The sequence below is a fragment of the Pholcus phalangioides genome, unplaced genomic scaffold, assembly GCF_987345545.1.
Source record: "Pholcus phalangioides strain wild (caught in Gottingen) unplaced genomic scaffold, Ppha-v1.0 ptg000009l_1, whole genome shotgun sequence".
Taxonomy (NCBI): Eukaryota; Metazoa; Arthropoda; class Arachnida; order Araneae; family Pholcidae; genus Pholcus; species Pholcus phalangioides.
In genome coordinates, this window is record NW_028301602.1 from 23,374,875 (window position 1) to 23,446,963 (window position 72,089).

General features: G+C 38.2%; 3 protein-coding genes and 1 pseudogene across 4 annotated transcripts in view; 1 reads left to right on the plus strand and 3 right to left on the minus strand.

Annotated features, from left to right (window-relative positions):
* Nucleotides 1-9,806: 9,806 nt before the first annotated feature.
* LOC149082552 (uncharacterized) lies at nt 9,807-39,979 on the minus strand. The gene is made up of 4 exons (XM_089236761.1): nt 39,893-39,979; nt 38,730-39,211; nt 35,533-38,563; nt 9,807-9,869 (listed from the first exon to the last, which is right to left on the minus strand). Exons 1-4 carry the CDS (start codon nt 39,977-39,979, stop codon nt 9,807-9,809), a joined length of 3,663 nt encoding a protein of 1,220 aa, XP_089092887.1.
* Nucleotides 39,980-40,034: 55 nt separating this feature from the next.
* On the minus strand, nt 40,035-40,448 carry LOC149082553 (DNA oxidative demethylase ALKBH2 pseudogene; annotated as a pseudogene).
* Nucleotides 40,449-41,562: 1,114 nt separating this feature from the next.
* On the plus strand, nt 41,563-46,236 carry LOC149082554 (uncharacterized). The gene is made up of 4 exons (XM_089236762.1): nt 41,563-41,649; nt 42,329-42,810; nt 42,977-46,007; nt 46,201-46,236. Exons 1-4 carry the CDS (start codon nt 41,563-41,565, stop codon nt 46,234-46,236), a joined length of 3,636 nt encoding a protein of 1,211 aa, XP_089092888.1.
* A 12,569-nt stretch (nt 46,237-58,805) lies between these two features.
* LOC149082555 (uncharacterized) overlaps nt 58,806-72,089 on the minus strand; it is a 19,270-nt gene continuing 5,986 nt past the window's right edge. For both annotated transcript variants that reach the window (XM_089235797.1, XM_089235798.1), the window contains exons 2-4: nt 66,349-66,419; nt 63,926-64,029; nt 58,806-60,410 (exon numbers count right to left, since the gene is read on the minus strand). In XM_089235797.1, the coding sequence (XP_089091923.1) occupies nt 58,959-60,410; nt 63,926-64,029; nt 66,349-66,409 (1,617 nt within the window). In that variant the 5' untranslated portion in view covers nt 66,410-66,419 and the 3' untranslated portion in view covers nt 58,806-58,958. The remainder of the gene's footprint in view (nt 60,411-63,925; nt 64,030-66,348; nt 66,420-72,089) is intronic.

Consider the following 72,089-nt stretch of genomic DNA (forward strand, 5'->3'; position numbering starts at 1 on the left):
ATATATGACTGGAGTTGGTGTGCGGTAACCTACCTCCCTTTTCAGCCACCTCTTCTTGGACATAAAAAAGTTGTTAATTGGTCATTTTGCCTGCTGTGGTCTTCGGATTTATATTTGACTATCATTGTCAATGGAGGAGCAGCCACACCACTTACCCATGACCAACTTTAGAACGTATAGTCAGTAGGTCAAAATGAAATTTGTATGCGTTTACACACACATATTTGTCAAACATAAGTATACAAGATATCAATAACATGAATATATGTTTGACAATATACATATTTTAATTGTCAAACATATGTTTGACAATATACATATTTTAATTGTCAAACATATGTTTGACAATATACATGTTATATATATATGTCAAACATATGTTTGACAAATGTGTGAGATGAACAATTTAGATACAGTAAACACAAATCAATCACAAAATAATAATAACAATAGTCAGTTTTGATTAGGTGTGAAGACGTTATCAAAAACGTTTGGACGGCTAAAATCACGGAAATGTCCCGTAAAAATACAGGTCATGTCAAATGGACATCGGATCGGATTAGAGTGGCCAGATGGTACCTGAGAAACCGGGACAAAACTCGGAATCCATTAATAATGAATAACTAGGATATTTTAGGAAATATTTTTTGAGGGAGGTGGATTACAGTATAAAATTGCGAACCTAGAATGTATTACGAAAATATTATCACCTTGCTTCTACGCAAAAGTGTCAAAATGGGTGAAACATCAGAATACGGTAATAAATGTCGGACGTCTTGTGTATACGATATTGAAGAGCGTATACCTTTGAAGAGGGGAGGGGTTGAATTTTTTTTTTTATGCATTCCAAAACTTTTAATTAGTGGCACAAACAGAACTTTTCTTTTCGCGATCATTTTTCTAATTTCCAGATATTTCATGAAGATAAGGCGTTTGTGCAGATTTTTCTATTTTATAAAGCTTATATCCTATTAAGCGGGGAGCTTTAACATTGTCTTTATGGAATAAATTTTGGTTGCAGAAGTTTTATCCATTACTCAAACAAATGGTACTCACTGCATTTGAAAATGATTCTATTTCATTCGATCGGTTTGATTGCGCAAAGAAAAAACGGGACAAATGGATGTCCCGAAAGCCTTTTTTCGGGACAGTGAATTTAATAGCGAAAAACACGGAAATCTGGCCACTCTACCTCGGATATATATATATAAGTTTCTGTCCTGCGAGTTGTAAAAATACAACATATCTAGGCCCGTGGATTGAAAAGTTTGTGCAACCCCTTGTTTTAGACATTTTATTTGTCCGTTATTTCAGGAACATTAACCCCTCTGCGAGTATTTCAGCACGTAGTACGTCACAGTCGGTGAAACTTTTTACGGACCGATTATCTTAAAATAAACACTGTAAAATTTTTATTGCATATATAGTACATTATTACATATATAGTGCATATATAGTACATTATTACTATTAGTACAGTGAAACAAAAAAAAACTTCACGTCAGGTTTCACTACACGTACACGCACATTCCCGCATGTACCGATTCGTTGGGGGTTCCGGGGGTGTGTGGGCGGGTTGCATGTGTGGTGTAGCATTTTCATTTCATTTCATTCCGTGCACCGCCCAGGCTCTATCGACCATTGTCAATTTTAGCCATTGCCCGGATGAGGGGCTGGGCGATGTCGGGTGCTTTATTATGCATATAAAATATAAAATACATGACATTGAATATAAAAACACATTATTAAAAAAAAAAGTATATACAGATTTAAATATTTCTATTATACAATTTATTCCGATGAGCTGTTCTGATGTCCTTTCCAGCTTTATTGAGCCCGAGCCCCCTGTTCCTCTCTGTGGCCAAGCGCCAGGTCCTGGACCCATGTCTTCCCTCGTTGGCTTGTTGGCTAGTGTGAGTCCTTCGTGTCGCATTGGTCCAACCAGGTGCCAGGTCCTTCAGCATGAGGGGAGGGGGTTGTTCGATTATTCAAAAGCTCCTCAGCTTTTGGTTGGGTGCTTCACAGTTTAAACACTGATCATTGGGACTTTGTTTCTTGATTACTCTTTCACTGGATCATCCTATTTGAAGTCAGAGTCAGAGTCTTCCCATATTTCGACCGCTTCTTCTCTCTCCGATTGCTCTCCCTCTGTGTCGTATTCTTCGTCTTCTAATTCTTCTATTTCCTGGGAGAGTACCCTATCGACGCTGTCTTCGGCTTCTGCCCTTGCTCTCAGTCTTTCGCTCCTCCTCAGTTGTTGCGTTTCATGTGGAGTCTGGATGGTCTCATCCCTCTTGGTGTGGAGATGTTCCTGGTTGGCCTCTAGGAATTTAACCAGGTCCTTGATGGTTTCCATTGCTTTTCCATCTCTCTCCATCCTTTTGAACCATTCATGCTCCAACTGAGGGAGCGGCTTAACCAGGTGGAAATCTGAGGTCTTTTCGCACTCTGTTGCGTAATGCAATGGGCTTCCGACTCCTCCACACAGGCACTTGTCATTGTTTGAGATCCCGAAGCGGAGGAAGTGGGTGGGGAACGGCCCGTGGCCCGAGAAGAATATCGTCTTCTCTCTGCTCCAAGATCTCTCTCTCCACTGTATTTTGGGCAGGACCCTATGGATCCACTTCCCATGTGTGGCGGGGTGGTCCCAGAATTTCTGCCACTCTCCAAGGATGTGAATCTTTATTATCCTTTTTGCAGTCGCTGCTGGAATCTTCTTTTCCAGGAGGATCGTACGGCTCAAGGTTGCTGCCTTGGCCAATCGGTCCGCCTCCTCGTTCCCTTTTTCTCCGACATGGCCACGAACCCAGTTCAATTGGATGTTTGGATTTTTTAATAGAGCCCTGCGGACGGTCCTGGCGTCCTCGTGTCTCGTGAGGGGGTCTCTTATGGCATCCAGGCTGGATCGGCTGTCTGTGTATACTTTGGACTGGGTCGTTGTGTTTTCCAAGCTGCTTACCGCTTCTCTTAGAGCGAAGAGCTCCGCCTGGAAAATCGTGCACCCTGTCAATATCCTCTGCTTCCACTTCTGGGTTACTACGTCATCCTCGTATCTCACAAAGGCAGCACCCGTTCCATCCTGGGTTTTAGAACCGTCTGTGAATATGGTGGTTCCTTCGTATGAGATAGGGCCCGTTTCTTCCAGGGTGATGATCTGGCTGTCCCGGATGTCGGTGGCGGGGTGCACATCCCAGCCTATCCTTCTCTGCTCTAGCTCACTCCACTGGTATTGGGCCTCCCCCAGACTAATGTTCCTCTTGAGTCTTGTCACCATGGCTGCTTTGGCGACATACTCCGTCTGAAGACTCAGTGGGGGAACTCCTGCGATGGCCTGCATGGCTGCTTTTGACGTCTTGTGGTAGGCTCTTGTGAGAAGGTGCAGGAAACCTCCCTGCAGGCTGTCCAGCTGCCTCTTGAGCTTCTCTGATGGGTCCTGGTACCACGCAGCAGCTCCGTATGTTATTATCTTGATAGCCACCTGGTCGTACAATATCCTTCTGAGCTTCTGCGTTAGTCCCCATCTTGGGCCTGCCATGCTCGCCAATGTTTGAAGGTTAGCGTTCGCCTTGGCTCCCTGGGTTTTTACGTGTGATATCCAGTCCAGGTCTTTGTCCAGAGTGACCCCAAGATATTTCATCGTCTTCTTCCATGGGATCCTGGTTCCCTTCATCCTTATCTTGGGTCTCTTGATTCTGGAACTGTACCACAGGTAAGAACTTTTTTCGATTGCCGGCTCCAGATCGTTGTTGTGTAGCCAATTGGCCATCTGATCCAGAGTCCTGGTGGCCTTTCCTTCCATCTCTTTCCATTTCTCTGTGACCATGACTATGAGTATGTCGTCCGCAAAGGATTGGACTCGTACTCCCTCTTCCCAGGACTGTTTAAGTAGGCCGTCCACCGTGACGTTCCACATAAGGGGGCCCGAGCACGAGCCCTGCGGACTACCTCTCGTTTGGTCATGTTCCACGAGCTCACCTCCCAGCTCCATGCCCACTTTCCTGTCTTTCAGGAGATGCATCAAAGTCTGTGTTAGATCTTGTGGTGCGGGAATCTGGGCAAAGATCTTTCTCAAGTTGGTGTACCGAAGTGCATCGAATGCGCCCTTGATGTCGATGGACACCAGCGCCACGTGCTTTCCTTGTGTCCTGTTTTCCTTGATGTTGTCGACAACGTCACAGAGTGCTTCGTCCGCCGATCTTCCCATTCTAAAACCATATTGATTCTGGTGCAAGTATTGGTGTCTCTCCAAATGGTACATCACCCTCTGGACTAGGATCCTTTCCAGAATCTTTCCGGCGTGTGGGAGCAGGGTGATTGGACGATACGACTTTATGTCGTCCACTGGCTTTCCTTGCTTTAGAATCAGAATAACCTTTCCCCTCTTGAAGACCTTGGGAAATCTCCGCAGCTCCAGACACTTGTTGTAAAGCGCGGTCAGGAGCTCCGGGTGCTTGCCATTAATCGCCTTCAATATGGGCACGGTAAGCCCGTCCGGGCCCGGAGCCTTCTTGTTACCTGTCCTGCTCAGCGACCGCTGTACTTCCTTCTGGGTAATGTTCGGTTCCATCGGGCCAATGGAGGGCTTTTGGTGGTTCTGGCCCCTTTCTTCCTCCTCGTCTGCTTCTCTTCCCAGCTCCGCCTCGTCAGTCGGGTACAGGGTTCTGAGTTGCCTGGCTATGGCCTCTTCCATCGTCTGGTCTTCTTCTCTCATGATGATCTGGGCCGTGTTTTCTCTTCTCTTGGCCGTCACTCTGTAGACGTTGCCGAAAGCATCCGTGGCCTTTTCACAGTACTGACGCCATCCTTCAGTCTTCGCTTTCCTGAGCATCTTTGTGTACTGTGCCTGGTGTTTCTTGAATTCGATGCACCTGGTTGTCTTGAGTTCTTCGTCTTTCGCCCTCTTCCATCGCCTGTGTCTGGCTCGCAGGTGCTTCCTCTCTGTTTCGAGTTGCTGCGTCCACCAAGGTGCCACTTTCTTGGTTGGTGGTTCTTTCCTTGCCAGAGTCTTGTCCGCCATTTCTCTGAGGCAGTCTAGGACCTTTTCAGCGGCTTCGTCGAGAGTTTCTCCGTTGTCCGCTCTCATGATCCTTCGCAAGAGCTTAGGGATCTGGGCCGCCACCCTCTTGACAAATTTTTCCAGTCTCCTGATGGACGAGCTATACCTGGGTTTTGGGGGTACAAGACCTTCCGTACGCCACTGGAAGTGGATGTATTTGTGAGAACCATGGGTGACTTCATCTCCGACATGCCATCTTTCCAGTTCTCCGGTGTCCTTCCAGAACGTCTGGTCCGGCCACCCCCTCTTCTCATTGTGCTCGTAGGTCGGTACTACATTGCCCCTGCTGGCCACTTGGAGTTGGAGCTCCATCGTCAGATTACGGATCGACCTACCTCTCTCGTCATCCTCCCTGTAATTCCAGTCTGAGTGGTGGCCGTTCAAATCGGTACCGATTATCGTTGGTTCTCCCCACTGGCTGAGAACTACCTCTCTGATCTCGGCAAGGGTTTCCTGGATTTCGGCTGTCGGTGAGGAGTAGCCGCTCATAATGACTACCTCCTTGCCATTGACCCTTGCTTTGATCGCTGCTGTGTGCTGACCCAGCTTCAGCGTGGCCGCTTCTATATTCTTATTGCAGAGAATTACGGCTGCTTTGTTGTTCTGGGATTTCCACTTTCTCCACGCCTGCGGCATGCCTTGTAGTGCACCCCTCGCCGTCCACGGCTCCTGGATGAGGAGGACATCTACTTGATTAGCCGCTACTTGTTGCTCTAGTAGGAATGTGGTTCGTCTGGCCCTATCTGCATTGAATTGCAGAAACTTGAGTCCTTGAGGCTGGGCTACTGGTGTCTGGATGTCAACTGGACGTGAGGTTTCCTGACATCTATCTGCTGTAGGCACCGTTGTGCTGCCATCCGTTTCCATATCTTTGTACTAACTTTAGGGTGTCTTGGGCGCCTAATTCTTGTCAGGTGCTCCTCACTGGGGCCTCACCTTTCTTCTGAACGTGACAGTTCTGATCGATGGGTAGGTTCCAGTACTGTCCCTGACATCTTCCACTGTCGTGATTGATCTGGACAATTGTAATTCTCTTCCGCCTGGGCAGTCCTTCGCTCCGTGCCTATCGGCGCATCTCGCCGGGCTTGTGAATTGCGTGGCCCGGTGGCCCATGGGTTGGCACCTCAAACAGCGTGGCGACGGGATGAAGCTCCGAATTTTCGAGTGCCACTTATTAGTAGTGACCACCCCTTTTTTCAGCGCTGCCTCTAGTGTCCTGTTCTTTGTCACTTCCACAATTTGATGCACTCCCCCCGCAATTCTCGCTTTGAGCTGCGACTTGATCACAATGTCCTTTCCTGCCAAGTCTAGCGCTTTTTTGAGAGCCGTCACTATATTTTCCTTGCGTGTAGCGGCTGGAATGTCTCTCAGAAGAATTGCAGTCCTCTTGGTCCTGGGAGGCCGTGCCGTCATGACTTCGCGGAGGTTTCTGTCTGTGGACAATTCCACCTTGAACGATTGTGCGTTTTTTATGCTTCTGAAGTCCACTGCAATTCCCTTCTGTATCGACCGGATCCCGGCCTGTGATTCACCTATTCCCTTGCTCCTCAGGTGCCGAGTGATGACGGGTGCCAAAAGACCAAGATCTTCCGGGTACTTTGGGTATACCAGTATTGTATTTATCTTCTCCCCGTTGGATATGACCGCGGCGTATGTTCTTCCGTGTTGTGTGACATCGGAGATGCCAGCCATTACTCTGAGTCTTTCGTTGATGTTGGGTACTTTCTCGTTGGCTGTGCGCTCAAGAATCCTCGTTCCAACCCGTGGGCTCCAAGTGATTCTCTTCGTACTTCCAGGGTCCCATCGATTGGGCAGGGCTCCACTGGTGGTGTTCCTCCCGTCCGGGTCCTCCTGTAGAGTATGTCGATGTGTATGTCGAGATGAAGATTGGAGATTGCGGTTGGGATGATCAAGAGCTTGCTTTGGACCCGTAGGAAGGGCATGTATAGGAGATAGAACGAATCGAACTCTGCGGGAAGATATTTCCTTCTTCTTTTTGGCTTTTCGCTTGGTAACTGTGATGAAGTCGGAGTCAGAGTCCAGCGTCGCCTCATCAACTGTTTCGTAGGCAGACATGTCGGACGGAGGACTGTCAAGCGAGGAAGATATTTCCGTGAAGATATTTTCTGGGAAAATATTTCTGCGGGAAGATATTTCCTTCTTCTTTTTGGCTTTTCGCCTGGTGACTGTAAAGAAGTCGGAGTCAGAGTCCAGCATCACCTCATCAACTGTTTCGTAGGCAGACATGTCGGACGGAGGGCTGTCAAGCGCGGAAAAACCATGGCCTTCCTCCGTTGATTTATGGGATGAAGGACAATCTTGAAGTAGCGGCTTTGTCTCTTCTATAAGTGAGTCTGTTGTTTGCGTAGCAAAAGATGTTGTAGAAGAGCTGAGAGACAAAGCCGCTGAAGATGTAGAATTATTGGCAGTAGTAGTAGCGGGAAGGATAGATGACGGTTCAGCAGAAGATGATGTCGATCGTGTGCGATTTTCCCGTTGAGGTTTACCCACATATTGTTCTATGCCGCTGGTTTGCGTATGTGAATCTGTCCGTTCTCCGAGTCCTTCAATCCAATTAAGGATTATGTCTAGAAGTTTGTTGGCTCTTTTCCTGGGTTTAAGAGGTATGTTGTATTCGAACGATGGGGTTCCTCTAACACCAGTAAAAGAGTTAAGAATTTCTTTTATGTCTGTAGCCATGTGCATGATGTTCAAGTATTTTCGGTTGCGTTCGAAACTATGGAAGGTGAAGATCTGTTCACTATTGTCATTATCCGAGGAATAGATTTCAGGGCTAAGTAGGGAGGAAGGGAGGGCTTTCGTAGGAGACAAGGTTGGCAAATTAGTGACGGGCGATAAAGCTGGAACATGTTGAGAGCATTTCTGTAGAAGTTTTGAAGCCGATCTTGTAATTCTTTTTCCAGAGAGGGAACTTCTTTTGTTGATATAAACCTGTGGTGTCGGTGTAGCTAGCTGGGTGAGAGGAGCGACTACGTTGGTGACTGCAGACGATTCGTTGGAGCAATCAATGGCATATTTTAGGCCCGGACATTCATTTAAACTATCTTCATAGTAGGTCGGTAATGAATAGTCCGTTGCAGAATCAGCTGTTGGACGATCTATAGTCTGTTTGATGGTTTTCTTCTTAGCTTTATTGGTTTTAGCCTTTTCTTGTGTCGTGTTGGCAGTATGTTCCTTGAATTTATGCTTGTGGAGGCGCTTGGTCTTGGATTTAGGTACAGAGAGACCATGAGGCATCGACGAGGCGGAGAGTATTGGTGATGAGGCGGTAACTGTCGAATGGGTGTGAGCATCTTTAGTATGTTTTGGCGAGTGCGTCTGAGGATATTTCATGAAGATCTGGGCCAGAAGGCCTTTCGCCTTGGAAGACTTCGGTGTATCTTGAATTGATGTCATAGCTGTAGTATAAGGAGAATTTTTTGCATGCTGGTTCGTGTCATGCGTAGATGGCGAAGCATATGATGAGCGTTGTGTGTCAGGAGGTTGGCTGTATGCGGTTTCTTTACTTTTCTGCTTCTTAGAAGAGTGACAATGGCTTCTTTTTGGGCGGTCGATATATATGAAGGATGGATGCTCCGTACAGCTGTCTTTCCCGAGGTTTTGGCTATTGTTTCGGGATGAGGTAATGTTTTGGCATGCAGTAACTGGTGTCGTCGTCATCTGGGAGTCCACATGAGTCGTAGCGTAATGAGGTGCTGGATCCTGTTGAGTATGCTGCTTAGGAGGCTGCGACTCTTGTGCAGGAGAGGATCCGGCAACTGGAGAGATGTCTTTGAACAGATCTTCTAAGATTTCTCTGTCCACTTGCGGTATGTCGATCGTTTTGGACGTGATAGACATGATTGGTACAATAGATAAATACAATGAGCTAATCACAACGAATCAGAAAATTAATTGGACACAGAAACATAGGGGAAAAAACTGATTCGCAGGATTTAGAGTTCTAAGCTCAAGAAGAAATATATGTAAGATGTCAGAGTTAGGAGACAGAGATTGACGCCTATATATATATAGAAATATGAAAAATAGTTTATTGAAAGGAATAAAGTAGCGTAAAGTAGAGTAGATTGATCTTGTACTCAAGCCATTGTATACAGCTCATCCTTAATGTTAATGTACACCGTATTATAAAAAATCGTAAAATCGGGGATATTTTGATAACTAATTGGTCGAATTGAATATAAAATATATCAAAGTTTTCAGAAATATATAAGCTAATTCAAATCTATAAAAAGGAAAGATGTAGCTGTGATAGAATCTCAAATCCGTTAGTCTCGTTGTAAAATCGAAGCTTATTCTAGATAATTTGCTGAAAATGAAAAATAGGCTCAAATAATCATTTATATATAAATCTGGCAATAGAATTATTGAAAGGCATTGTAAAGCTGATCAGGGAATAAATTTAATAATTTCAGCTCGGTATTACCGAATATACAAGGTCCATCAATATAAAGACATCTCTTATCTTTGCTAGATATGGCGAATCGTTCCAAAAACGGAAAAATATTCAAAAATCACACAAAATCGATATATTTCTATGATATTTCAAGCAAGTGATAATTAAGAGCGACTAATAAAAGAAAAATAATAAGAATCAAACTCAAAAAGCAGCGAGAAGGTACTAGATGAAGGCCCCGAAGAAGTCGCTATGCTGTAACATTGCGAAGAGGAAGGTGTTCACCGCGATGGTCGTATCTTCCGAAGTAGTCGTTCGATTCACTAGCGGTTTTCACCAGGGTGTAGCGGACATGCGGATGTAGAAGGGCACATAAAGAATCCAAGGATTGACACACTGCAAAATAATGAAAAGATGAATTCCAGGAATATGAGCACGGAGCGTCGCAATTGATAACTTGCTTAGTTCGCGCCTTTTATGTGTGGTGTAGCAGTAGTAGGTAGGGCCTCCAAAAAATAGCTCGGAGATCCATGATGTTCTTAAGTCAGCCTCCTCGTTGGGCAATTTGCCTGTTGTGGCGTTGTATTTGTATTTGTATATAGTGCATATATATTACATTTTACTATAAGATAATTTTTTAATACCATTTTAGAATTAAAATTGAAAAATGTATAAATTATTTCAGCAGGCTGCACAAAGTTAGATTTTTTTTTAAACTTTTGTACCGCGAAAGGGCCTTGGCATTTAAATTTTTGAACAAGCTTGAAGGGTTAACAAAAGCTACACAAATGACTATGAAACTAAAAGTATCACCATTACCATTCTACCCAAAGAATAACGCTAGAGCGTAGTAGCTGAAGGGTTAAATTGAATTGAATATCGATTTAGAACAGTAAAACAAAAAGAAAACTATACTCTTACGAAATCGCGTTATTCAATTCATTTTTCAAAGCGCATATGAATCGCACTCGATTTGATTGCTCCAACACGATTGGAAATCTATTTCCATAACCGACAAGTTTATTCCCTACAGAATATAACATATTTCACTTAAAAAAAAGTATTATAGCATTTTTATTTTACTTTTCCTCAGAACCCAATATATTTATAAGGTGTTGTGCGCATGGTTTTGACATCGCAAACAGCTTGCGTAGGGTTTGAAGCAAAGTGTCTCGTAAGCTGACGGATTACGAATAAAGAATACGTATATATATGACAGGAACACACACATAAAATACGGCCGGAATGCTGCTGTTTATTTTTGGTGGCCGAGTGCTGTCCCCCTCCCCGCCCCTCCTCCTTAAGTCTGTCCGAGCTCAGCGCGGAATATGGCAGCATATGACAGGGGTTGCTGACATCTTCATCCCAGTATGAATGAAATTGAAATTTCAATATACATACTCTTTTTTGACAGGGAAAAGAAGTATTGTGGCAGAGAGAGGAGAAATTTTTTTTTCCCCACATAGGAAAAGGATGAGTTTTGAACGAATAAGCAGTGCAGTTGGTTCAGTGAGATATGTGAAAATATTTGCTATATTATATGTTATTAACGCGTGAATTATTACCTTTATTTCAACAACATTTTATCTCAATAGATAACATGGGATTATTTACAATCATATTGCTTATCTAATACTGCCTTACTACATAGTGACGGACTCGCATCGAAAGGACCCGAAATAGAAAAGGACCCCGCGCTCTGTCCCCATAAATGATATAAGCTGGTTACCCAAAGGGTTTGGGCAGTGGTGGAAGAGCGATGCGACGAACGAAGCACTAAGCACCGAAAGACCACCAGCGAACAAGAATACACAAAATTGGTTACATTCGGCAGGTTCTTTACGCACGTCACCAGCAGGCCTCGAAGGGGAGGTGGTACGGAAAAACTATATACATATATATATACGACGGGTTCACACCCCATCGTCACCACAGTAGTGGTCAGATGAGGTTGGTTTTCTTTGATTTCCAACTTCGAGGAGCGAATGTGAACCGATCTTCCCGTTTAAAAATGTCACTACAGAGAGCAACAGGCCTACAACGCTAAACCCTTCAATCATTGCAATTCACTCATAGTTAGAAAAACTGATGGCAGCACTACGCATAAAAAACATTATATATTCAACCAAAATAAAAGAAGAATATGATGCCATAGGTTTTTGGTGATGGAGGAGATTAGGTTTCACGAACATCAATGGGTAATTTGTGTGGACTTGAAAATTGTTAACTTTCTCCTTGGTCAACAAGGGAGGCTACACGAAATATCCTTGCTTCTTGTGCCTATGGGCTAGCAGAGCCAAACCATACTACTGGGTAGGCCTACGAGAAAAAACATCGCTGTTGAAGAAAGAAATTTCATTCGTGAACCCTTACCGAGAAGAGACAGAATCGTCTGGTCTCCGCTGCATTTAAAGCTGAGGTTAATGAAACAGTTCATGAAAGCTCTTGATTAGGACAGCCTTTAAATGCATAGGACAAAAATTGCCTGGAATATGCACAGAAAAACTTAAAGCTGGAATGTTTGATGGTCCCCAAATCAAAAAACCTCATAAACGACCCCTCATTTCATGGATTCAGAGCGTAAAGCGAGCAATCTCATTTGTTCATTGCTTGCACAGCCGTTTCCCTGAGATTCTTAGCAATACTTGTAAAAAGAAGATGAATGATTTCACCAGGAGATTTCACCAAGACAACAGACGGCCGATACCAGGGCATATACAGTCAAACCTCGCTACCACCCTGCGTCATTCGGTTAACACGTCACTCCGCTTAACGGGTCACTTTTTTGGAAGTTCCAATTGTCCTCAGACAGGAATTGGCAAAGCTATGGCTTACTCCGTTTTACGAGTCACTCCGCTTACTAAGTCATATTGTTTCTCTCCCAATAGTGACTCATTAACGAGGTTTGAGGTATACTCATATGAGGGCATATTACTGTTGGAATCTGCTATGAGACTATGAACAAAGTCCACTCAAGAATTTCAAAAAAAGAAGCCTTTCGGAGTTGAACAAAATAACATTTTCTTTGGTTTTCATTTGATTCTTCTCATTTCTAATTTTAAATTGAGCTATTGTAGATATACAGAAGTGTTGCTGTGCTTTTTATCAATTAACTAAAATGTTTTACAAAATTTCTTAAAGAAATTCTTTTAACGCCTATACCGTACACCTAATTAGATGCGTTAACGTAAATAACGATACCGTCATACCTAACAAACAAGGGCTGATGGGCAAAAACTAATGTCATATTTGTTTCCAGCGCACATGAAATTCATAAAATATCAATAGAAAAATCCCCGGCACTTATAGCACCGGATTATGCGTTGCCCTGTATTATCAATATAGACCAACGAGCAATTTCAACATAACATGGATATGACAGATACATGGATATGAAACTGACTAAGTGAGGAGATATCGATGTTTCAGGAAAGGAAAATTCATCTTTGCCATCATAGGGACACGAACCCCGTTCTCCCGTTTGCCGGACGAGTACTCTACCAACTAAGCTATGAAGACAGGTAGAATTTCCTCTCCTTGGAGAGTATGTACTTAGTCTCACTTAGCCAGTTTCTTGTATCTTATTAACAGGGGGGGGGGGGGGGAGAATGACGTCTTTCGTCATAACACATGAATATATATTTTTACAATATTCCAATACTGTTTAAAGTAGTAGGCCGCCACTAAGAAGAAGCAGACAGGTCTTGCGTCCTGGTCACCAGAGCCACAGAGGGGTCTGAATTCACTCTTTAGGGGCTTCTTCAACATTACATAAGGCCACAAAAATGAGAGTTTACCCAGGGTGGACAAGCATTTAATTTCAGCCCTGGATTTATCCCCTCAGTGGGCACATGAAAAGGGATTTATACCGAGCGCGTGTTCGTGTTCCTCCAGAATAAATAAATTCTCTCTCTCTACTGGATTTTTCTTATTCTTCTATTCTATCCACGCAGAAACGCAGTTGCGACTGCATCTTCACAGCTTTCCGCCCCACGAGGTACGGAAAACTGCTATGTGTACGATCGTGTTTTTTTTCAGTTTCAAGACTTATAGAGTGTTCAATATTTACTTTACTTTTCAAAAGAAAATCCTCAGGTTTTAATCATGTGTGAAATGCTTGCTGAGTGTACTTTTTTACTTATAAATCTCAAGTAGAGCACGTTCATTTATTTGGGTACGTAGAAATTCTTCTCAGTATATGTCACTCAATCTCTCAATATACATCAACAAAAGAGAAAGCATTTCGAATCCACATCCAACTTATTACGCATAAAATAAAGTAATCTAAAAATAATCTTCAAAAAAATTTATAATTAGGTTTTTTTCCTGGTAGAAGTATAGGAAATATTAAAAAAAAAAATGTACATGAAATAATTCCAATGCCAAGATTTCAACTGTTCCCGAAATCGATTTGTTTAAGCTTCTTTTCCTTTCAGCATCACAACTGAACAATAAATGCTCATTAGCGTTCACGAGTTCCTTAATTAAATTCATTCAATTATGGTGGAGCAGAAAATTATAAAAGATCTTTTAATTGTGGATTAAAAAAAAGCATTTATCAAGGGAAATATATATACTTTTTTTTAAGACTTCAATTTCTTTCAACTAAGATTTTAACACGGTTCTCTAAATGTGAGGTCGAAAAACAGAAGAGAAATCATTATTGAGTCAAATCTTATATATTCTCACACCGTTTGCAGCAAAAGCATGGATTCGTAGTAAAGGAAGAAATGAGAAAGGATGAGAAACAATTAATTGATCTTATAAATGTACTAATGAAGTACTATACCAGATATAATATTTCCATTGTTTTATTCCTACACACGATGGAGATAGATCAGTAGGATCCCGTTTTTAGAAAAGTTACTCCAATTACAGATTTTCGTAAAATCAATAGAGATAATTCTTTTTGTTCCGCTAATGCCTAATAATTATCAACACGGACCTTTTTTCTTTTATTACTTTGAGATATTTCTTTTCAGTTTTAAGGAAAGTGTGATTCGTTTCATTTGGGATAAAAAAAACTATTAAGATCATTTGAAAAATATCCACTAAGAAAGAAAGATCAATGAATATTCTTTTAGATTCGCATTCATTGATTCCAATTGATCGCAATCTTTGTATGTATGTAGTTTCTTTCACGAAATTTAGTGGATACTGTTTTTTTCTCCTTGATTAAAAAAATAATGTGTTTTTTTTTTAAGATGACGATCAATTTCTTTGATTTCTTCTTCGTATTTTAAAGATGGATGAGACTGTGATGAAAATTATCATAATGTTTCATCTATTCCATTATTTTTTTCATTCTCTCACTGATTGCAATGCATTTTACTTTGGGTCTGAAAAAATCACCAATGGATCATTAATTTCCAAACGTAGAGATTAGCATAGTTCAGAAAAAAGTGCTTAATCATTCCCTATTTTGTTCAAAACTGATTTTTCAGATAGTGTAACTGTTGGAGAATATAGTTCAAGTCTTTCTCCGAGATTTTATATTGGACAAAAAGATAGATAACGTGAAAAAATATAAATATTTGTCATGTGAATACGTCTTTTAGAACATCTTCCACACCACACCGGGTGTATCTCTGAAAAGTTGGGGTAACGAAACTGCTTTAAACGCTCATATCTCGAGAAGTATATAGAACACGTGAATGTTTTTGCTGTCAACGGATGCTATTTTACCGCAAACCCACTCCGGTCATATCGTCGTACCGATATTTAGTACTAATCGAGTTGGGTCATGAATAAAAGCGCCATCTTCCGTTGGTCACTTCAGGTTTCGTAAGAATTTGTTATCTAGGTTGTTCCCCAAGGATCGACCTAACTATAGCTTCCATGGTGGGAAACGATCATCTTACCGCTGCACAACTCGGGTGCTTGATGTCACGCACCCGACAAGCGGATAAATCGCATCGAGAAGAATTCCAAAGCATGTTTTTAGCGTTGATGGATTTCGGCTTTGAGCACCGGACACTTAAAACGTGGCGTTATGAAACGTAACGAATTTCCTCAAGCGATCATACCTTGAGAAGCATATACAACACGAGAGCGTTTTTTTGCTATCTACGGATCTGCAACTTCGGGTTATGTGCAAAATAATAAATGTGAAGATATATAATATAATTATCACAGTGAATAATACTGAAAATATTATAAAAATGAGGTACCGATTAGAAAAAAAATAAATATACAGACACGAATACTAAAATATTACCATGATAAATATTTACATGTAAAACACAAGTATTATGCCAATATAGTGAAATTGTGAATAATATTAAACGAATATATATGAATTATTTACAGATTATAATCGTTTTTTGTCAGGTCCAATGACCATCAGAAAATTTCAATAATTCTATTTTTCGAAAAAAGAGAATTATTACTCTATACCTCGAAAAAAGACAAAACCATTGCACTTTTTGTACTAAATATCAATGAATTTTCACCTCTCCGTCTCGAAATAATTTTCTAAAAACTATGCTAAGCCCAATGATAGTAAAAAGAGAACACAAAAGTTCTTTTCCTTGCTTTTCTCCGGAGGTGAAAGAAACTGATAAGAAAGGATTATTCGTATTGTATTGATGGATCTTGTCGATTATATTGTGATTCAGGGAGGATTGGATGGATGCCATGTGTGGATGACTTGTTCGGCATCGCAAAAAGTCAGCCAACAGGTAATTCAAAGTTGCTTTAAGAAAACTACGGGTTTCGAACCAAACATCTCAGTGATGAAGGAATCAGATCTGGCGAAAAACTCGAATTTCAACGAATCTCAGAATAATGTTGAAAATGGAATTTCAGAACATTAGAGCATTTTATTAAAAACACCTGTGAAAAAAGAAAAATTCGAATGTATTTAAGTGTATTTGCATATGGTGTGATTGAACATCGATTGCGTAAATTGACCAATAAATTTCATCAGTATGTAGTAAAATATAGTACGGTATATTTTAGTTTATAATCAATCGAATTTTTCGCCATTTTTGGCATGATCTTACAAAAAACTATTTCTCAAAACTCTCTATCTCGAAATTTTTTTCGGTCCCGTCACTTTCGAGATAGAGAGGTTTTGATTGTATTTCATATCTTTTTTTTGTCTCTCAATTCGAATGAATCCTTATTTTGTCTAGATTCACTAAAATGTAAAATTCCAAGTGATGATTTTTCATAGAATTTTTTTTTCACAGCGTGTTTCAAGTCAGCCACCTCGTTGGGCAATTTGCCTGTTGTGGCGTTGCATTTGTATAAATATTAAGTGTTACTATAAGTAAAGACACGAATAATTATTCCAAATATAAAAACCAATCCCACATGAAAGTGTAATTAATATTAAGTAGACTACGGCGTGCATTTCTAGGAAACAAACCAAATGAAGTACGTCTACAAGCTCTATTAACAATTAGCCTAATGTTGTCTTTTCGAAACTTATTCACGACATAATCTGAAACAGCCATTTCTGAAATTAGTTCGCAAGCAGACGATACAGTATTCCGAAGAAAGTCTCTAATGAGTTACAAATGAAAATAATGAGAGAGTCTAACTACCCGCTTGTCTTAGACATATTAATGCTTTCTTTCCAAATATATAACCAATTTCAATATACACTCATCTCGCCATGTGTGCGAACAAGGAATGCAAATATTAATTTTATTACGCAGTGCGAGACATAATTATAAGACAACATGAATATTTTCAAGAAAAAAGAAAATTAGAAAGAATATTTCCACAATAATGAAACTCAAGTACATGTATCGGTCATATCGTTTACAACATTGGGTGAAATTACAACGACGTCCAAGAAACAGTTTTTGAAAGAAACATATAAGTTGTACCAGTAGGAATTTCTTTAAGAGGCATTTAATATGAAACCTGCATAAAACGAATTAATAAAATACATTTATAAGACAAATTAATCAAAGACATTTTCTTTTCTATTACTTTACAGTAGTGTAGTCCTGCGTTACATTTTGCAAATAATTTTTACGTCGCCCCTACGTCACTTAAAAACAACGTCAACTAATAAAAATATATATACTTTTTACAACTACCTCATCAGTAGAAAAAAATGCCATGGGGATACAGAGATGTAAGAAAGAGAAATTATTGAAATTTGCACCGGCGTTTCCAAAACACGTCTAGCAAATAAAATTGGACGTTCTCAATGTGTCGTCACAAATGTTTCAAACCGTGGAACGGTGGCTTTGTAAAAAAAACTATCTGGGCTCTCATCCCCTATGCTTGTTTGCCGGAAAATGAAACACAATGCTTGTGTTCTAGCCGTAAAGAGGAAAATGTCATCCACAAATAGATATTGTTCGGAAGTGCAATCATTTGGGTACCACATTACAGAATGATCTTAAATGGAACTCGCGCATTGTATTTTAAAAAATATATAATATATAATACTTACAAAAAATGAAAAACTTAATCGATGAACATTTTTCGAAAGATTTATTTTACGCATTTATATTTTCAATTATCAATTATGGAATCAGTGCCTGGTGAGGAGCATATTACGAGAATATTCGGAAATAAGATAAATACAAATACAACGCCACAACAGGCAAAATAACCAACGAGGTGGCTGAGAAAAAGATGCCCATAAAAATATAATATATATAACATAATAAAATCTCAAATATTAATAGACAGTTCCAAAATACAATGAAATTTAAAATACTATAATCTATCTTTGAGACAAAACGTTTTTGCACAGAATTATCAATTTTTAGTACTAAATGAAAAATGCTAAACAAAAAATCAAAATATAACTTCAAATAGATATAATCGAGTTTATCAACAGTAAAAAATTATATAAAAAGACACTTTCCCATATTGCTCTTAAGATATTAAACATTTCTTCACACTGAAAATCAACTTAATAATAGCAATAATAAAAGCATAAATTTAATAATATTTGACTTCGTTAGAAGCACAGATTACAAAACAATTTTGATGAATGTATTGTAAGAGTATATAAGAGCAATATTGAACAGAATACAAGTAAAGAGTACAATGATGAAAGAAAAAATGGAAATGATGTATGATAATTATATTATATATTGAGCTTCACAATAAATAACTTAATTCTGAACTTTATTCAGAAATATGCACACAAACGAAAATACATTTTAACACATATCCAATAGACGTAATCACGCTGATGCTAAAAAAATATTTAATAACATATTCCTTTAGGCTTGCTAGAAGGCCTTTTCAGTCCCTTGAGGCTATAACGTGTTTGTTTGTATTATTTGGGTGTATTTTGCTTATTTTATATTGATATTTGTGTATTATATGTTTGTATTTGTGTAACACATGTCTAAAAAAATATTAAATCTGCCTTTTTTTTAAAAAGAACAATTTTTAGCTTCATAAGTATCATCAAATTCATGAAAATGAAAAAAAAAAGCCACCGTTAACTTTGAAAAACAAACAGGATCATTTGACTCTTGCAAACCATACCATGCTTGAACTCATTAATGGTATTCTGTCATGTTGTCCGATGGAGGAAAAAAAAATTAATTTTGATGGTTCAGATGGTTTCCAATCACATTGGCATGATTTGAGGTCTGCAACGTCATACTCACTAAGCCGTCAAATATGTGGTGGTTCCATGACGGTTTGGAGAGCATTGTCTGTCCAAGGAAGGACTGACTGATGTCGTTTTGCTCAAGGATGAACTCAAATGGATGTGTAGGACTTTAGCCGGAGTAACTTGGTATATATAAAGCAGTTGTTTGTGGCGAAGAATTGCATATTGTAGCAATATAATGTGTCGATTCATTTGTCAGGTCACACAAATCAGTATTTCAAGCAAGAAAACATCAATAGCCCCTTTCATGGCCAGCTTATGCCTTTGACAACGATGCCATGGAAAATTTGTTGACCATCATTTCCAAAAATCCGTATGTTTCTTTCAGAAAAGAGCATGTATTTGTTTGGAATTTTAAAAATGATTTTTTCGCATTTATGACACAAAAAATGCATTAAATGACAACAAATCTTTATTTTTACCAAATTTCTATTTTTTAAATATTATTTTTGGAGAAGAAATAATTCACTTCATTCGAATATTTTCAGCCAAGATGATGCGGGGTACATTCATGCTCACATGCACACACAGTTTTTCCCAGAATTTCATTTCTAAATTTTGTGTAATAAATCACACTTTTTATTGAGACACTTTCTCCTGGAAGCCATCTAAAAAATTATGAAAATTGAACTTCATGTCATTCTCCGATGAAAGCCCCATAGTTCATATTAACACATTTCCCACTCGAAACTTACACAATCCTTCAAGTCAGAGCATAACTCCTCTTAGATCAAAAAAAAATTCTACTGTGAGAAAACCAACTCACACATTTGTGACACCAGAGTCTGAAAGAAATATGCAGGTGAGAGGCGATTTTCTTCCATCGAGCATCTAAAATCCGCCATATCACAGTTTTGGAATGATCGTGAAACTCGTTGAATCCATGAGAATTCGTATTTTTGCTTAAATAAACCTCCGGCCGATCTTAAGTATGCGCGTATTATTTTGGGCGGATAGTACAGGGTGCCCCAAAATTGACGGTGCTACTTGTGAAATGAATAAAAAATACAAATGCACGTTTTCGGCATTTCGCTGGAAAAAAAAGTGAATTTTTTACACAGAACAGATGTGACAGGATAGTCTTGAAAAAACTAAAATATATTTTCAATACATCCACCATTTACAGCCAGCAACAACACGATGTTTTATCTCAGAACAAAATTCACAGAAACACGAGTAAACGTGTGAGCCGGGGTTACGAAAATACCCTATTTTAGTTCTCGGGCTGCTGCACCATCTGTTGAAAAAGTTTGTAACCAATTTCAAAATTCTCTCTGAAATCAATTCAGACCATCCATGTCGTATAAGACATATGCAGGGATTTCTGCGGAAATTTGTTTCGAGACTGTACCACGTAATTGCCCAACATAACGTCTGTTTTCGACGGGACGGAGTGTCGTTAGATGGAGCGTCGACTGTATTAAAGTGTTTTTAGACTGCATTGCCATCTTTTCTGAAAATTTAGAACCAATTTTGAAATTCTGCTGGACTGAAATCTCACCCTTTTTCAAGTGCAATGCAGTCAAAGTTGTAAGTGAATTCGATGTCTCACATCAAAATCTTAATCTCGAGCGAATGATCAAATCTCGACTGGATTTCACAATAATCCGTTCATGTGAGACGCTCGATCACAAGAAAATCAGTTGCGAATTTCTACTCTTATCAGTCTAATAAAAGATAACCATCTGTTATATGGACGTCTAAGCTGCTTATCGAAAAAAAATTCTCACCAAAAGGAAAGAATTTTTGCAAGTCAGTAAAGAGGAAACAGTGTGAAGCGTACCGAGAAATAATCCTTTAGGATTGAAAAAGCACATCATCAACATTTTTACAATATATACTCTGCGTTAGCAAAAGTCCTAGACGCTTTCTTCATGTTTTGAGAGAGGGAATGGGCGGAATCCGGAAGAATAACTTTGAAGTGGATTTCCTGAACGTTTCCCCCAACCATTGCCAACAAAATAAAGTTTTCGCCTGAACGACCATCGACAACGCTGGGATACAGCAGTTTCGAAATCCTTCGGGAAGAATCCGAATGTGTGTCGAGAGTGTTTTTTTTTTTTTCTGCTCTCTCGGGCAGCAGATTTGGCATGATCTTGACCAGTGGATTCAGAAATGCTTTTCACTTCATGGACGTGTGTGTGTGTGTGTGTGTGTGTGTGTGTGTGTGTGTGTGTGTGTGTGTGTGTGTGTGTGTGTGTGTGTGTGTGTGTGTGTGTGTGTGTGTGAAGAGAAAATGGAGGAAAATAAAGTAATAAAAGAAATGCGATTTGGGACTTGAAAACTGTGAAAAATGTACGAAGCACAGCTTTCTTCTTTCCAAATTCTTATAGATGTGCGTTATTCCATGAAGCATAAATGGGTTAGCCTCTGAAAAAATTCGGTTATAGGAAAAAGACATGGAAATAACGTGTAGAGGCAAAACTTACGAAATATATACAGTCATACGCAAATCTGTAAAGGGTTCCGAGTGTACTCTGATGCAAACAGTTTTGCTATTGAAAAAAAAAAAACTTTATCAAAATCCTTTATATGTGTTCATATCTTCGTGAAAATATGAGTTTTATAATGCGATGCAATACCATCCGATTTTTTACAGGTATTTTTTTAGACAAGTCTAGAAGTAAGTCGCATGAACAATGCGCTGAAAGATATTTTCTGGAAATGTCTCCAACATTAAACATTCAAGCACACACTATTGAGGACTATAGAAATCTGAAGACTGTACCAGCAGTAGCAGGAGATTTTTCTGGAATTTATATAGGTTTGTATAAAATAAATTCTTTCACATGCCGAGGGTCTATTTCAGTACGCACCGCATCGGAAAGGATAAAAAATGATTTTGTAAGAATTATCTCACATATTATGTAACTATGGGAAACAAGGGACTTCAACCAGCCAGTCATCTAAGGGGTTATTCAAGTATTACGTCAGTGTCGATGGGGGGATGGGGTTCGGGGTTTTCTGATAAGAGGAGGTATTGAATAATGCTCACGTTATCAACCACCCTTTATAAAAAATATGAACTATTCTTAATGGCATCGTATTCGGTGTGCCAAAAAAAGAAGAAAACATTTCGCTAATTTGGGGGTATTTGAACTAGCAATATTCTACCTATTGTCGTATAACGCGTATCCCAGCGTTGTCGATGGTCGTTCAGGCGAAAACTTTATTTTGTTGGCAATGGTTGGGGGAAACGTTCAGGAAATCCACTTCAAAGTTATTCTTCCTGAAGTTGGTTTTCTGTGGTTCCCAACTTCAAGGCGCAAATGCGAGCCGATCTCCCCGTTAAAAAGTCTCGCCACAGAGAGCAACAGTCCTACAACGATAAATCATTCAATCATAACACTTCACTCATAGTTAGTAAAACTGGGGGCAGATGACAGCACTACACATAACAAGCATTACACAGAAACAAAACTTTACGTCAGGTTGCACTACACGTACACGCACATTCCCGCATGTACCGATTCGTTGGGGGGTTCCGGTGGGGGGTGCATGTGTGGTGTAGCAGTAGTAGGTAGGGGCTCGGGGATCCATGATGTTCTTAAGTCAGCCACCTCGTTGGGCAATTTGCCTGTTGTGGCGTTGTATTTGTATTTGTATTTGTATAAGTCCTCTATAGAGCCACTTTAGTGACCTATAAATGTTCCGCGAATCCTTCAAGTGCTCTAGAAATGTGTCGCGGGCCGCTAAAGTGCTTGCTTTGGAACTGTACTTCGCGTCACTCAAATAATTCGTAATTATGCCGCAAATCACTTAAGTAAACTGTGAATGTGCTTCAGACCACTTAAGTAATTTAGGAACGTGCCACAGGTAGCTTTAGTGATGTATAGCTGCACTGGGTGCCGCTTAAGTGCTCTGAAACTGTGCCACATGTCACTCAAAGGATCTCTAAATGTGACTCGGATCGCTCAAGATTTCTGGAACTGTGTCGCGTGTCACTTGAGTGATCTATGAATGTGGCACGGGCTTCTTAAATGATCTGGAATTGTACCACGCGTCACTAAAGCGATCTGTAAATGTCCCGCTTTTAGTTAATTTTTCACAAAATAAGGTTTGAGGTACTGGGCCACATCAGATAACACCGAAGGCTACATTTGGTCCAATGGCTATGGGTATAGCATATATGGCTTAGAGGGCGGGTCGCAATGAATGTCTTGAAAAGAAATTTGAAGTTCTTAGCCTTCAAATGACATTGAAATTAGCAGAAATTTATTATACTAACACATCAATGTATTTTCTTCCGAAATTTTAATTTTTTCTAAACATTTTTTTTTCATTAAAAAAAATAATTTTTTTATCGTCTGGACGGGGACGGGGGGTGGGGACTCGTGTCCCTCCTTCCCACTTACATTGTTGATCCCAATATGCGTTAGGAGGTAAGGGGGAAGAGCTGACGAAATTTTACTGACGGGATGGGATCGAAATGGCTAAAATATCTGCTGACCTAATAGCTCTCCGAGACCGTCCATTCCTTTGGGAAAGAGCGCAAACCATCCCAAGATGGTCTCTCTGGGGGGGTCAGCGGTCATGTCTGTCTGTCTGGCGCACTGCTTGAAAATGACCCGTAATATAACATTAACATTTAATTGGATAATATTAAAGATATACGCAAAATCCTATTCATTTCAAACGACATAAAACGACCGTCTATAACGTCATCGACTACATCTGGTCACGTCTCTTCTACATCTACTTCTGGGGAGCGTTTGCTATCAGCCCCAGAGACTGACATCTTCTTGCCAGTGCTCGCCAATACGCATCCAGATGCGTGTGTGATTCACTCATGAAACCAATTTTTTACTCCTCCAAATTTTGTTGAGGAATGAAATGCACGCTTTCGAGTTTTGAGTAATTTTTTTAGTAGAGTTGTTTCTCACTGATTAAGAAAACAATGCCCCACTTTTCACAAAAATACCCCTTAAAATTTTGGAGTGGAGTGAAATTACTCTTCAAATATATATATTTTTGAATAACAATGCTCCCTACACATCATATGGGGCACACGTAACGTCCAGAGGGCACTCACATCCAACTGAGTGATAAGACGTCTTCCCTTCCCTACAATACATAACTGTATATATAATATATTTCTTTAATGAATTTTGTGGTCTGAAATAGGTTTAGGCAATGCAGTACAACCCCTCAAATCCGAAATAAAAAAGAAATTAACCAATTTCTCTGATGAGAATCAACGTTTCGGAAGAGATGAAAATTCACTAAAATAGGTTTTTCTTTGAGGCTAACGGAGTGCTAAACATTGTAGTGTTTTGTATAATGAATAATGAATGTATAATGAATGAATAATGAATGTATAATGAATGAATAATGAATGTATAATGAATGAATAATGAATGTATAATGAATGAATAATGAATGTATAATGAATGAATAATGAATGTATAATGAATGAATAATGAATGTATAAGGAATGAATAATGAATGTATAAGGAATGAATAATGAATATAAAATATATATGAATTATACAACTTCATATATATTTTTTGAACAAAATTTTATTTGCACCAATTCTTTGATTATAAAAACCTGTGTATATGCTACTCGGCCTGCGCGAACTGTACATTCGAATATTGATAATTTTTGTCGTGTGGCCTTTTTCTGCACATCAAGGTCAGTTAGACCCGAATTTATAGTTTATTGCACAATTCGAAAAATGCCGCGTTCAACATTATTTTATTTTTCCCTATATTCCACCGAAGGGTTGGTTCACTAGCCCTCGGGGAGTGGGGGACTTCCTCCGGCAGCAACGGGTTCTGCTGTCATTTAATCGCCGTATCTGTTGTACGCAACTTCGCGTCAGGATAGATTCTGGCAAGGACGAATTGGGTACCGAACTTGCGATACCTATGAGTATCCTTTGGTACTGTAGATAGACAGATAGAACAGCTCACAACCATGGACTGATGCAAAGCAACTTCCGTCACAGTTTACAAGAGGCAGAGTTGTGTCGGAAAAATTAGCAAAGGTTAATAGTAATTTGGTTTAATAAAATTTGGTAGTAAATTTAGTTTTAAATTAATAAAATTTGGTAATAAATTTAATTTTAAATTAATAAATTTTGGTACTGTGCTGTGTAGATGTGTACCTTATCGACCTGATTTTCTGCCCCCATCATTTGAATATGCTCTTGTGAAATATTATGTCAGTCGTCCCATTATGTATTTTCGTGTCAACGAGGATTCGCAGTATCTCATAATCTTGACTAAACGAAGTATGACTACGACTCGACCAAGCATATACGTCATCTCAAGTTGAACTAGAATAGATGAATGCTATGGTCAGCAAAATAAAGGAAAGATGAATGTGTTTTTGTAACCAGGAAAAGGGAGAATCATTTTTCCGGATGATAAATCATTGTCACACAGAATCTCACGGACACGAGCGAATATATTCATATAAAAACACCATAGTGAAACAATGCAGTGCAATAAATTATTCAGAATTTTTTCAAGTGCACTTTCTTTTTCCCCGTAGAATCCTAATAGAATTACGAATGGAATAAAAATAAGAGATTAATAATAAACAATACAATTGAACTTGGTTAATTCGAATCTCAAGTGGACAGAAAAATAGTTCGAATTATCTAATTCATCATAATAGGAGACTGTATCTCCATAAAAGAATCAAATGACCACTTATCATTAAGAAAAATGCATAGTATGCCGATTTTCGCTTTGTAGGTACTTGTGTTTTTATAAAACATAAAACGCGTTAATGTGATCACAGAAATATTTCATTTATGAATTTAAGGGTTTTCTTTTGGATGCTCTTACACTACACGAAATTTTTAAGTTGATTTATTTTGCATAGTCTCCCAAACTTTTTGTTCCATCGCCCCGCCCCCAACTCAAGTAAACCCATAGGATCCTATGTTAAATCAGTAGGTTGTATCTCCCCCTTGGACCATTCTATCGCCCACCAGGGGGCGATATCACCCACTCTGGGAAACACTGATTTATTGCATGGGTGCACAACCTCCGGCTCGCGGGACGGACGTGGCGTGCGGAAGTTGCTCTGTTAGAAAACTATCAATAAAGACAACACGATAAATACCTAAAATGACCATATATTTCTTGCACGAAAATATTTGATACCGCCAAGAAGATTAGCAAGTGACGTTGCCAGATACAGATGCAAATTGTCGAAGGCAAGTGACGTTGCCAGATACAGTTGCAAATTGTCGAAGGCAAGTAAAGTTGTCAGTTACCGAAAAAAAAAATATCCAAAGGCAAGTGAAGTAAAAAATTACAAGAATAAAAATTGTCAAAGGACAGTGAAGTTGCCATTTTCAGTCAAAAGATTGTCAATTTGAAATAAAATTGCCAGGTGACGCAAAACCATTGTCAAAGGCAAATGAAGTTGCCAGCTGCAGCAAAAAAAATTTGTCAAAGGCTAGTGAAGTTGCCAGCTGCAATCAGGAAAATTGTCAAAGGCAAGTGAAGTTGTGCCAGTTACAGGCAAAAAATTTGTCAAAGGCAAGTAAAGTTGCCGGTTGCAGAAAAAAAAAATGTCAAAGACGAAAAAAGTGGGCAATTACAGCCGAAAGAATTGTTAAAAGCAAGTGCAATAGGTAATTACAAACAAAAAAGAAAATCTGTGAAAAGCAAGTACAGTTGTCATTTACAGTGAAAAAAAATTTTGTCAAAGGGCAGTAAAGTTTTCAATTACAGCCAAAAATAGAATTGTCAATCATCGCTAAAATTGCCAATCGCGGAAAATGATGGGAATCTACAAAATGTATGACACAAAAAAAAAAGTTTCTGTGACAAAATATGTAAGATGAATATAGTAATTATTTGACTATTATTAATTATGATAATTAGAGTCATAATTTTGTGCTCAAACGGCAGAATGTTATGATACTTTTTCAAGATTTCACGATGACAAATTTTTATTGAAAAAAAATATTTTGCCAAAATACGATACTGTGGGGTTTTTGACATTACAATTTGCCCCCGTTGTTTCCTCATAAACTGAAAGAGAAAGACTTGCCACACCTTCCAAAATTTTGACGAACGAGACACTGTGAACAATTCAGTTTTTTGGGAAAAGTGACTTACATATATGGTATTTCCTCCATCCGCGAGCACAAAATTATCATGATATAATTTAAAAATCGGGTAAATAGTTTTCTTTCAAAAATTCAACCAAATCCTCTTGAAAATAGTTTCAAAAATTAGACATTTTACAAACAAGTTCGGATTAAATTACTGGATTAAATTCGGATTAATTTCCAAAATTACTGCAATACGCCGTAAAACACGGTCATATTGTCTCTATCCCCCGCGAACGGCAGAAATACGTCATATCTGGCACACGGACTGAAAAAGTTGTGCACCCTCGATTTAGAGCAGTGATTCCCTACGTGGGCGTTAACGCCCACTTGGGGGCGATGGAAAGTTCCAGGGGGGAGATAGAAGCTACGGGTATAACATAGGATCCTATGGGTTAGATTGCGTTGGTGGGGGGAGGCGATGGGAGAAAAAAAATTCTGAAGAAGGGGCGATGGGACAAAAAAGTTTGGGAAACTATGATTTATAGAACACTAGCTGATACCCGGCGACGTTGCCCGCCCCGTAAAAAATTTATATATGTATAGCTTATTAATTATTTCTTAATCAAAAACATTTCTGCATCAAGTAAGAGAAAATTGCTTTTATTTTTAAATATTTTAATTAAAAACTTCAGGCAATCACTTGTGGATACACTATATTTTTTCTTTTTCCATCTGGTGTGTAGATGTACAAATTTTTAGCATTACCAACACGCGAACAGGTGACGAAAAGGTGTCCGTGTGAAAAACAGGGCTCAAGTAAGTTGATACCTGCCACTGCTAACGACTGGCCTTGCGCTTTGTTGATTGTCATGGCAAAAGCTAAACGAATCGGTAACTGTAATAGCTTGAAAGTGAATGGCATTTCTTCAGTGATAATTGGGATACGTGAAATGAAGGTTTCTTTTTCTTTGTCACATCCAGTTAGAATCGTTACTTCAATGATGCAATTGTGCAATTTCTTCACGCAGAGTCTGGTGCCATTGCAGAGTCTCGGTGTGTCCAAATTTCTTAAAAGCATTATAGGTGCTCCGACTTTGAGGGTCAAATTGTGTGGTGGCACACCCGGAATATCCAAAGGAGTTCAGACATTCTACAGGATACAGAACTAAATGTCTGTGCCGTGTCTGTGACAGTGTCAACCGATTTGTAAGATGTGGAGTCTCCTGGAATAATTTTTAGGATTTTTTCGTTGATCTTGTTCATACTGTCATTTTTCGGTGCCAGAATCGCTCTCAGAAAGCCACTCATGGTTTTGGTCATTTTGTTGAATGTTTGGGAAGACTTTGTCTGCAAGTTCTTGAACTGAGTTTAACAACTGGCAAAATCCATTTGGGAACGTAATCGGTCCAGTGCTTGCGTCTACTGGTTGGTCAACTGATGTGAAAATGATAGCAGTGCTGAGTCATTTTGCAGTTGAACTCGCATGTTGGTGGATAATGATAATGTTTTAACTTGGTACCAGAGTGTTGATGATTTGAGGCAAGCATTGAGTTCATCAGCTGGCGTTGAACATTTTTATTCTCGGTTTTGTCAGCGTAGTTGTTGTTCTTTGTTGTTAGCGACGTCATACGTCCAGCTTGTGCAGCGAATATTATTCAAACGCCTTTTAGGCATTTTTTAAATTGAAACTATACCTATACGATGGGTGGTCGATAAAGGCCGCATTACCACTTACAGGACACACTGTATAGTATATATAGGCTAGCAAAAATACCCGGCGCTCTTCCCGGGTTTTCTGCAATTAATGGGAGGATTGGAAAAGTGACAAACCGTTATAAAGGAATAAACTGTTACAATAACAGAATTAAAGGTGTGACAAACCATTGTAAAGGCATATATACACGTCTGAAACGCATTGTTGGAAACCACGGTAACCAAAGTAAACGTTCCGAAAGTAATTGTTGAGGCCCCAAAACTATTGTTGCCCGACAGTTTTTCGCCCATTTCGGGCATTTGCCCAGCTCTGACGAACTTTTAAAGTAGCCTACGGTTCAATCCCGGACCTGTTTGGTATATATGCAAAATCTGGCGACGATCGGTCTAAAACTGTAGATTTGTATAAAGAGCATACATACATACATACATACATACATACTTTCACATTTATATAGAACACTAGCTGATACCCGGCGACGTTGCCCGCCCCGTAAAAAAATTATATATGTATACCTTGATAATTATTTAATGACTGGCAGCTGGAGTTGAACATTTTTATTCTCAGTTTTGTCACCGTAGTTGTTGTTCTCTGCTATAAGTGACGTCCCATGTCCAGCGAATATTATTCAAACGCCTTTTAAGCATTTTCTAAATTGAAACTATACCTATACTATGGGCGGTTGATGAGATAAAGGCCGCATTAGCACTTACAGGATACCCTGTATATAGGCTAGCAGAAATACCCGGCGCTCTTCCCGGGTTTTCTTCAATTACTGGGAGGATTGGAAAAGTGACAAACCGTTATAAAAGAATAAACTGTTATAATAATAGAATTAAAGGTGTGGCAAACCATTGTAAAGGCATATATTCACGTCTGAAACGCATTGTTGGAAACCACGGTAACCAAAGTAAACGTTCCGAAAGTGATTGTTGTGGCCCCAAAACCATTGTTGCCCGGCAGTTTTTCGCCCATTTCGGGCATTTGCCCAGCTCTGACGAACTTTTAAAGTAGCCTACGGTTCAATCCCGGACCTGTTTGGTATATATGCAAAATCTGGCGACGATCGGTCTAAAACTGTAGATTTGTATAAAGAGCATACATACATACATACATACATACATACTTTCACATTTATATATAAGATAGTTTCCAAAACTTTTTGTTCCATCGTCCCCTTCCTCGGAGAAATTTTTAATTTCATCCCCTCCAGGTTGCGGTCTTCGGCCCCTGTGTGCCACTGGGCGCACGTGCAATTTTTCTCCCTAGTCATTGGATTAAGCTATCCATTTTAGTCAAATGGCTTGTACGTTGCATCGAGTTGATGGCTGTCTTCATGGGGAGAACGACGGAGTGATTCGATACTTGCGAGCACGGGGGCAAGAGGAGCCGCCTCTATAAATATTTGCCAACTTTTCCGACATAACTCTGTCTCTTCTGAAGTAACGGAAGTAAGGTGCTTTGCATCAGTGCGGGGTTGTGAGCGGTTCCATCTATCTATCTCTTCGCCCCCCCCCCCCAAACTCAATCAAATCCTTCTTCCGTAGCTTCTGTCTCCGAACCCCCCCCCCCCCGGGGAGATATTGCCTACTTTGGGAAACTGATTTAGGGAATTATAGCCGCGATTCTCGAGATTAAAGTCTTACTTTTTTCTGACATGCCTGTAGCTTCTGTAAGTGTTGGAACAGGGAACTCTGTTGTTTTGTGAGATTAGTTTTTGTGAGAAGATTCAATGTGGCTTTATATTCTTTACTTTTTCACTAATTTCCACACATCCGTCTGAAAAAACTACAACTTTTTCTTTCTAGAATTTAACATGAACCTCTTTTGAACGTGATGAAAAATGCTGCATTGGTATGTCTATGGAGAAAATTACAATAGACACAATCACACAAGCGTAATTCCTGACTAGTAACATTTGCATCTGTCAGTGGCAGGATACATTGATATTATACATATTATATCCATGAGTATGTCAATTCCCAAGGATAGACAATGTTCAATAATACTGTCACTTGTATCGCATTTACACATTTCATTGCACTATGTTGTTTCTATTGTTTGATTCATGTTTCACACTGCGCCCCGAATATAATTGTAGTGTTGTTCAATATTAATTGAGTTATGTAATTTCAGTAAAGCACTCTCATTTTCTGTATCATGCTGTACCCGTGATGCATTTTGAGCTCTTCATTGTATCAGTAGTAATATACTAAATCGCTATTTCAGTTGCAATAAGTACTCCATCATACTGCTTTGTGTCTTTTGTACCTTCCGCACCGGCAAAACGTAATGCCTTCAGCATCATGTCAATAGCAATTTCTGTAGTATCATATACCATAGCATTCTCTGTATTTTCGGCACGAAGTTTCGTCATATGTTATGCCATATTTTTGTATGATTCCTGTAATTCCGCCGTAGTTCTTAATTCACTGCATTTGGATAGCGTTTTGTCCTGCATCATGTAACATGTTATATTTTGCGCTTCTATATCTCTTTGCATCTGTTTGTTACATGCATAGTGCTTTCCTATATTTCATATTTCCCTTGTTGTATTTTGTATCCCTCCCCCCTCCCACTGCTCTGGCGTAGCGTTTTTGTTCTGCGTTTGTGTCTGTTTTGTAATTGTTACGTACAGTATTATAATGTATATACATACATATGTTTATAGGTTTTCGTGGGTCCCCCCTTCGAGGCCTGCTGATGATGTGAGTATCTTTGTAAGCACCTGCGCAATGTAACCAGAATTTTGTGTCTTCTTGCTCACTGTTGGTCTTTCGGTGCTCAGTGCTCAGGTGTCGCATCGCTTTTCCACCATGGCCCGAACCCTCCGGGTAACGAGCTTATTTCCCCTTATGGGGACAGAAGTCGGTTCGTCGTCGGTTTGTTGTTTCTGTCATCACTGGCGGGTGCTGATGAAGTAATCGTGGATCTGGTAAAACACCAGCTGCAGCGAGAAGACAACAGCTAGTGTGTGAAACCAGTAGCAAAATCATTCCTCCTTACTACCAAAACAAAAAAAATTAGATTTTTCATTGTAATTATTTTAATGTTATCCTGGAAAAGATCAGTAAACCGCAAGATAAAAGCAAGGATGATTAAAAGTTAGCTTGAATTCTCTGAAGAAAAGAGGCGTTTTCCAAACAAGACATACCTAAATCAAACTTTGATTATTCAAAACAGTAGGGGAAAAATCAAATAATACAAGTAAATTCAACATTAAATTGAATAAGGAACACACGAGGGGAATTTTTAATATCCGAATTATCCAAAAATTAAAATTAACGAAGTTCGAATTAGCCAAGTTCGCTGCATATAATTAATAATCATAATGATGTTATTTCCTTGTTTATGAAAATAATAATAATAAGTTCCTCTCTCTCTCTTATTCCTCTTCGTTTTCTTTTCAACCCTTTATCTACTGACTGCAAACCACTGTAACAGGTTAGACAATTTGTTTTTAATAAATAAATGTTTGCAAAACAGTATTTTTTTTCATCTTTAATTGAACTAATATGACCTGAAAATAATTCGCATAATGTATGTACAATCGGCTCCGCTTAATCGGATATCAACGATTCCAGCACACATTATCCGTTTATGCGGGGAACCAATCAATTGTCATTTTACAACGATAGTATAGTTTGTATATTGAAAACTGATGAAGTATCAATATCAATAAAGCTTCTCGAACAAATCAGACATCAAACAAATGAAATGAAAATTATATTTAATTACAATGATCACATTACATAGGATTTTTACTTTTCATTAGGAAATTTAGCGCTCTCTATCGGCTCAACGGAGAACATAAATAAAATAATCAAATGTACATATTGACGACAACTTAAATGCTTGGAGGCCAATACCTCCTCTAAGATGTATTAATCTTATTTTATTAACACATTTTTCAATAATTATAGATATTTGATTCAATATAAACGTTATGTGTGTAGTGGTTGATGTGTATTAGAGTTGGCGTGTTGAGCGCAATATTTAATTAAAGTGGGAAAAGTTGCTATTATCATATTAAGCGGTGAACTTTAGCATTATCTCTATGGGAAGAATTTTGGTGCCGGAGAATTTATCCATTTAAGCGGGATACCCGTTTAGCCCTTATGTGATTAAGTATATATATATATATATATAGGTCCGAGTGCATATTTATATTAATTTAAATTTTCTTCTTATTCTACTTCCCATAATCTGGTAGATAAAAGGTGAAGCAACACGCTGGAATAGTTTTTATCGTGAAGTTACTGTGTGGAACTAAATTTCTTCTCTCAAATTAAAACATAGTAAATAAAATTTATGATAAGCGAAAAAATAATTAAAAATGAATAAAACGTTTTTAAAATTTAAAGAAAAGGCAATCTTAGAGTATTATATTCTTAGGAATTTTTCACCGAAGGGAACACAAACTTTTATATACTGAAAAGTTATGTATTTATACAATAAAAAGAACTATAACACTCATTAATTTACACCAGGGGAGGGGGGGGGGGTCTTAACCTACGGATCGCGACCCAAACTTGGGTTACCGGGGCCTCCTGAGATGGGTCGTTATCTAAATCCACTGACAACAAGGGTTCTGACTCAAACGTGATTCGCAGGGGTTTCCGTGAAGGATCCTACAAATCCATTAAATCCACTTACAGCCAGGGATTCTTAAGCTATGGATCATGACCCAACTTTCATTCGTTGGGGCTTCCGAGTTAGATCGCAAAAATCAACTAACCCAGAGACTCGAGCTATGGGTCACAATCCAGACTTGATTGCCAGGGGCTTCCGAGATGGGTCATAATTAGAGCCCGGATTATATGCAAATGCATATGTGCACATGCATTTGCATATTTTGGCTTTTTCCAGCATTAATGCATATAAATGCATAAAATCAAAGAATTTTCAGAATAAGTACATATTTGTGAAGATTTATTAAACCTCAATCACTTTTTCATAGTTTTCCAAATGAATATTGCTCATAATATTTTCATAACATCGGGTTTTTTTCCCACAGGAAGATGTGTTTTTTTTTGTTGTTTTTTTTTCAAATATCAACTGTTTTCCGCGTTAGCGTCAAAAATGTTCAATTCTTTTAGAAATAGTCTCGAAATACTTTTTTAGCGTTATTTTCGTTACTGAACAGCCAGACTAATTAGAAACTGAAAATGCTCAAAAATATTTAGAAGTTATTTGCATATGCAGTATTTGCGTATGTGAGGATGTAAATGAATATGCACTAACAAATAGAAAATATGTATTTTAAAAACATACCTGGTTTTCTTGCATAGTGATTTTTTTAACTAATATTTCCTATTTTTTCGTACATATTTTCGAATTTGTAACTTTTTCCAGGATTTTTCAAATACAAACATAAAGGACACAACACGCAAATTGCGTAAACGTGGTGGCAGAAAAAAAAAATACCCAAAAATAAATATATGGTTGTGTGTAACGATAGTACATATATTTTGGCATTTTTAAACGCATATTTCGGCATATTTGAATATTTTTGAGTGGATATTTTAGTCTTTTTAAGTGCATATTTGCATATAATCCGGGCTCTAGTCATAACAATTCACTAACTAGGGGATCCTGAGCTATGGGTCACTAACCGGACTTGACTGACAGGGGCTTCCGAAATGAGTCGTACAAATTCACTCACAGCCAGGGATTCTTGATCTATGAGTCACGTCCCAAAGTTGTTGTGCAGGGGCTTCCAAGATGTGTCACACAAATTCACTAGCAGTCAGAGGCTCTTGTAATTATGGATCATGGCCAAACTTGATTCGCAGGGGCTTCCGAGCGGTGCATGTCTTCAAAATCCACAAACATCAATAAATGCACTTATAGCGTCACTGTTTTCACTAAATTCGAAAAATGAAGTTACATTGGTCGCGAAGCTGGTGTTGTTGCTGATTTTGGGTCGTGGCTGAAAAAGGTTAAGAACCCCTGATTTACAATAAGTGCATGAACATATGTTTCAAATGTTAAGTAAATACAGCATTATTAGTAGTATAGAATTGAGAGAATGAGAACAGGGGCGCCAGGGGCGCATCCGGGGGCGCACCTGTGTTCCGGAAGTGGTTTACCCCCTCCCCCACTGTTCTCGTCTCTCCCCTCCCTCCACCCCTTCGGCTGGCGACGGACTTCTTTTTTCGCGAGTGGGTGACGAACTTCCTTTTCCCCCCCGTTAAGAAAATTGTCTGAAAGAGAAGGTATGTTTATTAAAATATATATAAATAAAATATTGAGTTATGTGGAAAAAAAAAAGTTTTATTCTTTTTTTGAACCTACCGTGTTTTGCCCTGAAAAGGACATGAGGCGATTAGCCAGACCGCCACGTCTGCTACCGACCTGAGCGTGGACAGACCCCAACCATCGGCATTAAAAGATGGATGGAATACAGTCCGGACGCAGCCTCTTCAGATCATCCCATTTTTTTTTAAAGGTGGAAAATGGATCCCCTCCATAAAACCACCGCACCGGGAATTTTCACTGGTAATCATCACTGGTATATGGGTCTTCTACCTGCTTCGTAAAAAAAAAAAAAAAAACACCGGGAGTTAAGTGAGAGGGGGAAGAGTCGTTGATTCGCCAATGTCCATATGCCAACGTGGAGATACCGTCATCGAGGATATATCTCTTATTGTCCAAAGGGCAAAGACTAATTTTTCTCGTGGATGTGGTGAAAAGCTGATGGTTTCGGTGCGAAATTTTTACCATGTCATGCCGATACCTCACGAGGTCATCTATGGAAGACCGATACATATGATGCCGCAGCTGTTTTTTATTGACGGCTCTGCACACCCCCTTTGCAGTTCTTTTCTCTTCTTCCGTTGTCAGTATACTATACATTTTCGATCTTAGACCCACAAATGAAAGTATCGGGGCATTTGGGGATTCGTCTTTCATTTTGCCCAGGACGGCTTTGTTCTGTACACTGTACAGGGGGTGGTTCACCGGGAAATTTGAAGTGTCAAACTCGTCCATATTCTGGAGGATATGACGATTCAGATCATCGGTTTCGATCAGATATGCCAACGAATCAGTGTCGGTGAACAATAGCTTGGCTTTGGTACCGAAACGTTCCTTCACCCACCGGTAATGAAAGTGATACATCAGGGTCTTACTGTTATCTAGTATCGTAAAGCCCACGTACATCGGACGTACCAGTTTCAGGGTCATCTTCTTCATCTTTACGGCAACAAGATCTGGATTGAATATTCTGAAGGCTTCGAAAGCTGGTGAGGCGATGAGTTTCTTAGCCCTTTTCTCGCCGTTCACAATCTTTACGTTCACATGTTTCCGCATGTTCTCCATGGTTTTGCCAAAAACAGAGTTGTTCATTAATTTAAAAAATGATTTTTCGAAATCATTTCTCGCTGCTTGACGGCACCGGGTGTTGAACATTATGTACGGTTCGAGCCATGGACTTTGATCGAACTCAATCACTCGTTTGATGTTGGTTAGCTTCATGCCCAGATCCAGATATTGTTGAAGGTTTCTGTAGTGAATGATATAATTTTGTTTATCGTAGAGATTGGGGACAAGTTTCTTTGATTTCACCGGTTTAGTCACAGGGTTCATTTTTCTCCATGCACTCCACATGTGCGGTGAAAACATTTCTGGCGTTATCTCGATGTTTTCGGGTGCGAGAGGATACTCAGAATGATGATCATGCAATTCACTGGGGTACAACAAATCCACCTCCAATACATAACCTTTCGGTGAATCACCGGGGATATTTCGAAAGTTGATTCCATCAATTTCATCTTTGGAGAGCCACCGGAATCCTGACACTGGTAGATACTGGCACATCGCGTATCCATACAAATTGTTCGCATCCCAGTAAACAATTTCACGAGTTGGTTCACCGGGATCGTAGTTGGAGGAATAGCGGCTGTTGGCCTCTGCAACACGGTGCGTGACGGTTGAAACGCCACCTCTGATACCTTCCTCAAACATCAGGTACATATCGTAATCCGTCAAGAGCTCCAAATTCACACCGGTCATCCTCAGCGATGCGAGCCATGCTAATCCCGGGGATGTATACACGTGGGCGGGGTCAATTTTATAGTATCGTAAACTCAGATCTCTGAAGTTTTCGAACACATCGGCGAGTAATATGGTATCGCACTTCACATATAGGTCGTGGTACTCCCCTAAATCTTTTATGTTAAAAGTTTCCCACACGAGCTGAGCATGAGTGTAGTCCTCTACGCTGAGCTCTTCACCGGTCAATACACTGGAAAATTCTTTGCGGGGTGGCAAAGCCGTTTCATCGAACCGGGCGAAGGTGTTGATATATTCATATGGGTAGACCCCCTTTCGAACAAGTAGGTCGACATTTCTCACCGGGAAAACATCGTCCATGAGTCCAAACTCACACCGGGATAGGTTCGCCGTCAATTTCTCCAGAGATGTTGGCAAGAATTGTAGAGAGTCTAGGAACCGGAGATTACCAATGGAAAATGATATGTATTTCTCCATATTGTTTGGAATCACTGAAATATTTCTATCCTTGAACGATTCGGCGGCTTGCATAATTAAATGGCTATCATAGCCGCGCAGATTGTGCATAATCACCGGTACATGGTTTGAATACTTCAACTGCAGATTACAGGCATTGTGAATTGCGGCAATGAACTTTCCCGATAGGTGATCGTGGTGACGCACCTTATCGACACCAAGAAGTTTACCGCAAGCTTCACAGACGGACGTCTGCTCAAACTTCAGTTCATCACCGGGTGACATCTTCAATGGCTTTATGGTGCCCAACAACTTCTGTATCTCCTCGTCTTCTTTCATGAGCATATCCATAAACACCGGAACACAGTTTTTGCCCCTATACACCACCGGGGATTTATGAAGAGACCCATCTGGTCCAACGACCACGTAGCTGAAACCACTGGGGACGTGATGTTGCATGTCGGTGCTGGAAGAACATGCCGGGTCGGATGCGCAGCCATCAATTTTCATCAACACCGACTCGAAGTCGGCATACACCACGAAAGGCACACGCAGCTGAAACTGACGTTGCGTGAACCGGAGCCACTTCTCATTTTCTGCTGGCATCACCATGCGTTGTGGCCCATGCGGTTCACAAAAAACCTTGTGCTCGGTTAGTAAACGCTCACTACTGTATCTGTGTAAACAGTATGGGCAATAAAAGGCTCGGCCGTTATGTTTGGTGAGTGAGCACAACAGACGAGTCATACTCTTTATCCACGCATAATGACATGCAGTCCCATTAGTTAAAAATAGCAAATCCACATGTTTGGAGCACCGGGTATTTTTCGTCACCCTCATTGGGACGACATGGCCATCATCGATGCCATACACGTTGATGGATATATTGTTCTGCTGTTCAAACCGGGATATTTGTGATAATTTAACAGGATATGATATCCCATGCATGTGTAGCTCCCGCTCGAATTGTGCGTATTTTGTAACGCGATGTGCGTTTTTCGCTTGCGGGTGAAGCGCAGCCAGCACACTCCAGAGAAAACATTTGTCGTCAGTGTTCTGTACGTTAATCACGCCCATCTTGCATGCAATGGATGGGGGGAGGGGGATGTATGATGCAGCCGCTAGTGGCTCATACGTGGCAATGTTCACATCCATCTTCAACACCTTCTCAAATTCCCATCCACTCCCCAGACTTGTGAAATCTTCACACGACGACAAGATTTTCTCGTACTGTGCATCGATGCAATCATCTAAATCTTGTGCAGAAAGTGCCGTTTCACATCTGGAGCGGAAAAATGGTTGGATAAATTGAGTTTCCCCCGATTCGTTGGTCCTAGAGAAAAGAACGTTAACGGCAATGTACCATTTAACCCCCCCCCCCCCCTCTCACTTGGGTTTCATGTAGTAAAATGCGCTGAAGTTGTTCTAGCACGTCATTTAAAAAAAACATCAAATCACCCTCATTTCTCTCGGATGGGCGGATGACTGTGATTGTAAAGGCATTCAAGGCATGCTGTGCGACGTCGGCAGCCTGGTTGATTGGCGGAGGTGGATCTGCAGCAGGTTGATCAATCGCTTCAGGAGACCCCGCCCCACGTTGATTGATTGGTGAATCTGCAGTCGGTTGATTGACAGCTGGCGGTCGAGCATCAGAATGAGCGATCGCTCCAGGATGAGTTGATCCTTCCCCGTGTTGATTGACAACTGAGTCTCTCGCTGCCATTTGCGGGTCATTGACAATGGTCGGATGAGTCGACCCCTCCCCGCGCTGATTACATCTTCTTTCATGAGAGACTCTTTTATCACGCCTTGTGAAACGAGCCCCACATTTCATGCATTCATAAGGTCTTTCATGCGTATGCGTTGTGGAATGCCGATTCAAATCAAATTTCTTCGAAAAAACCTTCCCGCAAATCTCACATGTATAACCCTGAAAGAAAATAGAAAGGATACCCCCTTTTAATTATCGGGAAAATGCCTCATCTTATCATATACTAACTTCGGTATGGCATCACCTCCGAAGAATGATTACTTCATAAGAATGACTTAACAAACAACTCTTATTTACCTATTACGTTGGCGGGAAGCCTGGTAAAACTAATTTTATAGCGGACCAATTTAAAATAAATACCATTATACCAAAGCCTAACGTGGAGTTATTATTATCATGGATTCCTGTATTATCATAATTTCCCGAAAATAAGCTACAGTGATGGTATAAACCAAACCATGAAAAGTGAACGGTGGGATCTAGTAGAAACCATACTTAGATTTTCTATTTTATTTATTTATTTATTATTATTATTTTTTTTTTTTTAACTTGTCAGATGTTCGGCAAATAACCAATATAATATGAATAACCAAATATATGAAAAATTCTCCAAAACCGTAGAAAACATGAAACTATAATCAATTGCAAATCTAAAACCGGTAATATATATTTAAAGGGTATCTCGCTAAATTACCGGACGATTCAGTTAATAAAGGAAACAAATTTAAAATGCATATATACATTGTTTCAAACATGCTAACACTGCGTTACTTTTACGGGGTCACTTAACTACCCCCCCCCCCAAAATCATCATGAAACGTATATCATTAAATAACTCACCATTTTCTGCTTTTTCGATGCTGGTCCTGATGGATCTTCAGCTGCCCGCTTCGATGACTCGGGACATACTCCCAACTGCTCACTCATATCCATAGCAAAAAATTCCTCCTGCACTTCAAAAAGATCACATAATCCGTTGAATTCATCCCAAGATAAGCTTTCTCTCAGCTCCTAGGGAAACAGTCGCTATCGGGTAGTCTTTCTCCAGATCAATTTCATTGTCGCGATGATTCCCGATCCGGCGTGTGCCATCAGCATAGCGGTTGATGAGAACAAAGTTGAATTCACATCCTGTAGTGGTCTGGATAACTTCTCTCACCTCCTGTAGAGCGGGCAGCCACTGCTTCGCCGTCAATCGAAGACCGCTAAAAGAATACTTTACTCCATGATCCCCATAAGCTGAATGTTGGCGAGGAATTGGATATTCTTTCCCATTCACGGTGACTCTGGATAGCTCTGGCGGCAAGTAGTGGACATCTTTCTCCAGTTCTTCGAAAATTGCGTGAGGCGACCTGAGAACGTTAGCAATGTACTCCAAATTCAATCCGGATTCCATTTCGGAACAGCTAAGCAACTTTACTATGAACAAACTGCAAATGTGATTGGAGTCGTTTGAGCTCGCGTTTAAATACTAGATGTCGATATCCGGGAAGTAGATATGCTAACAACCATCTTCCGCATCGGTTATATCCAATCAAATCAACTTCCTCCCCATACCCCATATCAACGGGAAGTAAGCCTGTATCCGCCATGATATGAAACGCGAGGATATATTTAAACTCCGGACATCATTTGTTAATCAACGATGTCTGGATCGGGTGTCGGAAGTTAAAATACTAAAATATATTTTCAATATCCTCAAGGATGCATCAGACATCGTTCATTAACACGCGATGTCCGTAGTTTAAATATATGTATGGTATGATTAACATTAACATTACATCGCTGATTAACACCGGATGGTGGAAGTTAGCATACTAGAATATATTTTCAATATCCTCGAGGATGTATCCAGACATCGTTGATTAACAAATGATGTCCGGAGTTTAAATATATCCTCGCGTTTCATATCATGGCGGATACAGGCTTACTTCCCGTTGATATGGGGTATGGGGAGGAAGTTGATTTGATTGGATATAACCGATGCGGAAGATGGTTGTTAGCATATCTACTTCCCGGATATCGACATCTAGTATTTAAACGCGAGCTCAAACGACTCCAATCACATTTGCAGTTTGTTCATAGTAAAGTTGCTTAGCTGTTCCGAAATGGAATCCGGATTGAATTTGGAGTACATTGCTAACGTTCTCAGGTCGCCTCACGCGGGAAAGAATATCCAATTCCTCGCCAACATTCAGCTTATGGGGATCATGGAGTAAAGTATTCTTTTAGCGGTCTTCGATTGACGGCGAAGCAGTGGCTGCCCGCTCTACAGGAGGTGAGAGAAGTTATCCAGACCACTACAGGATGTGAATTCAACTTTGTTCTCATCAACCGCTATGCTGATGGCACACGCCGGATCGGGAATCATCGCGACAATGAAATTGATCTGGAGAAAGACTACCCGATAGCGACTGTTTCCCTAGGAGCTGAGAGAAAGCTTATCTTGGGATGAATTCAACGGATTATGTGATCTTTTTGAAGTGCAGGAGGAATTTTTTGCTATGGATATGAGTGAGCAGTTGGGAGTATGTCCCGAGTCATCGAAGCGGGCAGCTGAAGATCCATCAGGACCAGCATCGAAAAAGCAGAAAATGGTGAGTTATTTAATGATATACGTTTCATGATGATTTTGGGGGGGGGTAGTTAAGTGACCCCGTAAAAGTAACGCAGTGTTAGCATGTTTGAAACAATGTATATATGCATTTTAAATTTGTTTCCTTTATTAACTGAATCGTCCGGTAATTTAGCGAGATACCCTTTAAATATATATTACCGGTTTTAGATTTGCAATTGATTATAGTTTCATGTTTTCTACGGTTTTGGAGAATTTTTCATATATTTGGTTATTCATATTATATTGGTTATTTGCCGAACATCTGACAAGTTAAAAAAAAAAAAATAATAATAATAAATAAATAAATAAAATAGAAAATCTAAGTATGGTTTCTACTAGATCCCACCGTTCACTTTTCATGGTTTGGTTTATACCATCACTGTAGCTTATTTTCGGGAAATTATGATAATACAGGAATCCATGATAATAATAACTCCACGTTAGGCTTTGGTATAATGGTATTTATTTTAAATTGGTCCGCTATAAAATTAGTTTTACCAGGCTTCCCGCCAACGTAATAGGTAAATAAGAGTTGTTTGTTAAGTCATTCTTATGAAGTAATCATTCTTCGGAGGTGATGCCATACCGAAGTTAGTATATGATAAGATGAGGCATTTTCCCGATAATTAAAAGGGGGTATCCTTTCTATTTTCTTTCAGGGTTATACATGTGAGATTTGCGGGAAGGTTTTTTCGAAGAAATTTGATTTGAATCGGCATTCCACAACGCATACGCATGAAAGACCTTATGAATGCATGAAATGTGGGGCTCGTTTCACAAGGCGTGATAAAAGAGTCTCTCATGAAAGAAGATGTAATCAGCGCGGGGAGGGGTCGACTCATCCGACCATTGTCAATGACCCGCAAATGGCAGCGAGAGACTCAGTTGTCAATCAACACGGGGAAGGATCAACTCATCCTGGAGCGATCGCTCATTCTGATGCTCGACCGCCAGCTGTCAATCAACCGACTGCAGATTCACCAATCAATCAACGTGGGGCGGGGTCTCCTGAAGCGATTGATCAACCTGCTGCAGATCCACCTCCGCCAATCAACCAGGCTGCCGACGTCGCACAGCATGCCTTGAATGCCTTTACAATCACAGTCATCCGCCCATCCGAGAGAAATGAGGGTGATTTGATGTTTTTTTTAAATGACGTGCTAGAACAACTTCAGCGCATTTTACTACATGAAACCCAAGTGAGAGGGGGGGGGGGGGGTTAAATGGTACATTGCCGTTAACGTTCTTTTCTCTAGGACCAACGAATCGGGGGAAACTCAATTTATCCAACCATTTTTCCGCTCCAGATGTGAAACGGCACTTTCTGCACAAGATTTAGATGATTGCATCGATGCACAGTACGAGAAAATCTTGTCGTCGTGTGAAGATTTCACAAGTCTGGGGAGTGGATGGGAATTTGAGAAGGTGTTGAAGATGGATGTGAACATTGCCACGTATGAGCCACTAGCGGCTGCATCATACATCCCCCTCCCCCCATCCATTGCATGCAAGATGGGCGTGATTAACGTACAGAACACTGACGACAAATGTTTTCTCTGGAGTGTGCTGGCTGCGCTTCACCCGCAAGCGAAAAACGCACATCGCGTTACAAAATACGCACAATTCGAGCGGGAGCTACACATGCATGGGATATCATATCCTGTTAAATTATCACAAATATCCCGGTTTGAACAGCAGAACAATATATCCATCAACGTGTATGGCATCGATGATGGCCATGTCGTCCCAATGAGGGTGACGAAAAATACCCGGTGCTCCAAACATGTGGATTTGCTATTTTTAACTAATGGGACTGCATGTCATTATGCGTGGATAAAGAGTATGACTCGTCTGTTGTGCTCACTCACCAAACATAACGGCCGAGCCTTTTATTGCCCATACTGTTTACACAGATACAGTAGTGAGCGTTTACTAACCGAGCACAAGGTTTTTTGTGAACCGCATGGGCCACAACGCATGGTGATGCCAGCAGAAAATGAGAAGTGGCTCCGGTTCACGCAACGTCAGTTTCAGCTGCGTGTGCCTTTCGTGGTGTATGCCGACTTCGAGTCGGTGTTGATGAAAATTGATGGCTGCGCATCCGACCCGGCATGTTCTTCCAGCACCGACATGCAACATCACGTCCCCAGTGGTTTCAGCTACGTGGTCGTTGGACCAGATGGGTCTCTTCATAAATCCCCGGTGGTGTATAGGGGCAAAAACTGTGTTCCGGTGTTTATGGATATGCTCATGAAAGAAGACGAGGAGATACAGAAGTTGTTGGGCACCATAAAGCCATTGAAGATGTCACCCGGTGATGAACTGAAGTTTGAGCAGACGTCCGTCTGTGAAGCTTGCGGTAAACTTCTTGGTGTCGATAAGGTGCGTCACCACGATCACCTATCGGGAAAGTTCATTGCCGCAATTCACAATGCCTGTAATCTGCAGTTGAAGTATTCAAACCATGTACCGGTGATTATGCACAATCTGCGCGGCTATGATAGCCATTTAATTATGCAAGCCGCCGAATCGTTCAAGGATAGAAATATTTCAGTGATTCCAAACAATATGGAGAAATACATATCATTTTCCATTGGTAATCTCCGGTTCCTAGACTCTCTACAATTCTTGCCAACATCTCTGGAGAAATTGACGGCGAACCTATCCCGGTGTGAGTTTGGACTCATGGACGATGTTTTCCCGGTGAGAAATGTCGACCTACTTGTTCGAAAGGGGGTCTACCCATATGAATATATCAACACCTTCGCCCGGTTCGATGAAACGGCTTTGCCACCCCGCAAAGAATTTTCCAGTGTATTGACCGGTGAAGAGCTCAGCGTAGAGGACTACACTCATGCTCAGCTCGTGTGGGAAACTTTTAACATAAAAGATTTAGGGGAGTACCACGACCTATATGTGAAGTGCGATACCATATTACTCGCCGATGTGTTCGAAAACTTCAGAGATCTGAGTTTACGATACTATAAAATTGACCCCGCCCACGTGTATACATCCCCGGGATTAGCATGGCTCGCATCGCTGAGGATGACCGGTGTGAATTTGGAGCTCTTGACGGATTACGATATGTACCTGATGTTTGAGGAAGGTATCAGAGGTGGCGTTTCAACCGTCACGCACCGTGTTGCAGAGGCCAACAGCCGCTATTCCTCCAACTGCGATCCCGGTGAACCAACTCGTGAAATTGTTTACTGGGATGCGAACAATTTGTATGGATACGCGATGTGCCAGTATCTACCAGTGTCAGGATTCCGGTGGCTCTCCAAAGATGAAATTGATGGAATCAACTTTCGAAATATCCCCGGTGATTCACCGAAAGGTTATGTATTGGAGGTGGATTTGTTGTACCCCAGTGAATTGCATGATCATCATTCTGAGTATCCTCTCGCACCCGAAAACATCGAGATAACGCCAGAAATGTTTTCACCGCACATGTGGAGTGCATGGAGAAAAATGAACCCTGTGACTAAACCGGTGAAATCAAAGAAACTTGTCCCCAATCTCTACGATAAACAAAATTATATCATTCACTACAGAAACCTTCAACAATATCTGGATCTGGGCATGAAGCTAACCAACATCAAACGAGTGATTGAGTTCGATCAAAGTCCATGGCTCGAACCGTACATAATGTTCAACACCCGGTGCCGTCAAGCAGCGAGAAATGATTTCGAAAAATCATTTTTTAAATTAATGAACAACTCTGTTTTTGGCAAAACCATGGAGAACATGCGGAAACATGTGAACGTAAAGATTGTGAACGGCGAGAAAAGGGCTAAGAAACTCATCGCCTCACCAGCTTTCGAAGCCTTCAGAATATTCAATCCAGATCTTGTTGCCGTAAAGATGAAGAAGATGACCCTGAAACTGGTACGTCCGATGTACGTGGGCTTTACGATACTAGATAACAGTAAGACCCTGATGTATCACTTTCATTACCGGTGGGTGAAGGAACGTTTCGGTACCAAAGCCAAGCTATTGTTCACCGACACTGATTCGTTGGCATATCTGATCGAAACCGATGATCTGAATCGTCATATCCTCCAGAATATGGACGAGTTTGACACTTCAAATTTCCCGGTGAACCACCCCCTGTACAGTGTACAGAACAAAGCCGTCCTGGGCAAAATGAAAGACGAATCCCCAAATGCCCCGATACTTTCATTTGTGGGTCTAAGATCGAAAATGTATAGTATACTGACAACGGAAGAAGAGAAAAGAACTGCAAAGGGGGTGTGCAGAGCCGTCAATAAAAAACAGCTGCGGCATCATATGTATCGGTCTTCCATAGATGACCTCGTGAGGTATCGGCATGACATGGTAAAAATTTCGCACCGAAACCATCAGCTTTTCACCACATCCACGAGAAAAATTAGTCTTTGCCCTTTGGACAATAAGAGATATATCCTCGATGACGGTATCTCCACGTTGGCATATGGACATTGGCGAATCAACGACTCTTCCCCCTCTCACTTAACTCCCGGTGTTTTTTTTTTTTTTTTTTACGAAGCAGGTAGAAGACCCATATACCAGTGATGATTACCAGTGAAAATTCCCGGTGCGGTGGTTTTATGGAGGGGATCCATTTTCCACCTTTAAAAAAAAATGGGATGATCTGAAGAGGCTGCGTCCGGACTGTATTCCATCCATCTTTTAATGCCGATGGTTGGGGTCTGTCCACGCTCAGGTCGGTAGCAGACGTGGCGGTCTGGCTAATCGCCTCATGTCCTTTTCAGGGCAAAACACGGTAGGTTCAAAAAAAGAATAAAACTTTTTTTTTTTCCACATAACTCAATATTTTATTTATATATATTTTAATAAACATACCTTCTCTTTCAGACAATTTTCTTAACGGGGGGGGAAAAGGAAGTTCGTCACCCACTCGCGAAAAAAGAAGTCCGTCGCCAGCCGAAGGGGTGGAGGGAGGGGAGAGACGAGAACAGTGGGGGAGGGGGTAAACCACTTCCGGAACACAGGTGCGCCCCCGGATGCGCCCCTGGCGCCCCTGTTCTCATTCTCTCAATTCTATACTACTATTATTTGTGAAAATAGTAAATAACATAATGTAAAAGATTTTTAGCAGTGAATGAATATTCATATTTTATGTCGAACAAACACCCGAAAATAACAAATTTATGGTCACAAACACAACTGCAGTGATAACCACCAGAAATTTCACTTTTTCTAAATCTTTTCTGGTTGAAAATAAATTTTTAAAAAAAATCTAATACAAAAAAGGTGTCAATTTTTCTACAAAATTTTGCATTATTCGCAAGTTTTTCTGTACAATATGTTCACGCACGTGCACAAATATTTTATTCATTTTCAGTATCAACCTCAAATTTTGAACTTCCTCAGACCCCTTTCTGGGCAAAAGTCCATTGAAAAACTCTAAAAGCATTCTATTAGATTCAGTAAAGAAGCCTGTGAATATTAATTATATATTATATGCAGACATAAATTAAATTACATTTTAATAATTTGATTGTATTCCACGGCCAATGTTGAAACAAGAAATATTTCTTGTCGAATTCAATGGTCATCGGGGTGAATTTGAGTGATGAAAGAGAGAGAGAGAGAGAGTGGTTGAATTTTAGTGATATTTCTGCTCTCTTCCATATTTAATCATACTTACCAGCTTCATTCGGGAATTATGCTTAATCACCAGTGAAAGTGATAAATGTAAAGAAATTTATCAAACTTATCGAGGTGACTGGTGAGCATGCATAATAACCGGTGATTATGAATAATCTCCAATTTACCGTTTTATACATAGGCGCACATTTGATTGGTGTGTGATACTAATCTCCCAAAACCATCTAATAATACTTCATATTCAAACAATAAATCATCCTAGTAACAGGAAGAATAACAAAAGGAATTCAATCATTTTGCTGCTTCTTTTATATTATGACTACAAAAATATACAGTATAGTTATTTCCCAATGTATATTGAACCTTTGAATGATGGAACGAGGATCCTCGCTGAGTGTAGGCTCAGCTAATGTACATGCGAATATATACTGTATATATTATACAAAAATGAAATTCAATTATGTTGATGGATATAAATCGGTAAGAAGAATTCTTTCTTTTTTTATGTTTTTTTTTTTAAATTTTAAATAAAGAAGAAAATTGTCCTCAGCATGATTTTCACAAGTTTTCTTGAGAACTTTCAGGTCGTTGTTATTCTTCAGCCATTCCCGAAGAAGTCTGGTTTCATCCTCGCAGAGAAAAAAATATATATTCATTGAACTGAAAGAATTCGGTATGCGAATATCGATTTTATTCACCAAAAAAAAAGAAAATTATAAATGAAAGAAGATAAAACTCACACAGCACTCTGCTACTTCTTCGCTTTCTGCCTTCAAAACAAAATAATTTTACTTTATTTCATTTCTTCGCCTTCGTGACTTTCTTTTCCCCACTTCTCTCATAAGAAAAATAAGATTTTCTAGAAAGTGTATATTTTTTCCCCCTCTCCTCTCCAGAAGAAAAAAAACTTTCAAAGAATCTAGTATTTGAGACACAACTACGGTATACTATATATCTATGGCATACTATCGGGAAAAGCAACGAAAAAGCTTCTTTTTTTTTCTTCTTTTTTTCTATTTTATTACTAACGCATTCATGGGGTGATCGAACGTCTTCCAGCTATTCCCCTTCGTGTTTTATCTAATAATATTCGGTTGTTTGTGGAGGAAATGGTCTTGTGTAAGCAGGGAATCGGAGCCTGTGGGTTCCCGAGCACCCACGGTAATTTATGGCATAAGTCACTACAACCTAAGAAAATAACAGCTACGATAGATAGAACAATCAAAATGCGCGCAAAGGGAGATTCTCGAAAATCTACCATAGTTGCCAACTTTGTAGTTGAAATTGGGGAGGTTTTCGCACGGATCTAAATTCCGTACCAAAATAAATGTAAGGGATTTTTGAAAAAAAAAAATTAATTAAATTCTCATAAATACAGTAAAACTTTGATTAATCGTCACTCGTTTGACCGTCAGTTTCTGACATCCGTCATCGTCTATGAAAAATGCGGAAAAAAAGCCCCAGATTTCAAGGTCCAAAAAGATCGAATCACTGCTATGGTCTGTGTAAATGCCACCGGCAATCATAGATTACCTCTGATTGTAATTGGTAAATCCAAAAAAAATACGTGCTTTCAAAAATTTTAATATGAACGCATTGCTTGTGAATTATTGTGCCAAAAAAGTGCCAAAGTTGGATGGACCAAACTTGGATGAAGCGACGCTACAGAAAAGCTTTTATCGAAGGCTTGCTTTAATCTGATGATGCCATGACTGTCAAATAATTTTGAAAGAGATACAACATCATATGAGTAAAGAACGCTATTTTCAATGTCGCCGCTGCCCGAGCTGACCTTATATTGAAGTTTATGTTGGTGGCTTTATGTGTAAAATGAAATACAATATGTATGTATTATTCATCTTTTAAAGGATTTTATTTTCATTTTCGTCCCAAGCCCGCAGTGAAATCACGTTACTGTACATACGTATTTAGAGATTTCTGTTAGCCGTCTATTCGGTTATCCGTCACAGCCCTGGTCCGGACGGTGACGGTTAATCGAAGTTTTTCTGTAATTATAAAATTGTGGGATTTTTTCCCCTTTGCAAAAATGTGAAAATTATCGTGCAAACCATCGCCGATCAGTGCCACGTCGCCAATCATCGGCAACAAGTAGGTTAAATTGGATATATATTCTAGAAACCTTGGGTTAAATCACCTGCCATTACTACTCACAAATCAAATCGCGTCAACAAAGAAAATTGCCTTTAGACCCGAAACGGGACACACAGAATCAATGGACATATGGTCAAAGTAGATACAAATTCTCTCGTCGATTTCGGATATTGGAAGGCAGAATTGGCGTTGGCTGTTTATCGATTTTTTTCCTTTTCCTCCAAAAAAGTAACAGTGTTGATATAATGGCGACAATTGACGTTGTGACGTCATTTCGGTGGATTAAAAACAAGAGCAACGATTTTTTCTATGAAATTCTTTGGGAATAATTTCCCCCCTAAAAGTAGAGATTTTTTTACAACCACGGTCGAAATTTGGGTGATGTAAGAATTTTTCGGAAGTCTGGAAATAGAGAAGATATTCGAAAGCCTCCCGGAAAATATGGGAGACTTGGCCGCTATTTGTAGCAACATTGCATACTTATACGAGTTACATTGCATAACTAAACGTTTTCATTTAGTACTTTACACATGCACTATTATCGATATTTGCGATTAAAAATTTCCCCAAATATAGCTCAAAAAGCTGTTGAACCTAACTTGAAAAGCAACAACTTGAGTGTTTTTACGGATGGTCAAGTCTGAGTCCGGACTTGAATCCTACCAAGCATTTGTCGATTTAACTCGATAGACGAGTCAGAGTCAGAAATTATCGAAATTTGATGGGTTTTTCCTTCAATTGTGTGAAAGAAGAACGGGATAAAGAACCCATTGACCATGGATCAATCACATTGAGTCCATGCCAAAACATCACAAGTAGTTTTACAATCTAAATTGCTTTCAACAGTGTTGACTTGTTCTACCATGTAATGGTGCCCATGTCACGACATCGTTTCATTATTTAGTAGTTGTTTGCTTTCTTGTATATTTGTGCAAAAAGACTTTTGCCCAACATGAAAGTAAAATAATTTTTATTTCTGATTTTAAAAAAAATTGTATACAATTTCTTTTTTTTGTTCATGCCAGTGTGTAATGGCATTTGGTGTATATGTTTCATAAGGTATATTTCATTGAAAAAATTTAAATACAAATTTTGCCGACAAATTTATTGTGGTCAGAAGACTTTTGAGAGTTACGGTAAATAAAACTGCTTTCATAAGGATCAAACTGAGCCCCTCCCCCAAAAGTTTAAACAATTCCGACGCCCCTGTTTAAATTAGCTAGCATAGAGTAATTGTATGAAATTTGAATACATTGATTACTCATGTAAAGGGAAAATTTTCTCATAAGAAAGGGGAAAACACAAGTTTAGCGGGAGTCATAGATAGACAAACTATTGAAATTGATTTGCTACGAGGATTATTTCAAAAACAATGTGAAAAATCTTGAGATAAGAAGTGGTGTTAGTCTGTTTACAATAAATTAATTTGTTTGTATGTTTTACCAATTTTTAATATAATCCAATAAATATGATTTATATAACAATTACGATTTTTTATGCGTATGACTCAATAAGGGAATTATTTGTTTTTCCTTACACGTAGGCCCTATTTATTAATAAGAAATTCCTACATTTATCTCTGACAAAGTCCCCCTCAACAATATCACGAATTTCTTTTCGTCTTGGCAGATTACTTAGCGTTCCAATCATTATTAATATATCATTAATATTTACACTTCCAAAAGATTACGACCATTGACATAGATTGAATTAAATCATAGTAATCAATAATAATATGTTACATAATTAATCATCAAATTAATTAACCAACCAAAATAATATTGGGGGTATATACATGCATTTTTCTCTTTGCCTGCCAATACAATATCGAGAAATATCTGAGATATATATCAAATGAAAATGCTTGTCTTTAATTTTCTACCTTCCAATATCATAATTTTTTAGTAAGAATTCTTTATGATGGAGTGTTTCGCGGGTCACTGCACGACTCGTAAATTCATCTTCAAAAAACAAAAAAAAGTCATATTTATCTCAGTGTCCAAAAACAAATGAACATGTAGCAATGTTTTTACAGGATTTAACTGAAATACGATAATAAACCACTCCTCGTATATATGAATCCGGAAAAATTTGATCAAGGTAGAATTCTACATTGGAAAATTCAATATGAAACGCGAGAAAGACTTCCATCTCTTCTCTCAGGAAGGCCATAAAAATTTTCATATACCCGGCCTCTTCCTGCAGCCGTTTTGATAACCTGAAAAAGGAACCTAATCTCAAGCAATGACTGACAAGTTCGCCCATACCATTTAACCTAACCATCGCCGCCCATAATTTCTTTTGTCTTGACAGATCGATGGTTTCAAAATACAATGTCATACTCTAACTTTGAGACAAAACTTTTTGTACCGAGTTGCAAATTTTCACAATTAAATGAGAATTACTTAACGAAAAATCAAAAAGAACTACGAACAGATATAATCGAGTTTATCAAGTGCTAAAACCAAATAGAACATATAAAAAGAGCTTTTCCTTCATTGTCCCTAAGATATTAAGCATTTTTCACACTGAAAATCAATTTAGTAATATTAATAATAACATAAATCATGCAATTTTTGACTTCGCCAGACGTATAGATTACGAAACCATTTAGATGAATGTATTGAAAGAGTATATAAAGACAGTATTGAATTGAGTATAAGTAGAGTATAATAATAATAAAAAAAGAAAGAATGTACGATAATTATATTATACTAGTTATAATACCCGGCGCTGCCCGGGTTTTCTTCAATGAGGCTTTTTTGGATCACGTGATATCTCCCTCTCTTTTTCTTGAGGGACATACAAACCGTGTCCAAGTTAACCAATATGGCGACCTGCGCGATTCATGAAATAAACAAATATAGATTTACACAGAAACGTAGAAATGAATATATATTTTTCTTTTTTTAAGGGGCGCTAGGTATTTCGATTCCCCCCCCCCCCCCTGAACGTCAAGTTATCCATCTGTCTGTTCCAGCTTCCAAAAATCCTTAGTTAAAGCTGTGGAATTTTTTCGATGCACTTTTCACGGGCTCATAACTAATTTTAAAATATCCTAACCCACATGAATTTATGCAAATAAATATCAAAAGAGACAATATGGAGACATTAATTTTCATACTTGAGAAGATATAAATGAAATCAATGATATTGCTCGAATATCCAACTGAAAAGTATAGGTTTGGCTAATTACTTCATATTTCATCTCCTGGGCTTCGTATATCTCTAAGCGAACTCAATATTTCAAAAATCGAGAATTCAATACAATTTTTAAAATTATTGATGGGGCGGAAAATCCCACTAATTTCCGCATTTCTACAGTAAAATCGCCAATTTTATCACTGATTTCTATGAGGATTACCCTTTTCCTGACTCTCAAAGCGATGCTGATGATGATTATGACGTCTATTCAAAAAGCCTCATTACTGAGAGTATATTGAAAATGTGGTGAACCATTATAAAGGCATAAACTATTATACGCGGAATTAATAATCAATTTAAAGCAACTAGCAAATAGTAACATGGAAAACTAACATGACAATATCTTTCAGATCTGCAGCTTTCATGATATGAACATGCTTTTATACTTCTATAGATTTCACAGATCTATAGAGATTTCACTTCTCTCTCCCCTGTTGCTTTTAAGCGTCCCGTGAACTTCCCACTGTACCAATGGTGGTTTCTCTCCTGTTGCTGGTTCAAGATGATACATTCTTAGATGAGAACCAAACAACGCGGACGAAAAATCAAAATCAAACTTAGAAGAAGGTGAGGGGTTGTCAAATCACTCTTCGCTTTTCTGGTCGACTAAAGCAGTGTTTCTCAATCAACTGGCCCTAACATTGGTCACACTGAGCCGTGAGTAATTCGAGTTTCATTTTTCCCCTTAATTTCTCGTTACTTGTGTGTATGACCGGGTCATTCACCTACACAAAATACGTTTACCGGGCCGCGGGCTTCCACAATACCTTCTAAAGCACACTGCTTCCTGCTCTAGAAGGTATTGGCTTCCAAAGGTTGAGAACCACTGGACTAAAAGAGCCTTTAAACTCTGGATGGTTTGAGTTGGCGATATTCAGGTTGCACTGAGTCGCTAGGACGTTCTTCTGGTTTCTACATTCAGTGATACCTGGATTCGGCGATAACCCAATTGTCTCTCTCTGGCAACTTTGTAGATGAACAGTTCGTTGAATTCGGGATCGCGCTGTAAAGCAAGTTTCAGGTCTGCCTCCGTTACTGTAGTTGATGTATTTGATCACCCCCGTCAGATAGATGGCCACGCGAGAGTCGACTTCCGTCGCGTAATCTTCGAAACTCAGAGTGCGATGTTCGCGTCTAGACGAATATGCTGTCCTCGTAATATGCTGAAGATTTGCTGCTCCTTTCTGATCACCGGGATTTTCTTTCTCCATCCGGGAGTATGGAAAGAGTTAGTTGTAAACAGACACTTTCGTGATTACTAGAGCCCGGATTATATGCACTAAAAAGTTTCAAAATATGCTCTAAAAATATGCAAATATGTGCTTAAAAACGCAAAAATATGCACTTTAAAATGCAAAAATAAGCACTTTAAAATGCAAAAATAAGCACTTAAAAAATCTTTAAAACTAAAAAATTCCGAAGTATGTGCAAAAAATGAGAAAATATGTATTAAAAAAATCACCATCCAAAAAAAATGCATCTTTTTTTTCTATTTCTTAATGCATATGTATTGATTTACAAAAAATACCCCCCTCATATATATATATATATATATATACACACCGCATATGCAAATAACTTCTACATATTTTTTTAATTTTCAGTTTGTTGTAGTTGCTCAATAACGAAAATACCAGTAGAAAAAGAATTTCGACACCATTCCTAAAAAAAATTAACACTTTTACACATCTCTAGAAATACAACAAAACGGTTAATATTCGTAAAATAATTTATAAATATGTATTAATTCATTAAATTTCACCTTCGGGAAAAAAACCGATGTTATGAAAAAATTTGAACAATATTTATTTTGAAAAATTATTTAAAAAAATATTGAGTGAGCTTAAATAAACCGTCAAAAATATGCACTTATCCCGAAAATTCTTTGATTTTATGCATTTAAGTATATGCATTAATGCTAAAAAACGTCAAAATATGCAAATGTAATCCGGGCTCTAGTGATCACCTTCAAGTTTTCTCTATGCTTTAGGTCAATCTTCCTTATTTTCTTTGAAGTTATTCGCCTTCACGACACATCTCGAAATACAACAGCCAATTCTATTTTTTTGGTTTTTGGCATCCTCGAATACTTTACTCTGATCTTTTTATGATTCTTTAATCTACCAGTAGAAATAAGTTTCTACTGGTAGATTAAAGAATTAGTTTCATCATTAGTTGAATCATTTAGTTTGAAAAATTACTGTTAGAACTTGAGTTAAACCTGGTCCTATAAGAGAACAAAAAATTTAATGAATGTATAATAACTACTTGATTTCATCGTTCCAAGAATGAGCGAGTAGAGAACGAGATCATGTCTGTTGTGTTTGTCCGAGGGTTTTTGAAGCTACAACTATCGACTGTTATTTTCAGTGTTGCCAACAGTCAAAAAATGTTCCAGCTATATTCTCCATCAAAAACAACTTGGGACCGGGCTTAAACAACCAATTTTAGTCATTGTTCATATGACCATACTTCCAGCCGTTTCAAACATCATGGGTGAAATTGGAATTTGACAACAGGTTCAAAACCTCCAACCTGCGGGCGAAATTCGGCTTGCCAATTGTGAAAGTTGTTCCAGTAGAAAATTTTTAATACACACAGCACGACAAATACCTGTGCTGAGACCATATTTCTTTCATAACTTTTTCTACTTGACTTGATTAGGGAATCACTTGTTTATCTTCACGTATTTATTAGTATTACCTTCCGGCATTTATCTCTCATGAATTCTCACAAACCACCTCCAATTATTTTTTTTTTGTCTCGGCAAATTACTTTTAGCATCCAATCATTATTAGTATCATTAATTTACCCACCAAAAAAAAAAAAAATCACGAGCAAAAAATTAAATTGAATGTAATCATAATAATCAAAGCGAATATCAGTTACGTAATTAATCATCAAATTAACTGACCAGGGAATATTAAGACATATAAAAACATTTTTCTCTTTGCCTGCCAATAAAATATCGAGAAATATCTGAGATACATAAAATAAATGTTTGTCTTCAATTTTCTACCTTCCAATCTCACAATTTTTTAAGTAAAGAGTTATTTATGATGGAACGTTTCGCGGTTTCATTGAACGACTCTTAAATACAACTTGAAAAAAAAATATATTTTTTTTATCTCGGTCCAAAACAAATAAATCGATAGCAATTTTTTTTTTTTTTTTTTGCAGGATATTAATTGAAATGCGATATTGAACCATCCCACGTATATATAAAACTGGAAAACTTTGATCAAAATCGAATTGTACATTGGAAAATTTAATGGAAAAAAACGAAAGGCTTCCATCTCTTCAAGGGGACAAAATTTTTCATGCAGCAGTGAAACCTCGATATAACGATACTCTGCTGACCAAGAAAAATATCGTTGTAGAGAGGTTATCGTTATATCTAGAAGTAGCATTTTCTTCAGTTATCGGTAACCTGACTAATACTCTGTTAGCATTTCTTCCGAACTGAGGTTGTTAGTACACCATAAAATGCATTTGTTAGTGTTTTCACGGCAACGAATTTTTAATCGATTATTTGATGAATAAAATTCTACAAGTTGTGTTTCACCCTGTAAAGAGTCGCTTACCGAGCATTTTTTTATGTACTACACAGAAAAAACGATTGATATATCTGATACGAACGCAGATTTGCAACCGGTTCTGGTGCTGTCGGTAGAGCCCACAGAGTTAGAATAATAATATATCTTTAGTCTATGGTAGAGCCCTTAGAGAAGAAATATTATTTTTCTTCTAAAATAAATATATATTATTTCTTCTGTAAGGTAGAGCCGTGATCTACGTGAGTGATATTACTTTCGAAGGTCACGGTAGAGCACAGTGCCGCCAGTCTACAGGTTCGATTCCAGCTCATCACACCTGTTTTATATGTATATTTTCTCTTTCGTCTTTTTTAAAAATCCCTTTTTATTATTTCTGATTTATTTTTCTTGGCTGTTACTCCTTAATCGAGTCGTCCCCAATCACGAATTGGGGATAAGACGGTGGTAAGACGGTGGTAAAGTCCCCATAGGATGCGTGCGACCACAGCTCTCACCATAGTGATTATCTTTAATATTGATTCACACATAGGAAACCATATGGATACAATATAACTACTTAATATCAACTGTAATTTTATGTCACGAAAAATCGAGCAGCTCCGCACATGCGCTTTAGTCTATTTTCCTGTGTCCCGTTGTGTGAAATTTTCGGAAGTTATACACTTTCTCACACGCACTCAAAGGGTGGATACATTGGCTTAGCAAAGGAAGGATTGGGGTTCTATCACCCCCCCCCCCTCAAGCCGAGATTATAGTATTATTTTGCAGGAAAAACGTAAACCACCTTGAGAAGAAAACAAATTGACCCCCCCCCCACGAGAAAATTCTGCATACTCCTATAAGTGGATACATTGCAAAATACTAATGTTACCAAACATCCTCGAAAGAACAAATTTCTGGTGAGGAATTTAAACATACATTGAAGGGTATTTTGAGCGAAATATAAAAAATACCGGTGCAGAGAGAGAAAGCAGTTTGCAAAATTTGAAAAAATATCGTTAGAGATTTGTCCATGGTTCATGCTCTTGAAAACAAAAAAATTCAAAGACTATTCAACTATTTTCCGGTCAAAATTTCAAAATTCAATGACATTCATACCACGGTTGATAAAAATTTTGATTAAAACAAAAATTAAATTACATTTAATTTTTTTAACATTTACTCATTTTTAATTTCGAGTTTGAAATGCTAATTTATTAGATATATGATTTTTATAAAACAATTATAATTCTCATTTCAACTTGTAGACAATGTCAAGTTCTGAGGGGGGGGGGGTTCTTGTAGTCCACGAAAGTCATTGTAGTTTAGAATTCAAATGGCATTTAAGCAGAAATCATTTTGTTTGAAACAGTATTGAAATTCGCTTTCCACAAGAAAATTAGAAAGCCATATATCTAGGGTGCCTGCATGACCTGTTTATTTCCTTGGATATTCCCATATCTCCATGTAATCTTGGCCATCCTAACGTTTCCCATTATTTTCCATATATTTTCAGCAAAGCCTATTGAAAAATTTTTATTCTTAACTGATATATTATAAGAGTATTAAAATTATTTTCCTAATACTATGAATTATATTATGGTAACTATATTACTTTTTAAATATTGTAATGTTAAAGTTTGCCGCCCTCCCCTCCATACAATTCATTTAAATCTACTTTTTCAATGAGATGGTGCTTAATTTTCTGCCTTTGGTGTTTTTTGCAACTTTAGCAATAATTGCCAACTTTGCTTACCTTTAGCATCATTTTGGTGATAATTGGCGATTCCCCGTATTTTTATCGAGGAAATATGATCAGCCTACATATATGCAACTGACATTCCTTAATTCAATAGTTTAAAATATTTTGAAGCAATATCTTAAGCGCAGTGGTTTACTGCCAGATTTCAGGCAGCATGTTTTTAAACATAGAAATATCTCAGGTATGGGTGATGATTATATGTCCCGTTTGGAACATTGTCCCGTAATCATTGTATCATTATTGCTCTAAACATTTTCGCCCCAGTGGAATATGGGGGGATTTGGTTGAAGGGGGACAAAAATCGATGGAAGAAATTCACACAAAAAAATAAAAATTTCAAGCACTTAGGGGTCATTTAAGTATTACGTCAGCATCGAGGAGGGAAGGGGGTTTCGGATTTGCTGACTTTTGATGACAAGGGGGGGAGGGGGTGTGAAGGTTGCTTACGTCAACCACCCTTTTTTGAAGATATGAAATATTCTAAGCTGCTGACAAAATTTTGCTGACGGGGGAAGGGGGGGTCAGTTTTTTTGCTGACTTTTGCTGACAGGGGGAGGGAGGGGGTCAAAAATGGCTGAATGGCCTCTACTGCAATGATTTTTCAAGGACTTTTAAAGACTTGAAAATGAACTTTTATTTCAAGGACTGTTCGAACCCTGTTGTTGTAGTAGACCTCGTTGTATTGCGATGAGTTTACCATTAGAATACTATAAATTATATAGCAAAATTACGAATATACTGTAAATTCGAACACTATCTGAGTAAGATCATTATAGGTATAAGGATTTATCGTTGCAACGAGGTTTCTCTGTAGCCACCTGTCATTGGGAACGCTCTGAAAAACTGGAAAGAAATCTATTCTCGAAAAATAATGAAACACTGCAAAATTTAAACACACACTCACAAAAATTCCTGAAATATTTTCATTTTATTTTCTTATCTGCTATCAAGAGACGAAATCATGAAAAATAATCAGAGGTTCACAGGCACGGCGATTGGATCTCAGATGGACATGGAACCTAATATACATTATGGGCGATGGGATAATAGATAAAGATGAATCTAAATCTTGATTGATCGTGACCTTCTAACTGCTACGAGCTTGACCCTTCCTCCATACAGAGGAGTTTTAGACGCTGGTGCTCTCACGGCATTTGGTCTATGTTGTATCACGTACTGTGGTCTACGCGTCGTGGGTCTTGTGGTCGTTGAAACTTCGTCGACGGCTATGAACTCTGGGTGAACGAAGATATGTTCGCCTTCTGGAACGGCGTCGTGAACGTACCCGATCTCGTTCGCCTCCAGGTTAGAAATGACGTTTGCGACTACGCCATCCTTACCGAAAAGTAGAGGGAACATCGAATTTGGATCACTTCCCCAGAAGTCGGTAGCAATTCGTGCCATGAGGAACATTGCTGGTTTCATGTCCCTCTTGAATTCGGATATGGTGAAGAAAGCATAGTGGGTGGAGTTGGAAGCCGAGTACAGAGCGTGGTACTTGTTGCCCATGCGGAGGCTCCAGTCTTTGATCAGGTTCCAGTGCTGTTTCAGAAATGGCTTTAATCTCTCCAGACCATCCAAAATCTCGGGAACGTTCTGGGAAGCCTTTAGCAACATCTTCGGCAGATATTTGTTGATCATCTTCTTGATTGTAGGTACAACGTGCTCCCTAAAGGAACTGAAGCACCGAATTACAGTCGCTCTGGGGACAGCTACAATCCTCGATTCAGGAATGTTACCAACTTTGTAATACGCATTGTGAGCGCTGTAATAATCACTCATCAACGGACTGAAAGAACTCATCGCGGCCCAGAAACCTTTCTGTATGTCACCAACACCCGAATCGCTCCAGAAGAGATCGGAGAAGATATCTGAGGTCAACAGCTTGAAAAATATCTGGCTGACTTTCGGGAGAGCTGAAGCCATAATCTTGGTGAATGTCTGAGAGATAACGTCATCAGTTAGGGAACGCTTCACACGGTTGTTTTCTTCTCCATAGTACAGGGTTCTGAGCAAGTCAATGGAAAATCGGTACATCGCAACCAATCCCTCGGAGACGTGAACGTTGTAGTAGGATTCATTCGAATGGATCTTCACAGCTGGGAATTCATTCATGAACTTGGTGTATATGAGCCTCAAATTTCTCACGCGTCTTCCGATGAAGGGCATCACTTTCGGTCCAACACGGATCCAGAAAGAACGCAATTCAGGAACGGTTTCGATTATTTTGGAAATTAGTCCCGGAATCGTGGAACGGAAGAGCTTCGTAATGAGGGGAGCGAAATCTGTTGAGAATTCCTGGATTGCTTTTTCCAGAGGCTCTTTGGGAAAGGACATTAAATGTTTCAGCGAGCGTTTATTTCTCAAAAGGACTTCGTTGCTTCTTTCAGCCAGTTCAGGGTTTTCACAGGAGACTTCATCTGAAGATTCGCATCTGGAAGTTTCTTCACTGAACAGAGTATCCATGGGGCATAGAAAAGATTTCAGAACAGCTTCCTCACAGACACTGAAAACCTAAAAAATATGCGAAGAAGTTAATATCAAAAGTTAATATACAGGACCAATTTTCTCATTAAAATACGGTAAAACGGTACTCTATGGACCAAAGGAAAATGCAAAGGGATTATCGTTAACCTTTATCAAGACGCCGCATTATCATTACGCTCCACCAAAATTATACTGTATTCTACATCTCTTCTGCAGCGTTGTTAGTATCACTAAAAAATGCTCTTTTAAGGTATCCGACTACCCTTCTTAGCATTATTTAACCCTTTACTGGCGTGGTGGGGGTTATTTTGACCCCACGCATTCTTCATCTTGCCACCCCTTGAGAAAAAAATGCATTTGGACCATATTATTTTCAGTACCTTTCAAGCTAGTTGTTTACACGTGTTTGAAAAATTAATGATGTTTTTCTACTTTTTCCTACCTCTATATTATTGAATGATCAAAGTCTCCGTGGGGTCAAGTGGTGTCAAACTTCTGCGGGAGTGTTCAGATCGAAATGGCGTTTCGGAAGAGCGGTAGTTTTCTCGATAATAGTTTCAAATTAATCATGAAACATTGGGAATCCGAGGTTGAGCATGAGGATAGTGCTGTGAAATGTATGCAAGATCTGTGTGATCAACATGTCATAGTGTTGTTTAGAAGTACTCTGTTTCCGACTTGGAATAAGACTAATTTAGGTGCTTGGGGAAATAGAGTAAATATTAATTCTAATTTGTAAATTTTATTTTATGAGTATGTTTCAATCATATCTATTCATTTTCTAATCACGAAAGTTGCGTTCAAGAAATGTAATATATAATTTAAAAAAAAAATTCGTCATATATCCCTCCATTTCTTTCTAATGTGTGTCTCAATAAAAAACCATTTTTGAGAAAATTATCAAAGAAATTTGAAAAATAGTTTAATCAATAGTTAAATTTTAGTGAATCAATTGACAGATGAATGAAGTCATGTAAATAAACCATTGCTTTTATGAAGATTATTTTTGGTAATTTTTAAAATGCATTAATACTTGTTGGGGTCAAAATGGCACCACGACGCCAGTTGCACACAGAATTTTCACAACGCCAGTTAAGGGTTAAGGTACTGGAGTCACCTTTAATAACATTTTTTGATAGGAGAAATCTCAGAATTGTGGAAACAGTAATGGATGTTTCCCAACCTATATGTCACGTTATATGAAACAATCATTTTAAAAATGTTCGAAATACGATTACACTCAAGTTATCTGCAACAGTAGCGCAGGTCCCTTAAGTAATCCTTATGTGCAACGGGTCACTTGAGTGATCGGGAACAGTGGCATGAGCCACTTAAGTCAGCGATAAATGTGGCGCGGTTCACTTAAGTTATCGGTGAATGTGTGCCGCGGGCCATTTAGGTGAATTATAAATGTGTCGTGTGTGGGTTACTCGAGAAAACAGGGAATGTGCCGCGTGGGCCACACAAATGGTCAGGGAATATGCCAAAGGCCACTCATGTAATGTGAAATTGCACTGCGAGTCAAGTGATCTGAAGACGTACCACTCAGTTCATTTATTACAAAATTAACATTGAGGTCACGGGTCACATCAGATGACTCCGAGAGCCATATTTGGCCCAAGAGCAATGAGTTTTGCATGGACAGACCTTGGTTCTTAATAATTTAAGACAGAATATCCTGTAGAAATTTTTTATGATCACACAATCAATATATTTTTAAAAATCATATTGCAAACAAGTTTTTCTATATTCACTGATTACTTTTATATCACAGAGAAAAACATTTTATTTCATTTAATATGTGAAAAATCATTTTTTCAGATCATCAATAATGATTGAAAGCATGTAGGCCTACAAGGTGGGCTAAAAGTCCGAGCGTAGAAACTTTGAAAATTCATAAAAACTGGAAAAATAACCTAAATAAAAAACGGTTTGCAGGGTTAGCATCGTTAGGTCACAGAGACAGGGCAAAAAACTGTAAGACAGGAACAAAAACAGCCGATAGGTGGCGCCGACGTACACAAGGCAAAGAAAAGATGCGCAAATAACGAACAGAATGCCTCAAAATCGTTTATTACAAAAGTATGTGTTCCACATGCCCACCACCGCAGGGGATAACACATTGAAGGCGAGTCACAAATCCAGCAACGCATTGTTTCCATGAAAGAGATGCGCTTTTTGCCGTCACGTTTACGCAAGATGGAGCAACTAGTCACACTGCTACTCCGGTCAAGGCATTCGTGGTACAGACGTTCGGGGAAGACAAAATTATTAGCAGCCGTTGCATGTTCCCATGGCCTCCTCGGTCTCCAGATTTGACACCGGCAGACTTTTGGTTATGGGGATATTTGAAATACCGGGTGTATCCTTCCGGTCCATCCAGTTTGTCGGAACTACTACTACTGAACCAGACATGCACCTCGTCCATATTCCTGTGTGGAATTTCTAACGTATTGGTACATGTTGGAATGTGTGTGTATGTGTAGTGGATTTAACGTGAAGTTTGTTTCTGTGTAATGCTTATTGTGTGTAGTGCTTCCATCTGCCATCAAGTTTTCTAACTATGAGTGAAGTGTAATTATTGAATAATTGTATTGTTGTAGGTCTGTTGCTCTCTGTGGCGAGACTTTTTAACGGAGAGATCGGCTCGCATTCATTCAATTTGTCGGAACTGAAAGATGCGATCCGCCGAAAGGTGTCATGTATACATCTGGGCCTCCTGCATTTGCCGGTGCTGGATTTGTGACTCGCCTGCAATGTGTTACTCCCTGTGGTCGTGGGCATGTGGAACACGTACGGCTGTAATAAACGATTTGGAGACAACTGTTCGTAATTTGCTTATCTTTTCTTTGACTTGTGTACGTCAGTGCCACCTATCGGCATTTTTTTAGATGTCGTCGTCCCCCCACGTCTTAAAAAAATTCCCATGACCTAGCGATGCTAACCCTGTAAACCGTTTTTTATTTCGGTTACTTTTCCGGTTTTTATGAATTTTTAAAGTTTCTACGGACTTTTTGCCCACCCTGTATAAGACATATTAGAAATACATATATTTTTCAAAGAAATTAGTGATTTGAGTTTTACTTCAATTTTCAGAACGTCAGATAAAAAAACCTATCACTTTTCATGTTATTCAGACAAATTTTTCCCGAAATTAAACAATATTTGCGCAACCTTAGAGACGTTTTCATGAATATCTATACTCTGCAACGTACGTTTAGCAAATAGATGGCTAAATGAATTAGATTTGTTTTTTTTTTCACATTTCACGTAAATTCGCGTTTCAGTGAATTTGATATTGTTATTTTTTTTTAAAAAATTTCTTATCATCCAAGGTACTTTGTATTTTCATTTTCTTTCACTTTGGATATTTATTTGCATTTAATTTATGTTGAATTTCAGATACATTCCGCCTGATAGGAATAAGTTGTTTCTGTGTATCTTTAACCTCACTTCATAGAAGATCTACATAACGAAGAATAGTTTCAACTTCAAATTTAGAAATAAATTATTGAAATATTTGTTTTTTCAATGTAACCTACTTTGCATCCAGATTCGTAATCAACAATAAAAGTGATATCTTTTCCATCGACAGGACAATATAGGCCATCTCGAGGATCGATTTCCATTGGCTCATCCAAATTGGCTATAAAAAAAAGAAAATTACACAAAAATATTATTATACAGTAAACGCCGCTTATTAAAATCACGGATAATGTTATAAGCCGTGAATTGTTATTATTTTTTCAAAGTATAGAACGAACCGATATTATAGCATTCGAAAGCATTCGTTTATACAGAGCTGCCCTCAGGGTGTGTGCGGAAAGTGCGGTCGCACCAGGCTTTCGTTTTGGGGGGGGGGGACCTAACGGCATTTACGTAATAGGAAGTGAAAAAATACATATCAAATACATTTTTTTTGTATTAAACATGTCAGAGCTTCAACTATGTAATTCTGAGTTTCCATCATTTCCGGATTTATTTATTCCTCTCATTCATTCTGGAGTGATTTCTTTCATCAATTCTGAAACGATTCTCTTAATTCTAAATTTCCGTTAATCCTGTGATTTATTTCTTTTATTAATTTTAGAATCATAATATTTCTTCCATTAATTCTGGATTATTTCTTTCTGAATTTTCATTGGTGCTGGAATTATTTCTTTATTATTATTAGAATTGTTATTTAATTATTTTCCTTATTTTTAACTCACCAATGCTAAATTTTTATTACTCAGATAATTTCTCTTTTACTATACCCTATTTTTTTTTTCTGTTTCAGAGAATTATTTATTTCGTCAATTGAAACATTTTTTTAGTTTTGAATTCTTACCATTTCAAAATTCATTTGTACATAATTTTTGTGTAAATTTACATTTATTTGTGTCTATATGTTTGTCTTATCCCTGTCTTTCAGCATTTCTATAAATTCTATAATAATGCATGGATTTTTCGGGTGGGTATATAAGGGTGGCCCTGGTTTATAGTTATCAGCACTTTGGTTTATGTTATCGATTTTTTTCCCTCCGTATTTTTTTTTCATATTTTGAAGCTAATGTGATAAGATAAGGCTCAAAGATAAAAGGTGGGTTTAATAAGATAAAGGGTTGACTCATAGAGTTATATAATAGTATATTAGTTAATCATATAGTATATCTTTAGTCTATGGGTTGAGACTCACTGATTTTTTTTCCCTGTAAATTAGTTAATAATCTGCAAGACTATGTAGGCTGTCAGAAAGCCCCCTTATTAGGAATAAAATTTCTGTACTCAGGTTCACAATGTCCTAATCAGGCTGAAATTACCACTATGATTCACGTACGCGTCGCGCTTCTTTTCCAATTCCTTTCCAATAATGAGGGCATGTGTAAGATAAAAGAAAAGTAAGCCTTTTTCTTCAGTTCATCGTCAGTTTCTTACAATTGCCTACGTTCACAGTCCCTCGGCCAGAAGACTATTAAACGAGAATTTATAGAACGCATCATACATTATAAAAAGTATCGTAAAAATTGTGATACACATTGGACAATTTCATTCGAACTGCTCACAATTTTATGAATTGCAAAAAAAAGGATTTTCTGAAAAAGAAAGGAGAAAAATCCTGTTTTAGAACAAATGGGAAAAAAACTGAGTTATCCCATTTCCATGCGTCTCGTTAGACAAAACGGAGCATATGGTCATCGTGCTTACAACAGGGATTCTTTTCGAATACGGTTGCCAATCGGCTATTCTTATCACAGAAACACCGTGTCCCACTGTGATCACATTAAGTGGCGTGCTCTGTAATACTGACTATTTCTAAAAACTTTTTTTTGAAAGGGGATAATAAGATTAAGTCAAAGATCTCGTGAATAATAATAGATCTGAAACAATACAAATTTCTCGCAACCGCACAGAAACCCGTAGATACTACTATAGAAAATCGGATTATTCTGAATGATGTGAAGTTATTAGGCATTCTCAATATGTTATACTCGAGTTTCAAATTGGCAGTTTCTATTCTTCGTCTAAAATTTGCAGAGGATATAAGCCGCTTGAACGCATCGACATCATTATGTGATCAGATTCGGCTAATGAAATGCCTCGCTATTGTTCATGACGTGCGTCAGCTTACAGAAAGTTCTGCATCTCATCTATCTCAGAGAGATCAACTTCCCCCTACGGTTTTATCAGGCTTAGGATTGTTGAAAGTTTAGTTCAAAGTCTTAACAACTCAGTCAAATATTACCCAAGAGCATGCATTAATTAATACACATCAATGTCTGTCAAGTTTACTATTTCCACGAGGCAATTTCTGGTTTCTATCTTCCGAGACAAAAATATGACAGCCAACTAACTTCGGAGGGGTATCAGGCTCGTTATTCCTCGTGACATGAATAAATGATTGGTTAATTACTGCCCTCGCAATCAAATGAAATATCCGTATCGATTATTATCAACTAACTGATAAGTGTAAGGAATTGCTTACCGGAGAATATTGATCCGATCATCAACAAAACCAGGAAGTTTCGGAAAATATCTCTCTCCATCTTGAGTATTCTATAAAGGTGAAATGTTTGATTTAAAAATGCGAAGTTCTAAAAATATGTAAATAGATTGACAATAAATACCTAATAATATATAATTCATCAGTACAACAGATAAATGAAAGATCAATAGGATGAACACTCAACGATAAAAATACGAGAAGGATGGATCACAATGGATTAAAATGTATTCATATGACAAATGTATTCAAGTGACATGAATATGCATATTTTTTCATGGTAAATATTTATATCATAATTATCAGATAATGTAATTTATAGCTAATGCAAATTATCTTTATTTTTGATTTCAGTAATTCTGTTGTAATTACTGAAAAATGGGATATTAAAAACTCAAGAAAAAAATGCAACTTGATTATCGATGAAATTGAAGGTTGTAAGTTGTGGGCGCCAAAAAGTGCATATAAACAAGTCAAACTTTTCACAGCCCAAAACTAGCTCAAACTGTCCATAACACGAAGCGTCAAAGTATGACATGATAACGACAGGGTTTGACAAATCACAAAAATTAGGCGCCAGCCAAATTTCTAGCCGCTGTTGTGGTAAAGTGGTCATAGAACACGGGTTCAAACCCCATGGTCGCAATAGTGATGGTCGACTGAAGTTGGTTTTCTGTGGCTCCTAACGTCGAGGCGCTAATGCTTGCCGATCTCCCCGTTAAAGTTTTGCCATAGAATGCAACAAGCCTCCGACGATAAAATCTTCATTCATTACACTTCACTCATCGTTAGAAAAGTTGACGGCAGATGGCAGCATTACGCATAACAAGCATTACACAGAAACAAATTTTACGTTCGGTTCACAACACGGAAACGCACATTGCAATATGATCCAATTCGTGAGAAGTTCCGCAGACGAATATGGATGAGGTTCATGTCTTGTTTAGTACTGGCGGTCGGCTGAAGTTCGTTTACTGTGGTCCCCAACTTTGAGGCGCGAATACGAGCCGATTCCCTTGTTAAAAAAAATCTCTCCACGCAACGCAACAGCCCTGCACCAGTACAGTTATTCATTGCACTCCACTCATAGTTCGAGAAATTGATGGGAGATGACAGCACTACTTGTAACAAGTATTACACAGTAACAAACTTCACGTTAAATTCACAGCACGCACATTCTATCATGTACCAATTCGTTAGAAATTCCGCAGAGGAATGTGGATGAAGTGCATGTGTGGTTTAGTTGTAGTAGGCAAATTTCTAAAAACCCAAGCATGATTGTTGTAACGTTCTTTTTCCGAATTTTCTAAGAATTTATATCCTCTCTTTATGTTAGAAATTGCACTGGCATGAAATTGTAAAATTTTCTGTTATTCTCATAGGTTCCAATTTGAGAATCAGATGGAAAAACTTTTAGGCACCGATACCGATATTCTAGCCGTCGTGGCGACCTGGCGCCTTGGGTTTGTCAAACCCAAGGAATGAACAGTAAATTTTCCAATGCAAGCAAGCGACTAAAGAACTACTAGCTGATAAACGGATCGTTCAAATCTTCAAATCTGTCAAAAATCTGAAACTGCCTAAAAGTGCCCAAAACATAACTAGGGAAATATTTGAGTCTGGAAGAGAGGGAGGGAACGTGATGATGATGTAAATATATATGCGAGCACAGGGCTTGACATATCACAAAAAATATAGGCGCCAGAACTATTTCATGGTTTGAAAGTAAAATATTCAAGGACTATTCAAACACTTTTTGAGGCAAAATTTTAAAATTAAAGGACATTCATATCATGGTTGATAAAAAATCGTGATTTTTTTTTTTCAAAAAATGAAATAATATTGAAAACAATATTAAGTTTTATGTCTTGCTTTAGAAAGAAGTATTTTCAACAAAGTTTATTTGAATTTTCATGTCTTATTGAAATTATTAAAATCATTTTCCCGACCCTATAAATTATATGTATTATGTGGTAACTATATGACATTGAATATAAATTTTCTTTTCACATCCTTTGTCATATTAACATTATTTTCTGTAGAATTTATTTAAATCTACTGCTTTTCAATACAATGGTGCTTCATTTTCTGCCTTTGGTGACTTTTTTTTTGGCCATTTTAGCCATAACTTTGGTTGCCTTTTGGCATAATTTTTTGGTGACAATTAGCGATTTTCCCATATTTTCATCAAGGAAATGTGGTCAGCCTACATATATGAAATTCACATTAATGCAATAGTTCAAAATATTTTGAAGCAATATCTTAAGCACAGTGTTTTGCTGCCAGTAATATCGCAATATCTTTAGTACTTTTTAACTACGCATTATCTTTCTAAGCTCAGAAATACCTCAGGTATGCGTGGCCATATGTCCTGTTTTGAACATTGTCTCGTAGCTCAGCATTTTCACAGAAGCAGAACATGGTTTAGGTCAGTTTAGTTGATGAGAGCAAAATTTGATGGAAGAAATTCACAAAATTTTTTAAGCACTTATAAGCACTTGAAAATCATTATAATTTTTTCAAGGACTGCAACGATTTTTCAAGGACTTCAAAAGACACGAAAATGAACTTTTTTTTCAAGGGATGTAAGTAACCTGAATTTTTTAGAATATAAAAAAAATTTCACTCGAGAAAAACAGGTCCAAAATAATATTTATTTCGGTATTTCCTGGGCAAAGTGACAATCTTTCATGTTAGCGGATATGCTGATTATGAATTCCAAACATTTTGTGCTGTTCTCACAGGCTCCATTTTGATATAACTACGTTAAGAAAAATTCAGGCGTCAATAACAATTTTCAGTCACCATAGCAACCTTGTGCCTAAAATTTGTCGGGCTTTGCACATGCATATTAGGTAACCCACTCACATCTCATGAATCTCCCTCTTCTCCCTTATCTTCGCCCCACTACAAAGCTACCAAATACCTGTCTAAAATCATGAAAATCAATCGATTTTTTCCCTGACTATACTGAACAGAACAGAAAAATAATCCAAAAAATTATTATTTTTTTCGACTTTTAACCCTTCACATCCTACATTACGAAAACTAGAATAAGAAGAAAATTATAATAAATTAAAAGCAAATGTATAAATGTAATGGTAATAAAAAATAATCATCATGTAAACTACTTGGCGAGTCATTTTACTTCTAATTAAAGTAAAAAAATAATAATAATGTTTTTGAAATAATTGGTTAGTTTAAAATAGATTATCTAACTTGTTACTTTTTAAAGTATCGTCAAGATAAAAAGCGTTAATGGGACTCATTATCCCCTTCCTTTGCTGAAAGGCACACTGTCATGAAATTAGAAAATTCTGTTGTTCACAGACTTCAATTTAGCAATTACACAAACGAAAGTTCTAGGTTTCGTAAGTACATTTTATTTCAATAAAATTTTCAAAGAAAATTAGAAAAAGATGCTAATGCCGGTTTTCTAGTCGCCATGGCGACCTAGAGCTGGGAATTTGTAAAGCCTGCTTTACAATAGATTTCAAATCTTATTTGGAATCGTATAGTCTATTTAATTCTTTCACACATAACGATATCTTCCGCAAACCCATCTATAACGCCATTTTTAAAGAGATTTTGGAAATTATGAAGAAATCCTATAAAGTCTTCATGAAACCAAGTTTTTTCACCTAAATTTGCAATTTTACGTTTGCGCGACTTTCTTCTATTTTCAATAACTGTTAATCAGAGCAATATTCCCACTGATCTTAAAAACCTATTTTTCTTTTGATAATTATTTTCGTAGCCTTTAATTAACTTAATAATCCCTTAAGACATGAATACAACAATGCTTTTTAATTAACTGTATATTTTCGATCAGATTGTGATACGAGTTGCAAATTTTCTAATCTCAAATTAATCATGTTTTTATCGCAGTCATTATCATAAAAAATTTTAGCTCTTAGCGAAAAATAAAACTCTCGTACAGATTTCTCTAATTTCAGAAGAAAAATCGTAATTTCTACCTCAGTAAAATAAATGTATTCAATAAAACTCTGAAGAAACTTCTAAATCAGAACGAAAGAGAAAATCGCAAATGCTAATGTAACTGGAATTGCGGAACCAACTTTATAATTACATTTTCAAAAGCATCGCAATTGGCTCACAGAAAAAAAAAAAGATTATCTTAAAATGCTCGAAGAACCTCGTTTTGCTTCTAATCAACATTTCAAGAGCATGATTTTTGATTAAAAAAACAGAATATGATCAAAGGAAAGAACATAAATTAACTAAAAATTTCTGAAAAATACTTTGTTATACGTTCAACGATTGTTAATGAGAACAATATCTTCATCAATTTTAAAAATTTATTCATCTTTAATAATTATATCCTCAAACTTTAACATTCAATCCCGTTTATAACGTTCCCATTAACATAGATTTAAAACGTAGTTTAAAACGTAGATTATGTTGAAATGCTCAGAGAACTTTGATATGCTTTTAATAGACATTCCAAGAGCATGATTCGTAAAAAAATGATATTTGATAAGAAAAATTAACACAAAATACTTAAGAAAAAACAAGTTTCTTCTTCTTTCAACAATCGGTAATCAGAACAATATTTCATCAAAATATATTTATCTTTAACAATTATTTTCGCAATCAAATAATTTAGTAATCTCTTAAAAAACTAGTGCTAAAAGAATTACTCGAATAAAACGAACATTGGATTAAATTTTGCTTTTAATATCCTGAATGCAAGTGATGATTTCTAACATTTATATTATCAAATTATTTCATGTGATTAATTAGGTTTTTATCGCAGTCATTATGAAAAAAAGTTTTTAAGGTCTGATTGAAAAACGTCATGGAATTTCTCTTATTTTAGAGAAAAAAATCGTTATATTGAAACCCTCAATAAAAAACATCGAAAAATTTCAAAAACAGAGGCAAAGCAATAAAAATTACAATGCTAATTTAACACGAATTGCGGAACCTATTTTATAACCACTAGATTTTAAAAAAAGATCGTAATCCTTCACGGGAAAAGTACATTCTCTTAAAAAGCTAAGAGAACCTCCTTATGCTTCTAATGTACATTAAAAGAGTAAGATTTATATAAACACATATAGAATATCTGATCATAGAAAATAACACAAAATACCTAAAATTTTCAGAAACAAAGTGTCTTCTACTTTTAACAATTGTTAATCGGAACAATATCCTCACCAATCTTGAAAATATATTCCCTTTTAATAATTATTTCCTCAAACATTAATTTCAGTGGATAACGCTTATAACGTTTTCGAAAAAAACCATCATGGAAAAATGTTGTAAGAAAACGCTTTAAACGGGAAATATTAATGATTTAGTATCTTAACTCACAATGTTTTCCCGCTTAGTATGACTCATTTTCGTGATATCAACTCCAATTCTCATTAAGCTTACCCGTTAAAAGCGTTTTCCCACAACGGTTTTTTTTTTTCCGGAAAACGTTATAGATGAAATCCACTGTAATATAATTTTTCCTTCAGAAATTAATGCTTAAAAAAATTCTCTGAATAAAACTGTATCTCATTATACTTTGCTTTTAATATCCGGAAACCATGTGATGTGATTTCTGTAATTTCTAATCAAATTATTTCATGTGATTAATCATGATTTTTAGCGCTGTCGATATTTAAAAAAAAGATTGAGCTCTGGACAAAAAAATCACTCTTGTTCGAATTTATCTAATTTCAAAGGAAAAAAAAATAGTAATTCCTAACTCA

Bases quoted from the DNA above. Each gene is read 5' to 3' on its own strand.
- LOC149082552 (XM_089236761.1), bottom strand. From the start codon at position 39,979: ATGAGTGAGCAGTTGGGAGTATGTCCCGAGTCATCGAAGCGGGCAGCT. The intron at 39,212-39,892 runs GTGAGTTATTTA...ATTTTCTTTCAG, and splicing joins CATCGAAAAAGCAGAAAATG to GGTTATACATGTGAGATTTG. The intron at 38,564-38,729 runs GTTTTTTTTAAA...TTTCCGCTCCAG, and splicing joins AGAAATGAGGGTGATTTGAT to ATGTGAAACGGCACTTTCTG.
- LOC149082554 (XM_089236762.1), top strand. From the start codon at position 41,563: ATGAGTGAGCAGTTGGGAGTATGTCCCGAGTCATCGAAGCGGGCAGCT. The intron at 41,650-42,328 runs GTGAGTTATTTA...ATTTTCTTTCAG, and splicing joins CATCGAAAAAGCAGAAAATG to GGTTATACATGTGAGATTTG. The intron at 42,811-42,976 runs GTTTTTTTTAAA...TTTCCGCTCCAG, and splicing joins AGAAATGAGGGTGATTTGAT to ATGTGAAACGGCACTTTCTG.